At 47.2% G+C, this 72,089-nt stretch overlaps 1 protein-coding gene across 2 annotated transcripts; it reads left to right on the plus strand.

Annotated features, from left to right (window-relative positions):
* The first annotated feature begins 13,470 nt into the window (after nucleotides 1-13,470).
* Nucleotides 13,471-50,107, plus strand: lacc1 (laccase domain multifunctional purine nucleosidase 1). 2 transcript variants are annotated; one of them, XM_086006508.1, is made up of 7 exons: nucleotides 13,471-14,159; nucleotides 17,932-18,572; nucleotides 29,403-29,581; nucleotides 31,981-32,146; nucleotides 41,335-41,560; nucleotides 41,819-42,017; nucleotides 43,706-50,107. In XM_086006508.1, exons 2-6 carry the CDS (start codon nucleotides 18,008-18,010, stop codon nucleotides 41,991-41,993), a joined length of 1,311 nt encoding a protein of 436 aa, XP_085862634.1. In that variant the 5' UTR covers nucleotides 13,471-14,159; nucleotides 17,932-18,007; the 3' UTR covers nucleotides 41,994-42,017; nucleotides 43,706-50,107. The 2 variants fall into 2 exon arrangements, with proteins under 2 accessions (XP_085862634.1, XP_085862633.1); XM_086006507.1 differs by lacking the exon at nucleotides 43,706-50,107 and adding an exon at nucleotides 42,120-43,699.
* Nucleotides 50,108-72,089: the final 21,982 nt, after the last annotated feature.

Below are 72,089 nucleotides of genomic sequence, written 5' to 3' on the forward strand. Positions count from 1 at the left end.
ACATTGAGCTGCTCACCCCCATAGCCGGTCAGTCTGCGTGAGGTGGGCTGTAGCTCACACTCATCCTTCAAGCTGTGATACTCACTCAGAGGAATTACATTAACCTGAGATCCAGTGTCTAGTTTAAACTTAAGCTCTTTGCCCTGTTTTCCTATCTCAATATCGGCAAAGGCTTGCTCAGTCTCTGAAATCTGTTTTTTCTGTGACACAGAATCAATAAACAGTTCCTCTGCATTTGGCTCTCTATCTGGCATTTGGCATTTGCAAACTTTAGCAAAGTGGTTCCATTTACCACATTGCCTTCCTTTGGCAGGGCAATGCTCCTTTTCTCCATGCATCTTGTTTCCACAATATCCACAGTTTTTGAAGCGTTTTATGTCTGTGTCGCTCATTTTTAGAACTCTCTCTGTTCTTTCTGTTCTGAATCACGCTCTGTGGCCGGTGTTCTTTGGTGTGTGCCTATTAACTGCGTGCACTGTCTGTTCACACGAGCTGCTTGTGGCGCCGGTTATGGTTTTCAACTGTGCTTGGGCTATCTCGTGCGATCTAGCTATGTCCATAGCTTTGTCCAGTGTTAGCCCGGACCCAACATTCAAAAGTTTCTCTCTCACTTTAGCTGAATGTATTCCAAACACGATGCAGTCTCTGACCATCTCATCTTTATTTGCATATCCACAGTCTTTTACCAGCAGTTTTAACTCAGTCACGAACTGTTCAAATGACTCACTAGCTCCTTGTACTTTCTCCTGAAACTTGTACCTAGCGAATATCGTATTTGTCTTGGGCATCACATATGCTTCAAAACGGTCAAAATAACTTTTCAGTACCTTTGCTTCATCTGCGGTGAGAGACCATGTGTTAAAAATGTCTCTCCCTTTTCCCCCGATCCACAGGAGTAGGTAGCTGCATCTTTCTTCCTCCCCTTTGCTTTTCAACGGACCCGAGAACATCAACTGTGCGTGTTGCTTGAACTTGCACCATTCTCTATGTAAGTTCAAAGATTCCCAATCCATTCGAGGGAAGGGAGCTCCAACGATGTCCATTTCAAATCCTACTTCTGACACCATGTCTTGTTTTGCACACCTTGTACAAAAATAATAAATTGCAGGACAATGGAGTATTACAGTTTAAACTCTTTTATGAAGCATCAGGTCTCTGATCTGAATCATACCAGTACAGTGGGGACAAGATGGAGTCAGGAACCCCTAGCCTGGGTCTTCCAAAACAATAGCAGTCCTTACAGATGCCTGCAGGCCAATGACAACTCAGCATGTGATCACATGTGAATATAATAGGTATTCCTTACAGATGCCTGCGGGCCAATGATAATTCAATATGCAAATGTTACACCTCTGTTGCTCCCTTCTCTTCTGGCCACCTGCAGATCCCTCCACAGCACACCCTTGTTGTTGGTGATGCTTATTCTCTTCCTTGTCCAAAGTTCAATCAAAAGCAGTCATCAGGATCTTCTCTATCTGAACAACTCAAAAATCCCTAAATAAGTCTCTCACAGTACTTCCACTCACCAAACCGTGGCCCAGGAGGAACTGAGAAAGCAGCTGTGAGTACTGAACCTTTACTAACCCATCGGGCCTCCTGCCCTTTAACCATCTTGAAAAAGTACAGGCCAATTTTTGGCTTCACTGACGAGTTTCCCAACCCCCGGGAAACCTGTACAGCCCCCATTCATTCCATCTCAGGCTCCCAATTGCATAATAGGAGCCCGATGTACATAAGTTAATGACCGTGCCGCCCCTTCACAGCAAGGTACCCTGGCTGCGATTTTGCCAGCGCTCAGAGTGCGGGTTTGGAGGCAGGTCCGCTGTCAAAATTGAAATGATTGCCAGTGGGTTGGGAACCCGCTCCGAACCCACCTCCATGTAAGTTTCCAAAGTGTCGGGTCTGTTCTGAAAGTGGCGGGGGAGGCATTTAAGATAGTTAAATGCTTGTTAAATGCTTGTTAACTACTATTTTGCCAGACTATTTCTATTTTACCACATTTTTAACAGGGTTCATGTTATTCGGAGATTGCGTCAGGTAAGTAGGTCGGGTTCTCTATGTCTCCCCATTGCTGTGAATAGGTGACAGCTGCAAAAGTGGTATGAAAGCTACCATTTCACAGCTGCTCACTTTCCAATGTCAGAAGCTTGAGCCTTCAGGACTTCAAAGACACTTTTGAGCTTCATGCAATTTGGAAGTGTTTGGAGTAAACTCTCTATCCACTGTCATCTCCTTGGAGCAAGCTCTCTCACCATTGACAGATCGATTCTATCATCTCAACTTCAGCTGCCATCAATTCCAGCAACATCGGTGCTGGGGAACTTCTCCCTTGACGCACGCGACTGCGCTTGCGTGTGCAGCCTGCGTGCGCGTACCTGCTGCAGGCTGAGGATTTCTAACCTCGGGTTGAATCCCAGCTGCCTGTTTCCCTGCCTCCGGCTTAAACAACTTACATTGATTCACATGGAACCATTTTGTGTGCTGGGGCATTTTTACTGCGTAAACCATGGGGCTGGCTTTATCGACTATGCTATAGGGTCCCATGTACAGTGGCTCTAAACTCCCCACTCGGGCGTAGTTCCTAACCATCACTTGGTCCCCTATCTCCCACTGGTGACTCTTGCTAGGCTCAAGCAGCAACCGGTTATTCCGATGCTGCTTCCCCATGCTACTTGCTGCCTGTTCATAAATCTGTTTCAGGCGCTCGAGGAGTGTTCGGGCGAATTTATCCCGATTTATCTCCCGAAGCTGCCCTTCAGTAAGAACTGGGGCTAGGACATGGGTGGGGGTCCTCATAACCCTACCGGTCATGAGTTTGTGCGGGGAATACCCTGTACCCTTGGACTGGCTGGCCCGGATCCCCATGAGGACTAGAGGCAGGACCTCCGCCCATTTTTGGGGTGAGCCCACTGTCTCCTTCCTCAACTTTTCTTTAACGGTGCAGTTCATGCGCTCCAGAATCCCTGAGGACTGTGGATTGTGAGCTACGTGCCACTTCCCCTTGATGCCGAGCAGCATAAGGGTGTTCTGCATGACTTGGCTGGTGAAGTGGCTTCCCTGGTCGGACTCCACAAACTAGGGTAGTCCCCACCGCGAGAACACCTCTCGCACCAAGATTTGCAGTCCCCAATGCTGTGGCCATTTTGCAGGGGAAGGCTTCCGCCCACTTGGAAAACACGTCTACCAGGACGAGGCAGTATTTGTAGCCTCCCTGGGCGGTGGGCAGGGGCCCGATGTAGTCGATCTGGATCGACTGCCATGGTCCCTCTACCCTCCTAACATGTCCCATGGGCACCTTCCTTCTGTGGGGGTCGGGGTTGTTTGCAGCGCACACAAGACAGCTAGCACAGAACTCGCGGACGTCTTCCCGGAGTCCTGGCCACCATCCCGCCTGTTCCACCCATTGCCAGGTGGTCTCAGGCCCGGGGTGTCCCGCTCCCGGACCCTTATGGGTCAGTTGAAGGAACTCCCTCCGGTGTTGCTGGGGTACTACCCACTGTTCTTCTTTGAACAGCATGCCTTCCCTTATGGAGAGAGCCACTGCGCCGTAAGGGCCTTCTACCTTCCTGCCCTCCATTACTGCGCTAATGATGACTTTCAGGACAGGGTCCTGGGCTTGGACTGTTTTAAGGTCTGGGGCTAACACTACTCCTAAGCTCCCTTGGGTCCCATCCCTGCCTCTAACTGCCGCCACGGGCCCGGACTCATACGGGTCCCAGAAAGTGCCTGCGTGTGCACCCTCCTTGGCCAGCATGTCGGCTTGCTGGTTACCCTGGCTGCGGGGTTCTGTGGAGGAATGGGCCTTCACTTTGTGGATGAAGACCTCGCCTTCCTCCCCCACAGCTGCCAGGATTTTCTCCAGCAGGGGCTTTACTGTTAAGGGCCTCCCGTCGGCGGAGGTATACCAGTGACGGGACCAGATGGCCAGGTATTCCGTACACGAGTTGCAAGTGAACATGCTGTCCGAGCAAATCGTGTATGGGGTGGGGAAGATTTCGGGGTGGGTAACCATCATACACCACCGCGGACAGTTCAGCCTGTTGGGCGCTCATGGTGCTGGGGAGCTTGATCGCCAGGGCAATGTTTGCCGTTGGGTCATAAACTCCACAACCCGTGAGTCGTTCACCAGCAGATACCATGCTGGAACCGTCTACATAGATTTGGCGGCCTGAGGGATGTATCCCGGCCTGTAAACCTACGTTCACCTCCCATACCCCTTCTATGGAACACCGATGGGCTGTTCCAGGATATACCATATTTGCCGCGAGCTTTGGCTCGCAAAGGCCCCTCACCTTCAGATCCATCTGCGAGAGGAGGAGGGTCCAGCGTGCAATGTGTGCACTGCTGACTGTCCCATCTTTAATCCTCCCATCCAGAAGCATCTGGGTGGGTGTGTGGCATGTGAGGAGAGTGATGGGAGAGGTGCCTGTGAAGATCAAGGATCTTTTCACAGCCCAGTACGTGGCCAAAAGGTGCCGTTCGCAAATTGAGTAGCTCCTCTCCACATCAGTGGGCACTCTGGAGGAGTAGACCATGGGCCTTAGCCTGCCGTGCCGCTCCTGGAGCAGCACGGCACTGAGACTATCCCCGCTGGCCGCTACCTCCAAGAAGAACTCTTTCCCCCCATCTATGGCTCCTAGGGCTGGTGCGGTCTGCAAGTCTCCCTTGAGTTTGACAAATGCTGCCTGGCAACCCTCATCCCAAGACCACTCCGCTCCTTTGTGTAGGAGTCGGAGCAAAGGGGCTGCTGTGGCTGCATAGTCTTCAATGAAGTCCCTGTAGTACCCCGTTAACCCTAGGAACGACCTCACACCTCTCACTGTGTTGGGGACCGGAAACTCTTGGACCGCTCCCCTCCTAGCCTTGTCTATGGCTCTCTCCCCTGCGCGGACAGTTAGGCCCAGGAATTTAACTTCCCGCTGGCCGATCTGCGCCTTTTTTGGGTTGACTTTGAACCCCTTACTCTGTAGCAGCTCCAGCAGTTCGGCCAGTAGCGGGCCATGCTCCCCGACTGAGTCAGTAAACAAGAGCAGGTCATCCACATACTGCAGCAACTGGGTGGGCTGACTAAATTCCTTTAAGCTATCTGCCATACACTGGTGGAAGATGCTGGGGCTGTTATGGAAGCCTTGTGGCAAGCAGTTCCAAGCATACTGTTGCCCCTTAAAAGTAAAAGTGAACTTATACTGGTCCTCCCTCCTCAAGGGGATGGACCAAAACCCATTTGAAATATCCAGCACCGTGAACGTGGTCGCGGATGCTGGAAAATTCCCAATGAGGTCGGCCACTGCTGCCACTGTGGGGGCGCATGCGGGGATATTGCTGTTGCGCACCCGATTATGGGCTATAATTATGGGGGATTTTAATTATCATATTAACTGGACAAATCAAATTGGGCAGAGCAGCCTTGAGGATGAGTTCATTGAGTGTATTAGGGATGGGTTTCTTGAGCAGTATGTAACTGAACCGACCAGGGGGCAAGCAACCTTAGATTTGGTCCTGTGTAATGAGACAGGATTAATTAAAAATGTCCTAGTAAAGGATCCCCTTGGAATGAGTGACCATAACATGGTTGAATTCCATATTCAATTAGAGGGTGAGGAGGTTGGATCTCAAACAAGCGTGCTGAGCTTGAATAAAGGAGACTATGAAGGTATGAGAGCAGAATTGATTAGAGTGGACTGGGAAAATAGATTAAAGGGTAAGACGGTACATGATCAGTGGTGTACATTTAAGTGTTATTTTACAACTTCCAAAAAATATATATTCCACTGAGAAAAAAACGGTGTAAAAGAAAAGATAGCCATCTGTGGCTAAGTAAAGTAATTAAGGATAGTATCTGACTAAAAACAAGGGCATATAAGGTAGCCAAATCTAGTGGGAGGATGGAAGATTGGGAAGTCGTTAAAAGACAGCAAAAAATAACTAAAAGATTGATTAAGAAAGGGAAGATAGATTATGAAAGTAAATTAGCAAAAAATATAAAAACAGACAGCAAAAGTTTCTATAGTTATATAAAAAGAAAAAGGGTGGCTAAAGTAAATGTTGGTCCCTTAGAGGATGAGACCGGGAAATTAATGGTGGGAAACATGGAGATGGCAAAAACACTGAACAATTATTTTATATCAGTCTTTACAGTAGAGGACACTAAGAATATCCCAACACTGGACAAACAGGGGGCTCTAGGGGGGGAGGAACTGAATACGATTAAAATCACTAAGGAAGTGGTACTTGGTAAAATAATGGGACTCAAGGCGGATAAATCCCTTGGACCTGATGGCTTGCATCCTAGGGTCTTGAGGGAAGTGGCGGTAGGGATTGTGGATGCATTGGTAATAATTTTCCAAAACTCCCTGGACTCAGCAAAGGTCCCGGCAGATTGGAAAACTGCTAATGTAACACCCTTATTTAAAAAGGGTAGTAGGCAGAAGGCTGGAATCTATAGACCTGTTAGCCTAACATCTGTGGTTGGTAAAATGTTAGAGTCCATTATTAAGGAGACAGTAACGGGACATTTGGATAAACATAATTTAATAGGACAAACTCAACATGGTTTCATGAAGGGGAAGTCATGTTTGACAAATTTACTTGAGTTTTTTGAGGAAGTAACATACAGGGTGGATAAAGGGGAACCAGTGGACGTAGTGTATTTAGACTTCCAAAAGGCATTTGACAAGGTGCCACACAAAAGATTATTGCTCAAGATAAAAAATCACGGGATTGGGCGTAATATTCTGGCGTGGGTGGAGGATTGGCTCTCTAACAGAAAGCAGAGAGTTGGGATAAATGGTTCGTTCTCAGATTGGCAACCAGTAACTAGTGGTGTTCCGCAGGGGTCAGTGCTGGGTCCCCAACTCTTTACAATCTATATTAACGATTTGGAGGAGGGGACCGAGTGTAACATATCAAAGTTTGCAGATGATACAAAGATGGGACGGAAAGTAGTGAGTGAGGAGAACATAAAAAACCTGCAAAGGGACATAGACAGGCTAAGTCCAAAGATGTGCAGGTTAGGTTGATTTGGCTATGATAAATTGACCCTTAGTGTTAGGGGATTAAATACGTGGGGTTACGGGGATAGGGTGGGATATGTGTCGGTGCAGGCTCGATGGGCCGAAATGGCCTCTATCTGCACTGTAGATTCTGTGATTCTGTGATTCTGTAAGTAAGTGGGCAGAGATTTGGCAGATGGAATACAATACTGGAAAGTGTGAGGTTATGCACTTTGGCAGGAAAAATCATAGAGCAAGTTATTATCTTAATGGCAAGAAACTGGAAAGTACTGTAGTACAAAGGGATCTGGGGGTCCTGGTGCACGAAACTCAAAAAGTTAGTATGCAGGTGCAGCAAGTGATCAAGAAGGCCAATGGAATGTTGGCTTTTATTGCTAGGGGGATGGAATATTAAAACAGGGAGGTATTGCTGCAGTTGTACAAGGTATTGGTGAGACCGCACCTGGAATACTGCATACAGTTTTGGTGTCCATACTTAAGAAAAGACATACTTGTTCTCAAGTCAGTACAAAGAAGGTTCACTTGGTTAATCCCGGGGATGAGGGGGTGGTCATATGAGGAGAGGTTGAGTAGATTGGGACTCTTCTCATTGGAGTTCAGAAGAATGAGAGGCGATCTTATTGAAACATATAAGATTGTGAAGGGGCTTGATCGGGTGGATGCGGTGAGGATGTTCCCAATGAAGGGTGAAACTAGAACTAGGGGGCATAATCTTAAAATAAGGGGCTGCTCTTTCAAAAGTGAGATGAGGAGAAACTTCTTCACTCAGAGGGTGGTAGGTTTGTGGAATTTGCTGCCCCAGAAAGCTGTGGAAGCTACATCATTAAATAAATTTAAAACAGAAATAGATAGTTTCCTAGAGGTAAAGGGAATTAAGGGTTACGGGGAGCGGGCAGGAAATTGGACATGAGTGTAGGTTCGGATTGGTCATGGCCCTGTGGGTAGTGGAGTGGGCCCAGGGGCCGTGTAGCCTGGTTCTGCTCCTACTGTGTTCTAATTCTGTGTTATATTTCAGGAGATGGTTTTATTCCTGTTCCTGGCTGGGGTGGGGATCGCCTTTACAGAAGGTAAGTACTGTAGAAAATATAGGGACAGAGTGATCTCCTGGAAGAATTTCGATTGCCTAGATGGGTCGGAGAGGAATTTCCCAGATTTTTTTCTCCCAAATTGGCCATTGTGTCTTTTATCTGGTTTTTCGCCTCTCCCGGGAGATCACATGGGTTCGGGTGGATGCAGAGTGATAGAAGATTTGAGGTTAGGATCAGATCAGCCATGATCTTATTGAATGGTGGAGCAGGCTCGAGGGGCCGATTGGCCTACTCCTGCTCCTATTTCTTATGTTCTTATGTTCTTATGATAGTCCACCGTGGCTCTCTATGAATTGTACGGTTTTCTGACCGGCTAAAGCGTTGAGTTAACATGGGTGGCTATGGGCCTCAACACTCCCTGCTGTACTATAGAGGACATAGCTGCCTCCATGTCGGGCTCTGCTTCTCTGGGGAAGTTATATTGCTTCTGGGGCCGGGCCATGGGGTCCCCGTCCACTCTGACCTCAAACCCGGTGACCGTCCCGCAGTCGTGTTTGTGCGTGGCAAACGCAGCTAGGTTAGCCTGCACGAATGCCTGAAATTCCCCCGGGACACCATCGACCATGAGCCCAAGGTTGTAACCTTCTTTTGGCTTCACAGTACACAGGGTCACCTTCCCTTCCTTGCTTGGGATGACTACTACACCTCCCTCTTTACCCATATTGGCTCCCCAAAGGCAATGATTGCGGAGATCCACGAGGATCCCGTGGCCCACGATGAAGTCGGCATCGAGGATCCCCTTTCCTCCCTCCGCTTCCCACTTCGCCAGAATGCACGTCCATTTGGTCCGGAGCGTGCCCAGGCGGAGTGAGAGTGGCTTGGAGAATGCTCCCGCCTGTTCCTTACCGGTGAACCCTGATAGAACCTATGGAACCCCGCTAGACAGAGGTGAGGTGGTGGGGTTAGCTGCGTGGATCACGGTGCAGGATGCTCCCGTGTCCAGCAGATAAGTTCCCTTAACCTTCTCTACCTCTATCTGCACGAGCGGTCTCTTCCATCCGTCATACCGGAGAGCACACAGGTAGACAGGCTGCGCGGGCTCCAATCATTGTGGGGCGTCAAAGGGGGCCGAGGGAACCGCCACACCGGTGGTGGCTGCTATTTTCCCCTGGTTGGTCAGGAGGAGAGATTGTAGGGACTGTATCGACTCCAAGAGTGGCTCGATCGCAGCGGGAGGGATACCTGACTTTGCCTTTTGGGCTGGGGCTGTGGAGTTCTTTACTTTATTATCTTTCCATGGATTTTTACAATCCTTGCGCCAGTGGCCGTCCTTCCCACACCCGTAACAGTTTAACTTAGTCTGGGAGGGACGGTTCCTCTCCTGGTGCCACTCTTTCTTATTCTGGCCCCCAGGTTTAACCTCATAGACTTTCCCCTTGGGTTGGGGCATCTCGATACCCCTTATATTTTTAAATGCTATCGTGAGCTGGCGGATCACCGTTTCCTCGGTAGTCTGGGGGGCTACGGGGGTCAAACCAGGCCGCAGCCTGGGCTCAGATTTGGGGCAGGCAGTTTGTCATTAGACAATGGAGCCAGTGGGTCAATTGGACTTGGTTCAGTAATGTCCGCGCTGGCATTCCCGGGCATGCGCTCCGGTAGACTGGCCACATCCTGTCTGCGAACGCCTGCGGGGACTCCCCTGGGAGCTGTACCGTTTTTTCCACCCAGGCGAACGGACTACCGTCATTGAGTCCCATGGCCTCCAATATCTCGTTCCTCAAATCCTCATAATCTTTCTGCCCCTTTTTACATTCATCAGATAGGGTCTGGAGGAGATCACTCCCCAGAGAAAACAGCAGCATCTTAGCTTGCTCTGCGTCATCGCAGTCGTTAATGCACGCTGCCTGTTCCATCTCCCTGAAGTGCAGAGAGGGGTCTCCCTTTTCGGTGAGCTTGGGGATGTGACTAACCATGGCCCTGAGCTGTTGGGTGCCATGCGGCACCACAAACTGATTTTGGATGGCCCCTGGGTCCTCGTCATCAACGGGCGGGCCGTACCTCCGTTGTCGGAGGGGGTACACCGGTCCTGGTCCCGGCCTATCTAGCGGGGCCTGCTGTGCTTCCCCTACCACTTCATCCTCCACCCCCCTTGCTGCCAAAACTCCTGAAAACTCGGAGCTATGGGTGGCGGCCGTGGGACCTCTGATTCCCTAGCCAACTTTGTCCTGGGTGCTGCCTGTGGGACGGTTCTGTTTGGGTTGCTGGTAAAGTCCGACTGGCCCACCTTCGGGCTGATGAGGCATACCATGCCCTTCGCCCTCGATAAGGCCATGCCCAAGCTTTCTATCTCCTCCCTACAGGGCCCGTGATCTGCCTCCTCGAACCCCCGGTCGCAGGCTAGCTTGTATGCTACCTTTACCTCCCTTACTTTCTCCTCCTGCTCTTTTAATTCTTGGGTGAGGTCGCAAATCGTGTCCTGCAACTTTATCTCGCTGCCCCTCGCCTCTCTGACCTGGTATTCTAAGTGCTCCATCTTGCGCCTAGCGCTGGCTTTAATTTCAGCGGTCTGGCATTCCAGACGCTCTACCCTTGCCTGATGTTCCCGTTGCACTTCATCGGCCCGGGCCTCCAGGCGCTCTATCTTTGCCTGGTGTTCCCTTGCCATCTGCGCTCTTTCTTGGCTTAACGCCTGAAGTGCCACTAGCATTTTCTCTTCCGCTAAAACCTTATCCTGCATTTCTAGGGCCAATTTCTTGAGCTTGGCGGCCTGTGCTGCTACAATACTGTCCAGCACTAGGACTTGCTTCTTGTAACACATTAACCAGACTGCCTTTTCAATTGCCCTCTTATGCTGTTTACTCGCCGTCCACTGGGCGGCGGCGTCTATGGGACGCTCGGCCTTTAACATAGCGCCCACCCATTACTTGGCGATATTGACCTTTCCACACATAAGTGGACAACCTCTCTTTCATTGCGGTTTCTCCCTCCGCACCACTGTCTGTCATATCGCATACTGTCGCCGATGGTCCTGCCGTGGTCACCATTTCTGTAGGGGGTTTTGGTTTGGGGTTTGTGCCTGGTCAGTCAGCCATGTGTCTGAGCTGCTCCAGCCCCGTGCGGTTCGAATCACTTCCCCTTTGGTTCTGACCACCGGACTTATTTACAAGTAGCGATATAGACAAATGAGACCAGCGGTTCGCTGCAAAGAAAACCAATGTTTATTAAAATAGAGAAACAATTACTATACAGAGAAAATCACTATGGATGCAGCACAATTACACTTAACGGGGGAGGAGAAACGGACACATTGAGGGAAAATGGCTAAAATGACACTTTAGCAATTCCCCTTAACTCCCACCCTTTACACCTATCTAGATTGTCTTGTGATGGGCCAGAAAATTGATGCTCACCAGTCTAGGATGTTAAAACGCCTGCTCCGTGCCCTGTTGCCTGCCGATATCTTAGGTTTTCACCGCCCAAAGCAGAGATACCCCAGTAATTTAAACGTAACTGCGGGTATTCTACTTCCCTGGATGGGCTCTTCGTTGACAATCTTCTCGCTGGGTTGATGGTACGGCAGGGCACCGGAGGCGAGGCGGGAGAGAGAGAGAGAGATGGCCTCCCGAGGGACTAGTTATACCCTTCCCGGTAGCCCTTATCTCCCGCCAGATCAGCTCATTTCTTTTGTCTAATCTGGACGTGTTGAAACTCATACAAAAGGTACCGATCTGGGCCCATCAACCTGGATGGCCGGTTAATTGGTTTTAAACGTCTCATCAGTGTTCCCCCTTTGTCCAACTGGTTTCGTGATGGGGCCATTCCAGTCTGAATGCCCCGTTGATTGTTTGTAAACAGTGTTGCTGTTCTCTAACGAAGGTCTGAATGCAGCTAAGCTTGTCCCATTACATATTGAATAGGCCTTGCCTGCTCTTGATTGTTTGTGCAAACAAACTTGATGGGTTTTAATCAGAGGCCCGAATGCCACTGGGTTTGATTCTCACGCATAAATGCAGAAGGTCTGTCTGCATTCGAGTTTCTGGAAAGTTCCTTCTCACAGTCATCGGGATACAAGTTTGTCAGTCCAAACTGAAACTTACAGGCCTTGGTCATGAGGCTGACCGCAGCCATCTTGTTGAGCCCTGGATTCCAAACTCAGTCCAACCAGGGTTTCTTTAATAAACCAAAAGTAAATCTTCGGGGGGGAAGACATGAAATTTGAGAATCCTTTCACAACATTGCTGCCTGGGAGGCCAGCGATGACAACAGTACGGCCCGGGAGGCCAGCGATGGTATCACCATGGCCAGATTTACTTCACTTGATGCTGTTAACCCTGGCAGCCACATGATGTGCCAAATTGACACCACCCCACACAACACCATAAAGCATCCCTACAATGACCAAGCCATTCCTTTTACACTCATCACAATTGGGGGGGGGGGGGAGGAGTTATGTCTCAACATTCACTGGAACTCACTAAGACACCTCCAAAGGTGAGCACAGATCTGTCCAATAAGGTAAAGTGTTGAAAATATTGATTTCAATGTTTGACAATACATTAACAGAAACTTCACATGAACATTGGCTAAAACATCCAGGTTCCTACCCTTGTGTGCTGTTAGTTCATATGCTTGCAGTAGGTTGGGGGTGAGTGTGAGGGGTGGCGAATGAGATGGGGAGGTCATAATGTAGATAGAGAGGGTTGGGTGGAAGTGCAAGGTAAGTTGGAGTGGGTAAAGATGTGTAGGAGTAGGGTAGGGAAGGCAGAGCGATGGGGATGTGATGAGTGGCACAGCAGGATGAGATTGAGTGTGGCTTGGCAGTAACATTTGGTGATCTACTGAGATCATTGAAAGGTTTGCGCCACAGCAGCCTGGTCCTCCTGATGACATCCCTGCTTCTGCCCTCCTGTGCAATGTGCAACCAGGCTGTGTTGATCTCCTGGGGAGGTCTCTTCCGCCCATAGGAAGGGAAGAGAACCTCCCTGCGTGCTGTGACTCCCTCCATAAGCATATGGAGGGAGTCATGGGAGAGCCTGGGTGCAGCCGTGCAACTTTGTGCAGTGCTTGTCAGTGTTTGCAGCACCTCAATGCCGTAGAATACTGACAGCAGAACTGTCAAGATCAATTTGGACATGGCCCCTTTAACGAAACTGGCTGATGTCGCCACACCAAATGATGTCATCAGACCCGCTTCCTGTTAATTGCCCGGGAACCTCGCAGGGATCAATGAAAAATCGCTTGGAGAGTGTGGGCTGCAGTTGGCAGCGGGCTGGGGCTGGGACTGCGACATCGACCCCGGCCGCCCCAGACCCGCCTCGGCCGCGTCCCCTGACACCCCGATATCCGCCGCCTTAACAAATGCAGTGGGCGCGTGTGTGGCGGGTTGTGGTCGCGTTTTGCTTATTTGATTGTTGCGGGGGGGGGTGGAGTGATGGGGGGTGCTGGGTTAATAAAGAGGCCTCAGTGTCAGTGTGAATCAGGTGTCAAAACTCAGGCTGACTTTGAAGGGAAGCAGAGTCAGAGACTGCCTGCTTCAGGGATTTTCACTGCTCTGCCTACAGGTGTCAGGCTAGTCCGATTCCGGATGCATTTACATTATAACTGCAGCGTTATAATTGTTTTGTGCTGATCCTACAGTTACAGTTTAAATATACCCATAAAGTGGTCATACTGGCAGAAGGAGCATGTTGGGACTGACTAACATGGAGGAGTTTGTTGGGGGCGAGTGAGGTCCACCCACCAGTGAATCATAGTATTCTGAAGAGGAAGGAAACGTTTTTCAAACTTGCATAACCCAAGAACATCAGAGTGTTTCCAGCATTTTATGTTTTTATATCAGCTGAACCTGCTTTTGCCGCACTTGTGGGATGAGCATGTTATTTTCACACACAGGTGTAAATGCTGGTATTAGCACGGACCTATATACTAAGAGTATGTCAGGACTACAATTACTAACCTAACAATGCGGATGTGGCCGGGTGTCACGCACAAGCAGGTTACGTCATTGGAGAACGTTGCTGCCAATCAGCTAGTTTTTGACTTCTTCCCACCTCAGCAATTTGATGTTGATCAGGAGTGGGGCTTCCGCTTGTCACGATTACATTGGGAGACGAAGCGGGTAAGTATCTCAGCCACCGCATGGGGTGACTTGTAGATGGGGTGAAGCGTGCAGTGGACTGGAGACAATAGTCAGAGCGAGAGGCAGGAGTCGCGTCGAGTCGAGATCAATCGCACTTTTAGAAGAACAAGGACAACCACACTTAATGCGAGGATAGTTTGAACTGTGCAGATGTGCGCACTGAAACTAAACGTGACCCATAGGCTAACCTACCCAAAACAAAGCTGTCGCGCGTCAGTAAGTGAAATCAGGACAGAATAAAGTGTTGTACACTTTTTTTAACGATTTCTTTTGGTCTCTCCTCAGCCTGTTCAGACGTAGTATGTCGGTTGCTCCATCTAAGTGCTGCAAGACGTCTGATAACTTTAAATTCAAGAGATCTTACTAGATTTTTTTAAGGAACAAATATTCAGTTCCTTTAGTTCGAAGTTTTATTTGCTTAAGGTAATACAGGGGCAGACCATACATGTATTATTTTAAAAATCCTGCTACTACACTTAAGGCACTCGAAGGGCTGTGCCATGAAGTCTTATTCAATCAGCACTTTGGCCCAGCTGTGGACTTCATTAGAACAACCCTGTGGCCTGCTGCATGGATCCACAGGAGATGTGAGTGTGGGTATAGCGCCTGTTTTACCCAGCTTCCCCTAAGAAGCCTTCACGCCCTTGGTCGAGCTTGGTAATGTTAAGTTGGCACAGGATATATGAATTGTGGGAATTCCAGAGGAAGCATGCATTAACTTGTGTGATCTAAAGATTGTGGTCACATACCATCTGCACAATAGAGAACCCTTTTCATTTATTTTTTAAATGGTGAGAGATTGGGAAATGTTGGTGTTCAGAGGGACCTGGGTGCCCTTGTACACAAATCACTGAAAGTTAACATGCAGGTACAGCAAGCAATTAGGAAAGCAAATGTTATGTTGGCCTTTATTACAAGGGGATTTGAGTAGAAGAGTAAAGAAGTCTTACTGCAATTATACACGGCCCTGGTGAGACCACACCTGGAGTATTGTGTACAGTTTTGGTCTCCTTACCTAAGGAAGGATATACTTGCCATAGAGGGAGTGCAACAAGGGTTCACCAGACTGGTTCCTGGGATGGGGGGATTGTCCTATGAGGAGAGATTGAGTAGACTAGGCCTATATTCTCTAGAGTTTAGAAGAATGAGCGGTGATCTCATTGAAACATACAAAATTCTTACAGAGCTTGACAGGGTAGATGCTGGGAGGATGTTTCCCCTGGCTGGGGAGTCTAGAACCAGGGGTCACAGTCTCAGAATAAGGGGTCAGCCATTTAGGACTGCGATGAGGAGAAATTTCTTCACTCAGAGGGTGGTGAATCTTTGGGATTTTCTACCCCAGGGGGCTGTGGAGGCTCAGTCGTTGAGTATATTCAAGACAGAGATCAATAGAGTTTTGGATGTTAAGGGAATCAAGGGATATGGGGATAGCGCAGGAAAGTGAAGTTGAGGTAGAAGATCAGCCATGATCTTATTGAATGGCAGAGCAGGCTCGAAGGGTCAAATGGCCGACTCCTGCTCCTATTTCTTATGTTCTTATGTACAGCATTGCTGGACAGTGCATGAATTGCAAATTGAGTGCAGTCAATTATTCTTTGAACCATAGGGAACCAAGCAAGTCAGTGGAAGACCCACTGCCATTGACATTGCAGGTGCTGCTTTGTGCCAAAGATGATGAACTGGTGGGCATGAGCAAACACCACACGAGTCTCTGTTTAATGGCTCAGTGGACCAAATAATGGTTCACTCCTGGTTCTTCCCTGTTGGGGCTCGAATGCTATCAGTGGCATAGAAATTGAATGCTGCTGTCACGGGGAGGCTAGTGCTAAATGAGAACTCTTCCCTCTTGTGTGTCATTCAGGAAGTGGCACAAATCCCTCAACAGCCTCAGTCTTTGTACACATTGCTGCTTTGTTAGGCAGTGGTGGCCATTTTGGGGCCTGTACGCACAGCCTTATGAGTAATTGGTGCAGGTAATTAGGAGAGTCATAATGCAATGCAGAACAGCACATATTACAGCTCTGATGCTCAGCAGCAAGTTTACCAATCCCAGAGATACTGTACCTCCAGCTCAGCTCTGCAGCAGCGGACACTCATGGAGAATTCATTGCTCCAGATGAGAAACCACACCAATTAGAATTAGTAGCTCCCCAAAAGCCCTTAGTTGGCATTAATTAGTAATAATGGCAATAAACTAACTGTAGAATGTTATAATTAAGTTAGTTTACACAAGGCGGAAAACAGCATAGCACTAAAAGTGCCAGCTGGGGCTGTTAGCATGGTCTCTGCCAGTTTAAATGCCAATCTCTATTGCTGTTAGCACTGAAAAACATACCTGCAAGAGTTAGAGACTTGAACAGGATTGTTTTAGTTAAAGTTTCTTTATCCACTAGCAAAGGTCCTGTTGCTTTACTTATGTTAAATTGGATGATGTGCTATTTTATGAGGACAGGAACAATATACTATGAAATGAACAGTATATTGTTCTGCTGAAGAACAGTTGTGTGAACTCTATTGTGCCCCTTTACAAATGCCTTCTTCAGGCCAGTTAGAGGCTCATTGCTCTTAGTTGTACAACAGTGTCCATCATAGTCTGACTCTATGAGCAAAGTAAGCATTTTGTTCAGAGTTCATTCTTTGATGGTTTTTTTCCATTATAAATACACGTACATTTTCACTGGAAGACAAGATGGTGCCTCAAAGCAACGTGGCAATTTTAGGAGTGATTTGATTGGTTGTTCTCTGCTACTTGCCAGTTTGGAATTGGAAGTCTTTGAGTAAGCTGATTGCTAAATCTGTTCCTTATTGTTTCCTCACTGGTGCTTACCAAGTGAATTTTGATTCATTCGTGTTGAGATATTTGATCATCTGAAATGATGACTTAGCAGATAACTAATCAATTTTTGCGATATGCAACGATGCCCTGAGGTATGACACTTTGATTCCCTAAAATAGAAAACACCGCACATTCTGTACTATTTATACCTCAGAAGCCATACCATTACATAGCTGGTCTCCTGTGTGGCGTGTTGTGATGGATGTCACACTGCTGTGCAGATCTAGAAAATCTCGGCTGACACTAAGTGCAGTACTGAGGAAGAACGGCATTATCGTAAATGCAGCTCTTCAGGTGGGCTGTTAAACTCTGGCCCTGTCTGCCTGGTCCAGTGATTCAGGCTGACGTTAAAAAGATCAAATAAGAACAGGAAATTCATCAGGTGTCCTGGCTATCATTCCTCTCTGAAATAACACCAAAGAGCAGGTTAGCCAGTCATTTCTCGTTCCTGTTTGTAAGAGCTTCTGTGCGCATGTTTGCCTACATAACAGTCATTGCATGCTTCCCTCCTCACTCAACAAAAAGTCATTTGTACGTAAAGCCCATTAAGATGTTTCTGAGAGGCGTGTTAAGGTGCTATATAAATGCAAGTCTGTCTATATTGCTTACAACCCTTTCATGTAACTAATGATATTGTTATAGTAACACTGACTGTATTCCAAATACTGTCGCTTGTACATGTGCAGTACTGCCCTGTGCTAATTGCTATAATATATTTACATTGCAGAATGTGTTAAGATTAATCTTTCAGATTAATGGGAATTTAATGTCATTTTACAGAGGCAAAAAAACTTGTTAATGAACTTTTAAAGGTTTTACAGCACTTCTGAAAATGCATTGGTATGTTTCATACTTAATTTTATTTTAAAGTAACACGCATGTAATTTAGGATTCTCTACTTTCCCCTCAAATTAGGTTTATTTCTTTAGCACCTGAAGTTCTTGACTCTTTAAGAAGAAGTGATTCATAACAGACCAAGTGTTTGGCTAGTATGGTAGAAGTGGTCCTGATTGACTTCTCAGATATTCACTATGACTACATTCAGAAGTGGCTTTGTGGTGCCGTGGATGTAATGAGCATGTGTAATCTGATCGAGTGTCCGTATGTGTTCATGATGTACAGCCAGAGAAATCCAGACAATGTGAGTAATGATGTGCGGAGCTATTTATATCAATTGTCAGAGCACATCACTGTGCCTAAAGAAAACCTTGAGGTTTTGGTACAATCAAGTTTTGCTGCCATCTTGTACACTATCAAGCAGAAGATTGATAAATGGGACCTCAGCATAATTAAGGTCATCGTGTCCATGGAGAGGAAAGCCACACTGGACCTCTATATAGAGCAGCTTTTTACTGCAATTTATAAATTTGCATTTGAGACACTTGTGATAGAAAGTGAAGGAGAAATGAAACTGCAGTTGCCGGTACCTTCCATTAAAGAGCATGTTCTCACGAGCCAACAAACGGATGATATCTGGAAGGACATCTGGGCATTCTTGGCACAACTCAAAGGAGTTATGGGACAGATTGTAGTTCTCAAGTCTCTGCTGATCCCAGGTATGCTTTTATAAATATCAAGAAATTGGGTAAGAAAGTGTTAAGTCATACCATCTACCATCTTTATACACGAGAAGCACTCCGTTGTCGTATTCTTTTGGGTTATTATTAAAGGGTAAAATTGAGGGCCACTGGCTCTGGGGAAATCTTGTGTATCTCCAGTTGTAAAGTGAATTTGGAACAGACTGAGAAGCAGGTCACTATCCTTTCCTCCAGGTCATGGAAGTGACCTCACGTGGACAGATTACAGGAAGGGAAGAATCTTTTTTATATATGGATAGGTATGTGGTAATGAAGTCAATTGTGTTCTTCAAACCAATAAACTACCATCTTCTCAGTGGAGTATTTAAGATTTCACTGATAAACTGAACTGATGTAAAAGATAGCTTCACATTCTGAAATTTTTATCAAATAAGAAATTAAACTGGTTTATAGTATGCAAGTAGGACACAAGTAGGTCTCCCATGGTGTTGCACATGATGGTGGTGGAGGGGGGTCCGGGGGAGATTTTAATCCCCAGCAGACTTTGTGCAGGTGGCAGGGTAAGTACAATACACACTCATTGGACTAAATTTAACTCCCCGGCCACTCCTGCTCTTCCTGGCCCCACAAAGTAAAGTATTTCACTGATGTTGGAGGCTCTCTTTGTACACTTGACAGCTGACCTGGCTTTACTTGGCGGAAAGGTCACGGCAGCTTTCCCGCTTAGGCTCCGGTTAAAATGCAGTCGGGTTCCCATTGACGTCATTTTTCATTAATCCATTAGTCCAGCAGGCACCTCATCCATCACCAAAGCAGCGGCCTTCAAATCCGAAAGTGGTGGCAACGGAGCAGCACCATTTCAACTTCCCACTTGATTAATTCTCACCTATTGTCGAGAGTTAATACCACCCCCCCCCACCGAGTTTCGAGCCCATGTGTAGTGTTCAGGTGAAGTGAGGTTAGAGGGTGGGAGATAATTGGACCAAGGTGCGCAGATGTAACTTAGTTCCCATTTTAAAGTCATACATTCTCACCTTATTTTTTATTTATAGTGATGTGCCTCAATTATTCCGAGACTCGAAGTTAGCAGAACAAAAGTAAGGCTTTTATTAACTCAGAATATAACACGTAAAATAGAGAGATGTCTACCTTCAGGAGGCTGATGCCCGACTGAAGTTAGATTACAAAGGAGCCAGGTATGGGCGGAGCCCTGCACACAACCAGTTCCAGCACATTCCAATACATAATACATGAGGACTGGGGGAAGGGAAAAGACACAGAAAGCAGGCAGTTACAAGACACAGAAAACAGGCAGTGATGAATGGAATATATTTCATCACATTCACCCCTTCCATAGATTTAGTCTGTTCGGGGGTTTGATAGTCCTCTGCGACCGACGTGGCTGTTGTGGTGCTGTGGGTGTCGGCTGGGTGTCCCCGGTAGCCTCCTGGGTCTCTGCCGGGGGTGCCGCCGGGGTTGTTGAAGGGGTAGTTGGTGGGGGTGCCGTTGGTCGATGTTCTTCCGGGGGTGATGAAAGAATAGTGGGTGGGTAAGGGTTGCTGTGATCGTCGTCGCTGCTATTGCCATGGTTGTTGTCGATGCCGGCTGGGGCGACGTCTTTTATGGACACGGTGTCCTCCCTTCCGTCGGCGTGCCGGACATATGCGTATTGGGGGTTGGCGTGGAGTAGGTGTACTGGCTCCACGAGAGGGTCCGTCTTGTGGCCCCTCACATGCCTTCGCACGAGTACCGGACCTGGGGTGGAGAGCCATGACGGCATGGATACGCCTGAGGTGGATTTCCAAGGAAAGACAAACATTCGTTCATGAGGCGTGGCATTAGTGGCCGTACACAATAGCGACCGTATCGAATGGAGCACATCCGAGAGGACTTCCTGCCAGCGGGAGATAGGGAGGCCCTTGGTCCTTAGAGCTAGAGTGACTGCTTTCCACACTGTCCCGTTCTCTCGCTCCACCTGGCCGTTACCCCGGGGGTTGTAGCTGGTGGTACGGCTCGTGGCGATCCCCTTGGACAGCATGTACTGGCGTAGCTCTTCACTCATGAAGGACGCCCCCCTATCCGTGTGGATATAGCTCGGCATACCGAACAGGCAGAACAGGCTGTTGAGGCATTTAATGACCGTGGCGCTGGTCATGTCTGGCAGGGGAAGGCGAATGGGAAACGGGAGTATTCGTCCACAATGTTCAGGAAGTAAACATTGCGGTCGACGGACGGGAGGGGGCCCTTGAAATCTAAGCTGAGCCGCTCGAAGGGCCGTGTAGCTTTGATTAAGTGGGCTCTATCTGGGCGGTAGAACCGAGGCTTGCACTCAGCGCAAGTGCGGCAGTTCCTGGTCAGAGACCGAACTTCCTCAATCGAGTAGGGTAAGTTACGGGACTTTATGAAGTGGAACAGCCGCGTGACCCCTGGGTGGCAGAGGTCGTTGTGGAGGGTCTGTAGCCGATCCTCGGTGGCGCTGGCACACATCCCTCGTGAGAGGGCGTCAGGGGATTCGTTAAGGGCCCCTGGCCGGTAAATGATGTCGTACTCGAAAGTGGAGAGCTCGATCCGCTACCTAAGAATCTTATCATTTTTAATCTTCCCCCTCTGTTTATTGTTGAACATAAACGCTACCGATCGCTGGTCGGTAAGTAGGGTGAAGCGTTTGCCGGCTAGGTAGTGGCGCCAGTGGCGCACTGCCTCCACGATGGCTTGGGCCTCCTTTTCCACGGAGGAGTGTCTGATCTCGGGGCCTTGGAGGGTCCTCGAGAAGAAAGCTACGGGCCGCCCCGCCTGGTTGAGAGTGGCCGCCAAGGCGAAGTCGGACACATCACTTTCCACTTGAAATGGAGTGTTCTCGTCCACTGCCTGTAGCGTGGCCCGCTCAATATCCTGCTTAATGCTTTTGAAGGCGGCGTGGGCCTCAGCAGAGAGCGGAAAAGAGGATGCTTTCAAGAGGGGGCGGGCTTTGTCGGAGTAGTTGGGGACCCATTGGGAATAGTAAGAAAATAACCCCAGGCACCTTTTCAGGGCTTTGGGAGTGTTGGGCAGGGGCAGCTCCCGTAGGGGGCGCAATCGGTCGGGGTCTGGTCCGATTTCCCCATTCTCCACCACGCTGCCCAGTATGCAGAGGCGCGTGGTGTTGAAAACGCACTTGTCCTCGTTATAGGTGAGGTTGAGTTTTTGTGCGGTTTTCAGGAACCTCTTGAGGTTCGAGTCGTGATCCTGCTGGTTGTGACCGCAGATGGTGACGTTGTCGAGGTAGGGGAAGGTTGCCTGCAAGTGGTGGTCATCGACCATGCGATCCATCTCCCTCTGAAAAACCAAGACCCCGTTCGTCACCCCAAAGGGGACTCTGAGGAATTGGTAGAGGCGTCCGTTCGCCTCGAAGGCGGTGTACGGGCGGTCCTCTGGTCTGATAGGGAGCTGGTGGTACGCTGACTTGAGGTCGATGGTGGAGAACACCCGGTATTGGGCGATTTGGTTCACCATTTCTGATATGCGGGGTAGCGGGTAGGCGTCTAGTAGGGTGTACCTGTTGATCGTTTGACTATAGTCGATCACCATCCGTTTCTTCTCGCTACCCCTTAACACTACCACTTGGGCGCGCCACGGGCTGTTGCTGTGTTCAATAATGCGCTCTTTCAGGAGCCTGTCTACCTCGGTCGCGATAAACCGCCTGTCCTCCCAGCTGTACCTCCTGCTTTTGGTCGCTATTGGCCGGCAGTTAGGGGTAAGGTTCACGAATAGCGAAGGCGGCTTTACCTTCAGGGTAGCCAGACCGCACACTGTGAGGGGCGGCTGGGACCCACCGTACTTGAGCGTGATGCTTTGGTGGTTGCACTGGAAATCCAAACCCAAGATCACGCTCGCACATAGATTCTTCATGATTAATACTTTAAAATTATCATACACAGTTCCGTTAACGCACAATTGTACCGTGCAGTAACCCAGAATGGTCGATGTCTGGGTTTTATCGGCCATAGAGATGGTACCCTGAGCAGGGACCACCTTTAGGGAGAGTTGTTGTGCCAGTTCAGGGTGGATAAAACTCTCCGTGCTTCCACTGTCAATTAAGCATTTAACCCGGCACCCATTTACCTCGATGTCCACCATTGATTTGGATAGCTGATGCGGCCTGGTCTGGTCCACTGTGACAGATGCCACTGTAGGGCCCTGATCGAGACAAGATGGCGTCCACGCTGTCTGCTCATAAGATGGCGGGCCCCACGAGGTCGGGCAAGATGGCGTCCAAGATGGCCGCTCCCACGGCGCACACGCGGCGGTGGCGGGTTTTCCGGCGGTTGGTTTTCCGGCGGGGTTCCCTCTGCACACCTTCCCGAAGTGCCCCTTCTTACCGCACTTAAAGCAGGTGGTGCCTTTCGCCGGGCACAGGTTTCTGGTGTGCTTTGGCTGCCCGCAGAAGTAGCAGTTGGGTCCTTGACGCGTCGCGGCTGTCGTAGGGCTTCTGGGGGGAGAGCTGGGCCCCGCCGGTGTCGGGCTGCCGGGCGGGGAAGATGCCTTCCAAGATGGCGGCGCACACGTGGCGGCGCGGGCTGAAGAGTAGGCGTCCGAGTTTCTCTGGGCCATCTCCAGGGACCGCGCATTGTCCGCAGCCTGTTTCAGGTCCAACTCCGTTTTTTCCAGCAGTCTTTGCCGGATGTGAGTGGAGCTGAGGCCTGTGATAAAGGCATCGCGAACAAGCTCGTCGGTGTACACTGCGGCTTTTACATCTCGGCACTTACAGTCCTTGCCAAGCTTTTTCAGGATGCTTAGGAACTCCTCCACCGATTCCCCAGGTCGCTGTGCGCGAGTAGCGAGTAGATGCCTAGCATACACCTCATTCGTAGGCTGCTGGTAATGCGCCTTTAAGGTGTTGCAGGCGGCCAGGTACGTATCGGCGTCTTGGATGAGGGGGTAAACCCGGTGGCTTACCCAATTCCGTAGCATTCCGAGTCTCATCTTCGCAGTGTCCGTAGCGTCTTTGACGGCTGCGGAATTGTCCAGGAAGAATTCCATACAGTCAAACCAGTGTCCGAAGCGTGCTGATGCGTCCGGAGCATGTTGATCCAAATCCAAACGTTCGGGTTTCAGGAGTTGATCCATAGTGTTGAAAATTGAGTTAATAAAATTGATGTGCCTCAATTATTCCGAGACTCGAAGTTAGCAGAACAAAAGTAAGGCTTTTATTAACTCAGAACATAACACGTAAAATAGAGAGATGTCTACCTTCAGGAGGCTGATGCCCGACTGAAGTTAGATTACAAAGGAGCCAGGTATGGGCGGAGCCCTGCACACAACCAGTTCCAGCACATTCCAATACATAATACATGAGGACTGGGGGAAGGGAAAAGACACAGAAAGCAGGCAGTTACAAGACACAGAAAACAGGCAGTGATGAATGGAATATATTTCATCACATATAGTTTATTTATTTCATATTTGTAGTTATAACAATAATTAATGGCAGTTTGGGGAGCAGAGAAGTAGAGTTGGTTGGAGTTTCTCACAATGCAAACTAACAGCGGGGAGATGCCAAACATAGTCGCTACAGCACCACCACTGACGGGAGAGTGTCATTACAGCAAGACAAGTTTACCTAGACAGTGGTGAAAAAAGTGAAAAGTACAGTTCATAATGGAAAAAGTTACCATCAAAGTATGACAACAGGAAGTAAGGTTTTGTACATGTGAATTTCTCTGTAGAACCTGTGGTATGAAGAGTAGGAATCAACTGTTCTTGGGCTGACAGCTGAGTCATTTTTGAATTGTCGGGTCCTAAATCTGTCTAGTTTTGCCTTTTGAAACACTTTTACTGGGGAAATTAAAATCTAACTGAATATTTAATTTGACTGAAACATGTATCCAAATCACTGACCACAAGAGCATTACAGATGAGGTAGGCCCACCTTCATTACTTCATACATCCAGAATGATCCTATGGTCCCCCCCCCCCCCCATTTTATAAAAAATATTTTCTTAACAGCTTCCAGGCCCCAGAATTGAACACAGCCCTCAAGGTGATGTGTGACCAGTACACTGAACAGTTTGAGCACAACTTCCTGTGAATTATTTGCTATTCTCTGGTTAGGTAGTTCAGTGTTCTATTGCCTTTGTAGTGTCAGCTCTGTTGAGACTTCTAAGTCTCTTTCAGCTTCTTCCTTAACTGTTTTAACACCATTCATGGAATATATGTGTCACCCATGTTTGCTTCCTCTGTGCAATACTTTACACTTACCAACATTAAAGTTCACCTGGTAACGTTCTGCCCACATAGATACTTCATCCACCACATTCTATAATTTCTTCAATTCCGCTGGCCCTCCTAGTTTGGAATCACCTGCAAAATGACAAATTTGCGTTGAGTTTCTGAATCCAAGTCTTTGATGTAAATTAGAAGCAGCAGTGATCGCAACATAAAGTGCTGGAGCATCCCACCCCGAACTCCCCAACCTGACTTAATTACTCTTAACAAGTGCCCATTTTTTTCTACCCTTCAGCCAGTTTCTTGTCCATTTCCAAGGTTCATCCTGAGCTTAACTAGTAGCATGGAATGCTGTCAAATGTCTCTCGGAAGTCCAGGTGCACCAGGTAAAATCCTTTCAGGTTGGCACTTCTTCAACGAGGTCTGGGAGATTTGGGGGTAAAAACTTCCCTTTTCCCTAACCCCAGAACAAAAGGCAATCCTCATGTAGGTGACCTTTAAGCTCCTATCTTATACTCCTTCAGTAAAAGGACGTTGTTTTCCCAAATCTCCCAGACCTCGTTGAAGAAGTGCCAACCCGAGAGGATTTGACCTGGTGCACCTGGACTTCCGAGAGACATTTGACAGCATTCCATGCTACTAAACTTTCCTAATGTAGGTTAGATAGGTGGTTGAAGAAAAGCAGAATACAGGGAAATGGGAAGAGTGTGGAACCTCCGCTCCGGAGGATAAAAACCGACATGGACTGGTTGGGCCAAACAGCCTGTGTGCGTGTTAGAATTATGTAGAAATTACATGATCTAGCTGCAGGGAAACCGCTCCCCATCCTCTAGGTGTTATCTTTACAACACACGTGGTTATTTGCTTTTCTGATGAGTGGAAGAGGCTCGAGGGGCTGAATGGCCCACTCCTGTTTCTGTATAAATGCAAGTTCTTTCTTTCTTTGATTTCACCTGGGGTAAAGCTACTACCGTCTCTCTGTGACCTGCAGCTTGTGTCTTGATCCAGGCTCTCTGACCATCCCACTTTTTATAGATACCGACTATTCATAGGATTTCAAACTGAGTCCAGGGGCCGTTAGCACAATGTTTTGAATTTCTGCTGAATTCTATATTTGTGGACTGATTATTTCTGTTGCTATTCTATATCCTGAACAATGGGTGGTCTCCACATTCTGATGCTCCTTTACTGTAAACATGAAGTTATGTGACATATTAGATATAGTGGGGTGTCATTTAACGTTATGTATCAGCCTCGTGTTGAGACCTATTTAGTGCAGAACCATCGACTATCTGGATGAAATCGTGTTCCAGGAGTGGTCACTGTCCCCTGGCAACCCCACCCACCCCGTCAACGGTGAAGCATTCCCCTGACAACCAGCCCACCAAACCAGCACCATCCCACTGAGTCAGAAATTATCTGCCACTTTTGAGGGCAAAATAGCATGCTGACAAGACCCCACCCCTGCTAAACAAACCTCCCCATTCTCCTCTCCCATTGACCTCACCTCGCTCTCTACTCCTCCCCAGAAAGGTGCCCTTGGCCTTGACTCCCCATGTGCAATTCCATGAGAGATTGACTAGTTTTGAAAAGAAATGCAATGAGGCTATGGATTTCCTTTGCATAACTCGCATTGTCCTTTGGCGGTTAGAACGGGCGGTGGGGGGCGGGGTGGGTGCAGTTCCGTGGAAGTGTAGGGGCGAGTTCAACCCTACTGAGTAGTTAAAATGGGCTGGAGGGCTGACCTGCCGATGCCCTGCCTGAATCCCACCGCCTTCAATATTAACTTATTCTTCTGAGCAGGCATCAAAGACGCTCGCTTGAAAATGGCGGGGTCCTTCTGTAAATGTGCAGATTGTCCGATGATGTCGTCAGGCCCCAACTGAAGCTTTAACTGTAGCCTGAGAGAAGATGTTGGGGCTTTACCCCCAGGTGAAATCAAAGAAAGAAAGACCTTGCATTTATACAGGAACAGGAGTGGGCCATTCAGCCCCTCGAGCCTCTTCCACTCATCAATTCGATCATGACTGATCTGTATCTTAACTCCATTTACCCGCCTTGGTTCCGTAACCTTTAATACCCTTGCCTAACAAAAATCTATCCATCTTAGTTTAGAAATTTTCAATGGTCCCAGCCTCAGCAGTTTTCTGGGGAGAGAGTTCCAGATTTCCACTGCCCTTTGTGTGAAGAGGTGCTTCCTGACATCACCCCTGAACAGCCTAGCTCTAATTTTACAGTTGATGCCCCCTTGTTCTGGACTCCCCCACCAGAGGGAATAGTTTCTCTCTCCCCTATCAAATCCTTTAATGATCTTAAACACCTCAAGTAGATCACCCCCTAATCTTCTATACTCAAGGGAATACAAGCCTAGTCTGTGCAACTTGTCCTCATAATTTAACCCTTTTAGCCCCGGAATCATTCTGGTGACTCTGCGCTGCACCCCCTCCAAGGCCAGTATATCCTTCCTGAGGTGCGGTGCCCAGAACTGAATGCAGTGTCCAGATGGGGTCTCACCAGAGCTTTAAAAAACGGAAGCATAATCTACACCCCTTGTATTCCAGGCCCTTGAGATAAAGGCCAACATTCCAGTAACCTTTTTAAATATATTTTGTACCTGCCCACTAGCTTTTCGTGATTTTTGTACTTGCACCCTTATATCTCTCTGCTAGCTCAGCTCCTTGCTTCTTGCCATTTAGAAAATACTCTGATCTATCTTTCTTAGATCCAAAGTGAATGACCTCATACTTCCCCACATTGAACTGCATCTGCCACAGTTTTGCCCACTCATTTAATTGACCTTTGCAACTTTCTGCTCCCATCTACACTTATTTACTGTGCCACCTAACTTGGATATACGGCTCTCTGTTCCTTCATCTAAGTCATTTATAAACACACTGAAAAGCTGAGGCCATGTACAGATCCCTGGGGGGTCACCACTAGTCACATCCTGTCTCCTAACCACTTCACTTTCACAACCTAAGGACATCCTAAAGTGCTTTACAGCCAATTAAGTACTTTTTGGAGTGTAGTCACTGTTGTAATGTAGGGACGCAGCAACCAATTTGTGCACAGCAAGCTCCCACAAACAGCAATGTGATAATGACCAGATCATCTGTGTTAGTGACGTTGGTTGAGGGGTAAATATTGACTAAGACACCGGGGAGATCTCCGCTGCTCTTCTTCAAAATAGTGCCATGAGACCTTTTACATCCACCTGAGAGAGCAGACGGGGTCTTGGTTTAACATATCTGAAAGACGGCCCCTCCGACAGTGCAGCACTCCCTCAGTACTGTACTGGAATGTCAGCTAGATTTTTGTGCTCGGGTCTCTGGTGGGAATTGAACCCACAAACTTCTGACTCGGAGGCGAGAGTGCTACCAACTGAGCCACGGCTGACCCATAGGGCATATTTCCTTGAGGGGGTCAGGAGGATCAGGCTGCCCTTGGTTTTCCCTCCTGAAACCCCCTCCCGACGCATGACCTTATTGCCGGCCAGCCTTCCCTTGCCTCGTCAAGTCTTGTTCACCCATCACCCCTGTGCTCACTGACCTACATTGGCATACCCGTGCAGTAACGCTTTGAATTTAAAATTCTCATCCTTGTTTTCAAATCCCTCCATGGCCTCGCCCCTCTCTATCTCTCTAACCTCCTCCAGCCCTGAAACCCTCTGAGATCTCTGCGCTCCTCCAATTCTGGCCTCTTGAGCATCCCTGATATTAATTGTCCCACCATTGGCGGCTGTGCTTTCAGCTGCCTAGGCCCTATACTCTGGGATTCCCTCCCTAAACCTCTCTACCTCTCTCCTTCAAGATGCTCCTTAAAACCTACCTCTCTGGCCAAGCTTTCTGTCACCTGTCCCAATATCACTTTAATAAAAACAGAAAATGCTGGAAATACTCAGCAGGTCAGGCAGCATCTGTGGAGAGAGAAACAGAGTTAACGTTTCAGGTCGATGACCCTTCGCAAGTTGCAGTTCTGACGAAGGGTCATCGACCTGAAACGTTAACTCTGTTTCTCTCTCCACAGATGCTGCCTGACCTGAGTGTTTCCAGCATTTTCTGTTTTTATTTCAGATTTCCAGCATCCGCAGTATTTTGCTTTTGTATTAATATCTCTTTACCTGGCTTGGTGTCAAATTTTATTTGATAACGCTGCTATGAAGCGTCTTGGGATGTTTTACTACGTTAAAGGTGCTATGGAAATGTAAATTGTTGTTTATATTTGCCGGAGGTCCCAACGTGGCAAAGTTTAAAAGCAACCAGATTAATTTCTCAAGTAACCGTTTACCTGCTTGCAGCACTTTTAAAGTAACTTGCAGGGTAATATTTTAGCCCTCCTGAACCTAGCAGTTACTGTTTGGGTGTAGAAAAGAGAGACAAGGTAACACATCAGTGATGGACTAAAGATAGAGGGGGTGAAATGGGACATGGACTGGGACGTATTGATGGCTTGTTATACGCCCACCTGATAGTCAGTTGCACTGACCAGCAGAACTGAATATCGGGCGTCTCGTATAATGAGCAGCAACTGCGGTTCAGCCTGCCATGTCCAATTTCACCCCCAGTGTCTTTAGCATAAATAAAAAGTAATAACTAAGTTCAGGCATGTGCTATCTTGTTTCTAAAGCTTGTTTTAATTAAACAGATTTATTTCTTCATGGCTTTACTACCAGAACTGGCGGTATATCTGACCTACCGGGCCTGAGCTCCTTAAATCTCTTCAGTAGCTTGAAGCGCAGAGACCCAAAGGCCGTGGTTAGTGAGAATATACGACGCTTGGGCAGAAGTGCAGGATTTAACCCAAAGACCTTCTGCCTCGCAAAGGTAAAACTTTCATACTTGCATTTGAGAATTACTGCTGTAAAAGGTATCGAGCAGTGTGCTCTCGTAATATTTATTGAAGGAGAAATGTTTAAAATACAGTGGGGGTGGAAAACTGGTGGTAGCCCGATATACACCACCACCAGTTTTCTTTTCCATTGACGTCAGTGTCCCAATTTCCCCACTCTGGGTGATTATCCAGAAACTCCTGCTGGAAGTGGATATCTGGATGTTGGATGAACAACAACTTACATTTATATAGCACCTTTAATGTAGTGAAACCTCCCAAGATGCTTCACAGCAGCGTTAGCAAAACAAAATTTGACACCGAGCCACTTAGAGATATTAAGACAGGTGACCAAAAGCTTGGTCCGAAGAAGTAGGTTTTAAGGAGCATCTTAAAGGAGGAGCGAGAGCTTTAGGAAGGGAATTCCAGAGGTTAGAGCCTATCTAACTGAGTGTCAGCTGTGGCTCAGTGGGTAGCACACTCGCCTCTGAGTTAGGAAGTTGTGGGTTCAAGTCCCACTCCAGGGACTTGAACACATAAATCTAGGCTGACACTCAGTGGAGTGCTGCACTGTCAGAGCTGCCGTCTTTCGGATGAGACGTTAAACCGAGACGTTAAACCAACGTCTGCCCTCTCAGGGGAATGTTAAAGATCCCATGGCACTAATTCGAAGACGAGCAGGGGAGTTATCCTCGGTGTCCTGGGCAATATTTATTCCTCATTTATCATCACAAAAACAGATTATGTGGTCATTATCACATTGCTGTTTGTGGGAGCTTGCTGTGTGCAAATTGGCTGCCGTGTTTCCTACATTACAGCACTGACTACACTTCAAAAGTACTTAATTGGCTGTAAAGTGTTTGGGACGTCGTGAAAGGTGCTATAGAAATGCAAGTTTTTTTCTTTTAGACGGCTGAAGGCACAGCTGCCAACAGGGGGCGATAAAAATTGGGGATGTGCAAGAGGACAGAATTGGAGGAGCGCAGAGATCGTGGAGGGTTGTAGGGCTGGAGGAGGTTAGAAAGATAGGGAGGGGTGAGGCCAAGGAGGGATCTGAATACAAGGATGAGAATTTTTAAATCGATGTGTTGCTGGACCGGAAGCTAATGTAGGTCAGTGAGCACAGGGGTGATGGTTGAACGGGACTTGGCACGAGTTAGGATACTGGGAAGCAGAGATTTGGATGAAGATAAAAAGTAATGTGGCTGTGATTACCTTCCTCCTCCTGCAGTTAAATAGTCTGGTCTTGCTGTCAATGCTCACACATGCATAATAGTCACATGGGCGAGGTACCGCATGACAACTAGTGCTTACAAAACATGCCCCAACATGGAGTTAACATCCAAGCTTTACACGTGCCCCACCCGTAGACTCCCCCCCCCCCCACCCCCCCCCCCCCCCGAAAGCTCCCTTAAATGTAAATAGTTTATGCTGATTGCGCCACTCTGTTTCAGCAAATTCAGGAATCCATGATGCCTAAAACACATTTGGGGCCTAAATTCGTGAACGCCCCAAACCAGGCGCGATTCTGGCAGCACATCGCGGTGATGCTGGGGACGGAACGGCCTAGGGAGCAAATTGAATTAGTCCTCGGGCCTCATCACACTAATTCAGGCGAGCTTTGGTGCCAATCAGGGGCCCCGATGCAACTTGCCTGTCAGGACCTTACCAATTTTATCCCGTGTATGTCCGGGTTGGGGAATGGGGGAGGTGAGGGACCAGCCTGCAGTTGTTACTTAAACCCAGGAGCACCACACCTGCTCCCTCCGACTCTAAACTACCACATTTCTGGAAGTTTTGCGTCCTTTTTTTGAGCGCTCTACTTTAAGCACTGCTGATTAAAGGCTGCTCAAGGCCTGGAAATAAGCAGTTGGAGCTTGCATATCGCACGCTCTGACTGGTCTAAACTAATTTAGCAATCTGGGGCCTGCGCTCAGGGCCAGGGCACTTAAAAGTAAAGGCTGCAACCAATTTAGCAGTGGCTTGAATGTCCGTGCAGATCGGGCGCTGACCTCTGCCCCGCTAAATCGTTGGGCTTAACTTAGGCCCATAAAACAGGCCTAACGATATTAAATTTAGGCCCCATTGAAACTAATAAACATTTGCTCAGTGGTGTGAGGGCAGATTGATTAATCAACACAATAACAGAAGGCCCCAGTAAACGATTTCTACCTTTTTATTAATGTTAAATCGGCTGTTTTGCCCATCGCCATAGGGCTTTGTAACTCCGATAACCACTCTTCAACATTCAGTGTTTTAAATACATGTTTTGTGATTTCAATTGGAATCTTCATTACTGCACCAAACTGTTGCTTTAGGTTTGATGTTGCAAATGCACGGCGAGCAGTTTGGTTGTGTTTTATTGTTACCTTTACTTGTGGTCACTTGGTAATAGGTAAACCATGGGAACACCATCTGGACTATAGGGAAGTCTGAGCCTGACAACTATGATGGAATTGTGACTAATTGGAAAGGTGTCACCATAGCAGCACCAGGAGCAGACTGCATTCCTCTACTGTTTGCTGATCCTGTCCAACAAGCATGTGGAGTAGCTCACGCAGGTAATGTTAATTTTAAATTCCATGTCTGTCCCTTGTGCTACCTTTATTGATTCCAATGCCAAATGCTGGTCCCTGTCTGGCACACTTCCCTGTCAGGAGTCAGAACACCTCCCTTTTATCACCCCATTTAATGACTAACCTAATGTCTCTCTGAGGATACAATGCCATCAGTGCTTCCTCTAATTTTTTTCGTGCGTGGTCCCTTTTAAATTTGTTGTACGGCCGCTGCATGCGCAGTATCTTTTCCAGCGGCCTGCGCGAGAGCTTCCGATCTATGCGCAGCCACACGCCCGCGCACCTTAGGGGGACATTGACTGCCACTGGGTTGAAATGTTGGCTACTGTTGGTATTCCCCAATCCTGCCATGTTATGATTGGTCCTATTAATCCTTCAGCTGGATGCGGAGATACTTCCGCTGTATTTGTGCCTTATGCTTCACAGTTTCCCAAACCAACTTTAGGCATAGTTTCGAACAATAATCCTCTTTGAAAGGGCTGCCCATTAAAGCACCTGATAGTTCATTGAAGCAGTTATCCTGTACTGATACTGGGCGAAAGTCCTCGTGGAGCACGTACGTGAGCCACCACTGGATACTGCACATATAGTCTATATAGTCTGCATAAGTACGGGTTGCCTCCAAGCTCTGTTTTAATTTTAAACCAGTCTCTGCCAGATTTTTCTGTGGCTATAGTTCCTTCCAGTCCCAGCCCATGGGGCACATGCAAGATTTTCCAGTTGGGTTTCCAGTTGGGTTTCTTTTCAATACAAATTTAGAAATAAAAGTCTTGTGTTCGTGCAGCTGTTGTGTATAGCATTTTAGGAACATAGGAACAGGAGCAGGCCATTCAGCCCCTCGAGCCTGTTCCGCCTTTCAATTAGATCATGGCTGATCTGTATCTTAACTCCATTTGCCTGCCTTGGTTCCCTAACCCTTACTAGCCTTAACTAACAGAAATCTATCAATCTCAGTTTTGAAATTGTTAACTGACCCCCAGCCATAACAGCTTTTTGAGGGCTCTAAGTTTTTCTGCTCCTCCACAGTTACCAGCTTCTCACCATTTAGAAAATACTCTGATCTATCTTTCTTAGGTCCAAAGGGATTTCCACTCTCCTTTGTGTGAATACGTGCTTCCTGACATCACCCCTGAACGGCCGAGATCTAAGTTTAAGATTATGTCCCCTTGTTCTGGGCTACCCCACCAGAGGAAATAATTTCTATCTACCCTATCAAATCATTTAATCATCTTAAAAACCTCAATTACATCGCCCCTTAATCTTCTATACTCAAGGGAATACAAGCCTAGTCTGTGCAACCTGTCCTCATAATTAAACCCTTTTAGCCCCGGTATCATTCTGGTGAATCTGCGCTGCACCCCCTCCAAGGCCAGTATATCCTTCCTGAGGTGCGGGGCCCAGAACTGAATGCAGTGTCCAGATGGGACTTCACCAAAGCTTTATATAACTTGTTAAATATTAAATTATATATCACATCATTTACACCCCTTGTATTCCAGACCAATGAGATAATGGCTAACATTCCATTAGCCTTTTTATTTATTTTTTGTACCTGTACACTAGCTTTTAGTGATTTCTATATTTGGACCCCTAAATTTCTCTGCTCCTCCACAGTTCCCAGCTTCTCACCATTTATATATCCAAAGTGGATGATCTCAAACTTCCCCACTGAACTCCATCTGCCAGTTTTGCCCACTCACTTAATCATCAATGTCCCTTTGCTCCCATCCATATTATTTACTGTGCCCCCTAACTTAGTGTCATCAGCAAACGTAGACATACAACTCTCTCTTCCTTCTCTAAGTCATTCCTAGATATAGTGAAACGCTGAGAACCCAGTACAGATCCCTTAAATTGTGTCTGGAAAATAAAATTCCCAGAGACCTAAAGATGAGGATTTTCTCTGGTTAGAATTCATTTTCCAAAGCTAGTCTGAGGAACAGTGCAACAATTGCAGCTACCAAAGATTAATGTTTTCATAGATGGTGTCTGAACAGACATGTGATTTCAAGTGACACAAAATATATCTTCTAGGATGGCTAAATACTGCCCAGTGAATTTCTAAAACACTGATACACAACCAACGATCCTCCCCTCCCACACCCGCCCCTCCAGCCGCCCGTTGATCATTTGGGCAAGGCTAGAGCCTGTGGAACCGTACTGCAGCATTGAGTTACTGCCTTCAGGAGAGGAGGAGAAAAGGGCAAATTACACCTTGGGTCAAAATAAATACTGTTTGGAATGTGCCTGAAAGATATGGGCTTAGAAATCCTTCGGGCACTAACAGGGTCTTACTAAGGCCCTACTAAGACCCTACTTTGCTGAGCAGGAAGTGCGCCACCCGCCATTGTGGAGAAGAAATCCCGTCTTCACACTGAGGACATCCTCCATCGTGTTGTGTGGCACTACCACTGTGCTAAATGGGATAGATTCAGAACAGATCTAGCAACTCAAAACTGGGCATCCATGAGGCGCTGTGGGCCATCAGCAGCAGCAGAATTGTATTCCACCACAATCTGAACCTCATGGTCCGGCATATCCCTCACTCTACCATTACCATCAAGCCAGGGGACCAACCCTGGTTCAATAAGCAGTGTAGAAGAGCAGGCCAGGAGCAGCACCAGATGTACCTATAAATGAGGTGCCAACCTGGGGAAGCTGCAACACAGGACAATATGCATGCTAAAAAGCGGAAGCAGCATGCTATAGACAGGGCTAAGCAATCCCACAATCAATGGATCAGATCAAAGCTCTGCAGTCCTACCACATCCAGTCGTGAATGGTGGTGGACCAGTAAACAACTAACGGGAGGAGGAGGCTCATTGAATATCCCCATCCTCAAAGATGGTGGAGCCCAGCACGTGAGTTCAAAAGAAAAGGCTGAAGCGTTTGCAACCATCATCAGCCAGAAGTGCCGAATGGATGATCCATATCGGCCGCCTCCTGAGGTCCCCACCATCACCGAAGCCAGTCTTCAGCCAATTCGATTCACTCCACATGATATCAAAAAACAGCTGAGTGGACTGGATACAGCAAAGGCTATGGGCCCCGACAACATCCCAACTGTCGTGCTGAAGACTTGTGCTCCAAAATGGGTCTTTTTCCGAATGGCAGGCAGTGACTAGTGGGGTACCGCAGGGATTGGTGCTTGGACCCCAGCTATTCACTATATATATTAATGATCTAGACGAGGGAACTAGATGTAATATCTCCAAGTTTGCAGATGACACAAAGCTGGGTGGGCGTGTGTGCTGTGAGGAGGATGCAGAGAAACTCCAGTATGATTTGGACAGGTTGGGTGATTGGACAGATGCATGGCAGATGCAGTATAATGTGGATAAATGTGAGGTTATGCACTTTGGTGGCAAGAACAGGAAGACAGATTATTATCTGAACGGCAATAGATTGGGAGAAGGGGAAGTGCAACGAGACCTGGGTGTCCTTCTGCACCAGTCGCTGAAGGTAAGCATGCAGGTGCAGCAGGTGGTTAAGAAGGCAAATGGTATGTTGGCCTTCATAGCGAGAGTATTCGAGTACAGGAACAAAGATGTCTTGCTGCAGTTGTACAGGGCCTTGGTGAGACCACACCTTGAGTATTGTGTGCAGTTTTGGTCGCCTTATTGGAGGAAGGGTGTTCTTGCCATGGAGGGAGTGCAGCGAAGATTCACCAGACTGATACCTGGGATGGCAGGAATGATGTATGAAGAGAGATTGGGTCGATTAGGCTTATATTCGCTAGAGTTTGGATGAATGAGAGGGGATCTCATTGAAACTTATAAAATTCAACAGGACTAGACAGACTAGATGCAGGAAGGATGTTCCCGATGGCGGGGAGTCCAGAACCAGGGGTCACAGTCTAAGGATAAGGGGTAAGCCATTTAGGACTGAGATGAGGAGGAATTTCTTCATTCAGAGAGTGGTGAACCTGTGGAATTCTCTACCACAGAAGGCAATTGAGGCCAACTTATTAAATATACTCAAGAAGGAGTTAGATATATTTCTTCAGGCTAAAGGGATCAAGGGATATGGGGAGAAGGCAGGAGCAGGGTACTGAATTTGGATGATCAGCCATGATCTCATTAAATGGTGGAACAGGCTTGAGGGGCCGAATGGCCTACTCCTGCTCCTATCTTCTATGTTTCTAACTAGCCGCGTCTCTAGCCAAGCTGTTCCAGTACAGCTACATCACTGGCATCTATCTGACAGTGTGGAAAACAGCCTAGGTATGTCCTGTCCACAAAAAGCAGGACAAATCCAATCCGGCCAATCACCGTCCCATCAGTCTACTTTCAATCATTAACAAAGTGAAGGAAGGTGTCGTCGACAGTGCTATCAAGTGGCACTTACTCACTAATAACCTGCTTACTGATGCCCTGTTTGGGTTCCGCCAGGACCACTCGGCTCCAGACCTCATTACAACCTTGCTCCAAACATGGACAAAGGAGCTGAATTCCAGAGGTGAGGTGAGAGTGACTGCCCTTGACATCAAGGCAGAATTTGACCGAGTGTGGCATCAAGGGGCCCTAGTAAAGCTGAAGTCAATGGGAATCGGGGGGAAAACTCTCCACTGACTGAAGTCTTACCTAGCACAAAGGACGATGCTTGCGGTGGTTGGAGCTCAATTATCTCAGCCCCAGGGCATCGCTGCAGGAGCTCCTCAGGGCAGTGTCCTAGGCCCAAGCATCTTCAGATGCTTCATCAATGACCTTCCCTCCAACATAAGGTCAGAAATGGGGATGTTCGCTGATGACTGCATAGTGTTCAGTGCCATTCACAACTCCTCAGATAACAAAGCAGTCCATGCTGGCATGCAACAAGACCTGGACGACATTCAGGCTTGGGCTGATAAGTGGCAGGTAACATTTGTGCCATACAAGTGCCAGGCAATGACTATCTCCAACAAGCGAGAGTCTAACCGCCTCCCCTTGACATTCAACGGCATTACCATCGCCGAATCCCTCACCATCAACATCCTGGGGGTCACCGTTGACCAGAAACTTAACTGGACCAGCCACATAAATACTGTGGCAACAAGAGCAGGTCAGAGGCTAGGTATTCTGTGGCAAGTGTCTCACCTCCTGACTCCCCAAAGCTTTTGCACCATCTACAAGACACAAGTAAGGAGTGTGATGGAATACTCTCCATTTGCCTGGATGAGTGCAGCTCCAACAACACTCAAGAAGCTCGACACCATCCAGGACAAAGCAGCCCGCTTGATTGGCACCCCATTCACCACCTTAAACATTCACTCCCTCTACCACTGGCGTACCGTGGCTGCAGTGTGTACCATCTACAAGATGCAGTGCAGCAACTCACCAAGGTTTCTTTGGCAGCACTTCCCAAACCCGCGACCTCTTCCACCTAGAAGGACAAGGGCAGCAGGCGCATGGGAACACCACCACCTCCAAGTTCCCCTCCAGTCACACACCATCCTGACTTAGAAGTATATCGCCGTTCCTTCATTGTCGCCGAGTCAAAATCTTGGAACTCCCAACCGAACAGCACTGTGGGAGTACCTTTGCCACTAGGACTGCAGCAGTTCAAGAAAGCGGCTCACCACCACCTTCTTAAGGGCATTAAAGGATGGGCAATAAATGCTGGCCTTGCCAGTGACGGCCACATCCCATAAACGACTTAAAAAAAATATTGGGAAAGGACAAAAAATTGTCATGCGGAGCCCCTGCCTGAAACAGGAGCTGGTCTCTTTGCATGTGTAAATTAAGGGCCTAAGGCTTGTTTGAGGCCCCTGTTCCAAGGCTGCTTTGCCCTGAGGCATCGGACACCAGCTGCACTCAGTAAAACCAGACTGCTTTTTTGATATGTATAACTGACCTGGCTATTGGAATGCAGAGTAGAATTTCTAAATTTGCCGATGACACCAAACTTGGGGGTGTGGCAAACAGTTCACTCGGTTAATCCCGGGGATGGACATATGAGGAGAGGTTGAGTAGATTGGGACTCTACTCATTACATAAGAACATAAGAACATAAGAAAGAGTAGCAGGAGTAGGCCAATCGGCCCCTCTAGCCTGCTCCGCCATTCAATAAGATCATGGCTGATCTGATCCTAACCGCCAATCTACTATCACAGAACCATCTCCTGAATCTAACAGAATTAGACACACGAAATAGGAGCAGGATCAGGCTACACGGCCCCTGGGCCCGCTCCGCTACCCACAGGGCCATAACCGATCCGAACCTAGACTCATGTCCAAATTCCTGCCCGCTCCCCGTAACCCTTAATTCCCTTTACTTCTAGGAAACTGTCTATTTCTGTTTTAAATTTATGTAATGATGTAGCTTCTACAGCTTTTTGGGGCAGCATATTCCATGGACCTACCACCCTCTGAGTGAAGTAGTTCCTCCTCATCTCAGTTTTGAAAGAGCAGCCCCTTATTCTAAGACTATGCCCCCTAGTTCTAGTTTCACCCATCGGGAACATCCTCCCTGCATCCACCCGATCCAACCCCTTCACAATCTTATATGTTTCAATAAGATCGCCTCTCATTCTTCTGAACTCCAATGAGTAGAGTCCCAATCTACTCAACCTCTCCTCATATGTCCATCCCCTCATCCCCGGGATTAACCGAGTGAACCTTCTTTGTACTGACTCGAGAGCAAGTATGTCTTTTAAGTATGGACACCAAAACTGTATGCAGTATTCCAGGTGCGGTCTCACCAATACCTTGTACAACTGAAGCAATACCTCCCTATTTTTATATTCTATCCCCCTAGCAATGAAAGCCAACATTCCATTGGCCTTCTTAATCACTTGCTGCACCTGCATACTAACCTTTTGAGTTTCGTGCACCAGGACCCCCAGATCCCTTTGTACTTCAGTACTTTCCAGTTTCTTGCCATTAAGATAATAGCTCGCTCTACGATTTTTCCTGCCAAAGTGCATAACCTCACACTTTCCAGTATTGTATTCCATCTGCCAAATCTCTGCCCACTTACTTAGCCTGTCTATGTCCCCTTGCAGGTTTTTTTATGTCCTCCTCACTCACTACTTTCCCTCCCATCTTAGTATCATCTGCAAACTTTGATATGTTACACTCGGTCCCCTCCTCCAAATCGTTAATGTAGATTGTAAAGAGTTGGGGACCCAGCACTGACCCCTGCGGAACACCACTAGTTACTGATTGCCAGTCTGAGAATGAACCATTTATCCCAACTCTCTGCCTTCTGTTAGACAGCCAATCCTCTATCCCTGCCAGAATATTACCCCCAATCCCGTGATTTTTTATCTTAAGCAATAATCTTTTGTGTGGCACCTTGTCAGATGCCTTTTGGAAGTCTAAATACACTACGTCCACTGGTTTCCCTTTATCCACCATATATGTTACTTCCTCAAAGAACTCCAGCAAATTTGTCAAACATGACTTCCCCTTCATAAAACCATGCTGACTTTGTCCTATTAAATTATGATTATCCAAATGTCCTGTTACTGTCTCCTTAATAATGGACTCCAAAATTTTACCTACCACAGATGTTAGGCTAACCGGTCTATAGTTTCCAGCCTTCTGTCTACTGCCCTTTTTAAATAAGGGCGTTACATTAGCAGATTTGGAGTTCAGAAGAATGAGGGGCGATCTTATTGTAACATATAAGATTGTGAAGGGGTTGGATCGGGTGGATGCGGGGAGGATGTTCCCGATGATGGGTGAAACTAGAACTAGGGGGCATAGTCTTAGAATAAGGGGCTGTTCTTTCAAAACTGAGATGAGGAGGAACTACTTCACTCAGAGGGTGATAGGTCCATGGAATATGCTGCCCCAAAAAGCTGTAGAAGCTACATCATTACATAAATTTAAAACAGAAATAGACAGTTTCCTAGAAGTAAAGGGAATTAAGGGTTACGGGGAGCGGGCAGGAATTTGGACATGAGTCTAGGTTCGGATCGGTCATGGCCCTGTGGGTAGCGGAGCGGGCCCAGGGGCCGTGTAGCCTGATCCTGCTCCTATTTCGTGTGTCTAATTCTGTTAGATTCAGGAGATGGTTCTGTGATAGTAGATTGGCGGTTAGGATCAGATCAGCCATGATCTTATTGAATGGCGGAGCAGGCTCGAGGGGCCGATTGGCCTACTCCTGCTCCTATTTCTTATGTTCTTATGTTCTTATGTAATGCTTAATGGCATAGTTTTAAAGAGTGTGCAGGGACAGAGGGACCTGGGAGTTAATGTGCATAGGTCCCTGAAGTTGGCAGGACATATTGAGGGAGTGGTTAGCAAAGCATATGGGATTTTGGGCTTCATCAATAGAGGTATTAAGTACAAAAGTAGAGAAGTTATGCTGAACCTTTATAAAGCGCTGGTTAGGCCACAAATGGAGTATTGCATCCAGTTCTGGTCACGACACTTTAGGGAGGATGTGAAGGCCCTTGAGAGGGTGCAGAGGAGATTTACCAGAATGGGTCCGGGGATGGGGGATCTTAGCTATAAGGACAGGTTGGAGAAGCTGGATTTGTTTTCATTAGAGCAAAGGAGGTTGAGGGGTGATTTGATAGAGGTGTACAAGATTATGACGGGATGGATAGGCTAGACGGGAAAGGCTGTTCCCAGTAGTTGATGGAACAAGGACTAGGGGACACAGATTTAAGGTTTTGGGCAAGAGATACAGGGGGAAAGTGAGGAAAAACTTTCTTATGCAGCGAGTGGTGATGACCTGGAACTCACTGCCGACAGAAGTGGTAGAAGCGGAGACACGCAATATTTTCAAGGGGACACTGGATAGGCACTTGAGGGAAATAAACTTGCAGGGCTTCGGGGATAGAGTGAGGGGAATGGGACTGACTGGATTGCTGGACAGCGAGCCAGCACGGACTCGATGGGCCGAATACCCTCCTTCTGTGCTGTTATGGCTCTATGACTCAAGACCTTTGGACCGCCTGCTGCCAACAAGATAATTTTTTCAAATATACTTACCTGAATGTGGAGCTGGGAGGAACAGGAGTACTTCTCCCGATCCCACATTTATAGAATGCAGCGCTGCCGCTCCACCCCTGACCCATCCTCTGATCCTCCCGTCCACACCTCCCCGCCCCCGGCCTCCAATCCTCCCCTCCCATCCCCCCCCCCCCCCCGCAGCCACCGATCTCTTCCCCCCCCCCCACCCCGGCAACAAATGAAACATTGTTTGATTGAACCGGAATAGTGTTTGCTTGTACCTTTCAGGTTGGAAGGGAACACTGGCAGGAGTTGCTATGGCTACAGTGAACGCGATGGTGACTGAATTTGGCTGCAATGTGAAAAATATTCTGGTTGTGATGGGTCCTTGTGTGGGCTCATGTTGCTTCACACTTCACCAAGAGGCAGCCAGAGAGTTCATGAAGATCGACACCGGCTGCGTGAAAGAGCGCGACGCTCCCCGTCCTGCTATTGACCTCAGGCGAGCAACAAGGTAAGTGTAGAAGCTGCAATCTGTTACCGAGTCAGATCAAAACCTCAAATAGAGAAATACATGTTCCTGTTTTTGATGCTTTATATTTAAAATGAGACGCAAAGGAGCATTTTAATCAGTGTTTTAAGGCTAGTTTGATCTGTTTTAAGTGGAAAAGTTCTGAAATTTTAAAATAGATATATGTATTTAGTACGGCTTTTTTAAATGACAGTTGAGGGGGGAAGCATTCTACAAAATGTTGAACTTTTCTTTCCTAAGGGCTTTACTGGAATGTGGAGGGATTCTATCTGAAAACATAAGTGCTGATTCCACAAGCAGTAAATGCACGGAAGTGGCTTTTTGCACCGTCTGCCACCCAGAGATGCTTTTTTCATATAGTCGGGATGGAAACAACTTTGGAACCCAAATTGGATTTATCTCTGTCAGAGGCTAGAGGTAAACTTCCAATCTCATGCAGGTAAATCGTTTCTCTTGTTTAAAAGACAGACAGTTATGTGATGCATGGTTTGAGATTGTTGATGCTTGTGTCCAAGACTGACAATGGAGCTTTGCTTTCCAGAAGTCGTGCTGTGGAATCGATGGGTGTCCAACAGGGCCCCCTTCTGGTAACTACCCTTCAATACAATTCAGACAACTGAATTCAGTGGGACCATGGCATCGTTCCTAACATTCATGCACTGCCTTCGAGAAATGTTCCTTCACACAAAGAAGCTGCTGTAAATGGACTTTTTAAATCATATTTATGAAACAAATTCACATTTTTTGCACAAAGTTTATATATATATATACAGGAGAAAATACAAAGAAAGACTTGCATTTATATAGCGCTTTTCAAGACCACGGGACGTCCCAAAGCCCTTTGCAGCCAATTAAGTATTTTTGAAGTGTAGTCACTGTTGTACTGCACTGCTGCTCATCCTGGCCTACAAGGAAACCTAAAATAAAAATGTCCACACTTTCCTGCTGTGTGGCCCACAACCCCCCCACCCCCCGCCACCCTAGCAGCAGGTCTGGCCTGAAGTCATCACTGCTCCCCTCGCTCAGGCCTCCAACTAAAATTACAGATCGCATCCCGATGACATCACGGGCCCCGATCTGCATATTTAAAGATGGTCGGCTGCCTTCCTGCAGGTGTCCCGCTCGCCTGTTCAAAAGAGCAGGTTAACATGGGGATATGGCAGGAAGGCAGTGGAGCAGAGGGAATAAGTGACGGGCCTCATTTTAACTGCCCCCGCCTGGTGGAGACCAATGAAGCCAATGGAAAAGAAAATCAGACAGGGTGTAAAAGTCTGGCGGTTCACTGTCGCCTGTTTTGAGCTACCGTCCAAGACCAACTTCCCTCCAAAATTCTGTAAACTATGTGCTTTCATATGTCACGTTTTATGATTTTTACCTATTTGCCTAGAAGTTAAATTTGGACCAGAAGGGGTTCACTCCCAGCAACACACAAGGTATCTGGAAATGTTGATTTAGGCCTGTTAACTGAGACCAGATGAAATAGCCAACAGAAGCGTTTTTCTCGCACACCATATCAGTTTGAGACAATAGGGCCCGTTACCATTTTCCAGAGAGGTTCACGCCTGTAATGATGAATTTGTTTCATTCATTGGCCTTAGCCGGTCAGACATTGTAGCTGTCATAGCCCCCACACCAAAGGGAGAGGTGGTAGTTTGATTGCCGATGCACCAAGTCTCATCCCAACAGAGTAGAGGGAGGGGTAAAGGTTAAGCATTTGGCTCTCTCAATGTGTGTGTATTTCTCTGCTCTCTTACTCATTCTCGCACTTGCTTGCTCTTTTCTTGTGCTCTCAAGTCAGCCTGGAGCAGGTTTGAGTTTGGAGCAGTCAGTGAAGCAGAGGAGTCTCAGTTTCTAATCAGCCAGTGGGAGATAGGAAGTATCCTGGCTGAGATATGAACATGTATGTCCTGTATGGGAAAGGTTAATGCTGGCTCCCTTCGGGGAACTCTTACAGTGAATTTAACCTGTTAACAGGGGTAAAGAGGCAAACTTTGATGGTGTATTTCCACGGTATATTTTCCATGCTTAGAGGAGCGATATGAAATATTGTAAATAGCTAGAAAACTGTATTCGTTTCATGTATTAAAAATAAACCAGTTTGTTGGTTTACAATTGCTCTTACTCGAGGTTATCAAGGTGAACTTTGAAGAAGTCAAGCCTGGGAACCTTTCAGTATGCCTTCAGGAAGACAGAAGAAGCGGACAGAATGCAAGTGCAAGATCAGCATATCCCCAAAGCACCTTATTGTTTGGCCCCTGGGTCATGTATGATTAGATGTTGCGCAGTAAAATATTCTCCTGATCATAGGAAGTGGGAGTGACTGGTGACACTCAACCTGAGGGAATATCTAGTCTAGACCTGAAATCAGTAATACTGTGCACCATCAAAAAGATAAGCTGTCAGTTACGTTACCATGTGCTGAAGGAATAAAAGCAATTTGTGTTTGTATAGTTCTTTCAACTGTCAGAGCTTTACAAGATAGGGATTCAGACTCTAAGCAGGAGCTAGGGAGGAGGGTTGGGAGAAATGATCAAACATGTGGTTGAAGAGATGTGTTTTGAACAGGTTTTTGGAAGTAGGGAGCCAGGTGATAGGAGTTAGGAAGGGAATTCCAGAGTGTGGCGACTGAATGCTGTGCCACCGATGGTGGAGGGAAGGAAAGGGGAAATACACAGAAAGCCAGATTTGGAAGAAAGGAGGGAGTGAGCTGGGACATAAGTGTGGAAGAGGATACATGGTAGGAGAGAGGGATTTATAAAAGAATAAGGATTTTGAAATGGATGCACTGGCGGACAAGGAGGTTGGTGAAGACGGGTGAGAGTTGAATGACTTGGAACTGGATAGGAATCGAACAGCAGAATTCTGAAATCAGTTGGAGTTTAAATAGGGTAGAGCTTGGGAGGTCATCGAGGTGAGCTTTGAGGAAGTCAGGCCTGGGAGTAAGAAAGATTGTGGCTGAGGAATGAGGATATCAGCAGTGTTGGCGAGGAGGTAGGAATGGAGGTGGGTAACAGTAGAGATAAAAGTAGGCAGCCATGGTGATCAATCGGATCTCCAGCAGGACACCAAAGTAGCACACTGGTTCAGCCTGAGCCAGCAGCCAGGAAAGGGGGATGGAATTGGAAATGTGAAGCTGTTGGCAAGAAATAGAAAGGAGGGTTTTGGTCTTGCAGTACTGAGCTGGACGAAGTTCCAGCTCATCTCCAACTTGATATCAGATACAGTACGCAGTTGGGCAGTGCTACATCAATGACAGCTAGCGTAAGAACTACAACTTCAGCGTTGGACGTACGGGTACAGACTTAATATAATGATGTAAGTAATAGGAAAGTATTTGATTAATACGCAAGCACTTTGTTCCCTACCCACTCTGTTGTGTCTCAAGGGGTTTTATACCCTTACCTATATAACAATTAAGAAGGACTTCGGGGGGGAGAGTTTAGTTAACGGCCATTTTATTTACAATGTGCTTCTTCACTCAATGCACTACATTTCCCATAGTGCATTGCAAATCACCACTACGGTATCCCATGTGGGACAATTCTAATACACATTCAAAATACACAACATATTTCCTCCCCCTTAAAATAGAATGTCCACAAAGCAGAATAACTGAAAATGACTATAACTTTGGAAGAGAGGGTAGACTGTCTCTACATTCCGCTAACCCTGGGGATTTTTCTGCCCCATGCACACAGGTTAGCACTAACTGTAACTAAGGCGCTCTGGAGGCTGCCTTTCTCTTTGGGGGTAACGCCTAGTCTCAGGAGCAGGCTCTGGCTGGCTCTCCCATGACCCTGCAGGCGTGGCTTCCTTCCTCGATGGCACAAGAGTGGATGGTGCCACCGTCTCAGGGTCGGACGACCAGTCCCTGCTGGAGCCCCCAGCAGGTCCTTGATCCTCTGTTTCTTGGGTTACCTGTGACGACTGTCTTGGCACTAACTGGTCTACATGCCGTCTCCATGTTCGGTCGTCTCCGGTGCGGACTCGGTATGAAACGGGGCCCGTCTTTTGAATGACCGTAGCCGAGACCCACCGCTCCGGGGTGGTGTAGTTACGCGCGAGGACTTTGCCACCCACCACAAAGTGTCATTCTTTGGACCTCTGAGCTCGTCTGCTGACTTGATCCTGCTGATTGGCGTGCACCACTGCTTCTGTGGACGTTGGCCTCAGCAGGTCAAGGCGTGTCTGTAGCTGCCTTCCCATGCATAGGTAAGCAGGAGATGCTCCAGTCGTAGCATGAGGCGTGTTTCGGTATTTCAGCGAGAAAGCATTCAGGTACTGCTTTAGAGGAGCATCACTTCTTGCCGCTTTCAACGCGTGTTTCAGCATTCTGACAAATCTCTCCGCCAATCCATTCGTGGATGGATGATAAGGCGCGGAGAACGTGTGCTGGATTCCATTGCTCTTGAGGAACTCCTCCATCTCCTGGGATGTGAACTGTGTTCCATTGTCGGTTACGATCTGCTCCGGCAGACCAAATCGCCCAAACATCTCTCTGAGTCTCGATGGTTTTCTCCGTAGTGGTAGTGGACATTACTGCAACCTCCGGCCATTTGTAATGGGAGTCCACCGCGACCAGGAACATCGCTCCTTCCACTGGTCCCGCGAAGTCCAGATGGATCCATTGCCACGGTGTCGCCAGCCATTCCCATGGATGCAGTGGCGCTGCTCTTGGCGTATCCCTGGTTGTCTCGCATGATGGGCATGATTTCGCTTCAACTTCAATTTCATGATCCAGTCCGGGCCACCAGAAGTAGCTTCGTGCCAGCTCCTTCATCCGGACAATACCACAATGTCCTGAGTGCAGCTCGTTGAGGACATGTTTCCGCAGCTGTGGTGGTATGATCACTCGCATGCCCCAAAGGAGGCATCCTGACATGACAGACAACTCCTTACCTCTTGACAGGTAAGGTAGGAGCTCAGGTGGTGCGTCTGACACCCGTGATCCATCTCCTCGCATCACCTGATCCAGCACCTTGGATAGTGTAGGGTCCACTCTGGTCTCTTTCTTGACCTGCCGGGCTGTGACAGGGGCATTGCTCACCATGTCAAAGTAGAAAATCTTCTGCTCACAGCCTTCAGAGGGCACAGGCAGCGGAAGTCTTGACAATCCATCCGCATTGCCATGTGCTGCTGACCTCCGGTATTTGATGTTGTAATTGTGAGCGCTTAACATCAGCGCCCAGCGCTGCGCATCCTGCACGCTGCCAGGGAGGGTATTCCTGTGTGTGGACCAAAGATCGATGTCAGAGGACGATGATCCATCAGCAAGGTGAATTTCCTTCCGAACAAGTAGTGATGGAACTTTTTGATTCCAAAGATGATGCCCAAAGCCTCTTTTTCGATCTGCGGGTATTTCACCTCCGCCTTGCTCAGGGACCTTGACGCGAATGCAATCGGCTTCTCTTCGCCTGAGGGAAAGATGTGGGACACGACCGCGCCGACGCCATAAGGCGACGCGTCACAGGCCAGCTGAATCTGCAATGACAGGTCAAAGTGCGTCAACACTCTGGGATCAGTCAAAGCTGCTTTGGCTTTCTTGAATGCAGCTTCGCACTCCTTCGTCCATGCCCAGGCCTTGCCCTGATACAGCAACTCATGTAATGGCTTCAACAGTGATGCCAGCTGTGGAATAAACTTTCCGTAATAGTTCAGGAGAGCTAAGAATGACCGCAGCTGGCCGACATTTGTAGGTGCAGGAGCGTCGGCAATGGCTTTCATTTCGACGGTGCTGTGTGTAGGCCGTCCGCGTCGATGACGTGGCCTAGGTACTCCACTGATGGCTTGAAAAATTTGCATTTGTCCTTGCGAACGCGTAAGCCACATTCTTCAAGTCTTCCCAGTGTCTTCGTCAGGTTCTGCAGATGCTCGTTGTCGTCCTTTCCTGTGACAAGGATATCGTCGAGATAACATTGTACCCCTGGAATGCCACTTAAGATCTGGTCCATAGCCCGCTGAAACAATGCTGGTGCTGACGTTATACCAAAGGGTAGGCGGCAGTACCTGTAGAGGCCCTTGTGGGTGGTGATGGTGAGGCACTTCTGTGAGTCCTCTTCTACATGCATCTGCAAGTAGGCTTGGCATAGATCAATCTTGCTAAACTTCTGACTGCCTGCTAGACCTGCGAAAAGATCTTCAATGATGGGGAGGGGGTACTGTTCAGCTGAGAGCACAGGATTCACTGTTACTTTGAAATCTCCACAAAAGCGAACTGTGCCATCACTCTTCATCGCTGGTACCATGGGCGCGGCCCACTCACTGTGCAAAACCGGCACCAGGACCCCTATTTTGACCAGACGCTCCAGGTCAGCCTCCACCTTTGGTCTGAGGGTGTAGGGAACGTTCCTGGCCTTCAGGAATCGTGGCTGGCTGTCAGGCTTCACCTTGAGTTTGACCGTAATCCCCTTCATACTCCCCAATTCTCCGTCAAAGACAGCCGCATGGTTTGTCAACACTGCCGCTAGCCCCGCCTCTTCAACTGACACCGCATTCACTTTTTTCCAATCCAGATGAATTTTCTCCAACCATGGCCTGCCCATCAGGCATGGATAGTCACCCTTGACCACGTAAACTGGCAGCATCACGGTTTGTCCATTAAGCTCCACCTTGACCTCCGTCTTACCCAGCATTGGGACTGTTTCCCCAGTGTAGGTCTTTAAGATGAGCTTGGCTGGCGTCAGTGATAGGTGGTTCAGTTTTTCTTTGAATAGCTTCTCTGAAATCAAGGAGACAGCGGCCCCCATATCCAGCTCCATTTTGACCGGTATTCCCTCTAGTAGTGGAGTGACTCCATAGCCTGATGAGCCGCCATTCACCGTTAACACATGGAGATTCAGCTCCCCATCAGAGTCTGTGTCACTGTCTTCCTGTTCTTGTTTCACCATGTGTAGGTTTTTCTTTTTAGAACGCCAGTTGGATGTGTTTCCTTGTTTGTTTTTGTGTGCCTCTGTGTAGGATTGTTTGCTTTGCCTTTTACACACACGTTCAATGTGTCCTTTCTTTTCACATTTCCGACAGGTCAGGTCTTTACACCAGCAGTCAGATGGCTAATGACCTGACCTTCCACATCTGTAACACTCTCTGGCGCCCCTTGCATGCTTATCCGGTGTAGCTGCTACCCTGTGCACTCTTGTTGCAGCCCCCAACAGCTGTGCATCTTTAGCTGCTAACTCCATAGACACAGCGCGCTCCACTGCCGATTTAAGCGTCAGTTTGTCAGTCGTGAGCAAGCGCTTCTGTGTTGCTTCATATCTTAATCCACACACAAACCTATCACGGACAGTGTCATTTAGAGTTTCACCAAACTCACAATGCTCAGTTAGCTTCTTTAGCACTGCAACATATTCGGCTATGGACTCACCCTCCCCTTGGTTTCGTTTGTGAAACCTGAACCTCTCGGCAATCAGCAGCGGCTTGGGTGCGAAATGTGTTTCCAAAACTTCCACAATCTGATCATATGTCTTAGCGCTGGGCTTATCCGGGTGCATCAAACTCCGTAACAAGCCAAATGTTTTTGCTCCCATCACACTGAGGAACGTCACCACTTTCACGTCATCTTTAATGCCATTTGCAGTCACGAAAAATCCGAAACGGTCTGTATAAGCACTCCATTGCTCCGCCGTTTCATCAAATGGTCCAAACGCTCCAGTTAGCATAGCCATTTTGTTATTTTTTTTTCTTTACAGTCCTTTTCCTCCACTTTTTTAATTTTTACCGTCCTTTTCCTCCACTTCGTTTCACTGTATCGTTACTCTCCCCCTTCTTATTTGTGTAACACATGAACCGCCACCTTTACGAGGCGATTGCATCAGCACTAAACTGCGGGCGCGCCATTAAGAAAAGACAGGAACTTCTTACTTTAAACATCCCCGATTCCAGTGCAAAGTGATGCGCAAGTCCGTCATCCTCGTCGCCAGTTTTGTTGTGTCTCAAGGGGTTTTATACCCTTACCTATATAACAATTAAGAAGGACTCCAGGGTGGAAAGTTTAGTTAACGGCCATTTTATTTACAATGTGCTTCTTCACTCAATGCACTACATTTCCCATAGTGCACTGCAAATCACCACTACGGTATTCCCATGTGGGACAATTCTAATACACATTCAAAATACACAACACCCTCCAACAGGCCGGACCATAGCCACCCCTTTTAGTTCCTCATCAAAGCCTTCCTGTTTTTCTGTCATATGTGATTTTTGTTTTTAAATCCTTGCTTCCCTTGGTGAGGTTGTTGTTCTTGCAGAAACTGTTATTGGTGTAGAAGTGCCTGGGGAGGTATTTGCCCATCGTCTCCATTAACCAGCACCTGACCAAGTGGACTATACATCTTTGTCTGGGCCTGGCTGAGTTAACGGCACTAGCTGCAGTGTCTGAGCTCATTGTCGAAGCACCTCAGGTACCTCGTCCGCTGGCCCCAATAACACAAAAACTACTACAAAAAGAAAATACTGCAGATGCTGGAAATCTGAAATAAAAACAAAAAATGCTGGAGATACTCAGCAGGTCAGGCAGCATCTGTCAAGAGAGAACAGAGTTAACGTTTCAGGTCGATGACCCTTCCTCAGAACTTTGTCAGGTCATCGACCTGAAACGTTAACTCTGTTTCTCTCTTCACAGATGCTGCCTGACCTGCTGAATATCTCCAGCATTTTCTGTTTTTATAGCACAAAAACTATCCTCATCCCAGGGAGGCTGTGACAGAGCTGTGTCACGTGTTGCAGCATCAACTGCAGCCCAGCACCAGGTCCTCATTGCCCCAGGCTCTGAAGCTGACCGGCTCTGAATTTCTACACCTCAGGATCATTCCAGGCTGCAACAGGTGACGTTTGCAGCAATTTCCGGGGTTTGACGGATACATTCCTCGCGAAGCTCAACAAATTTATCCACTTCCCCGCGGAGGCAGCAAAAGAAAAAAGCTGCGAGCTTCGCTAGATTAGTGGGCTTCCTTACTACAGGCATCATTGATTGTATCCACATAGCCTTGCATTCTTCATAGGAAGACCCTGGACTAGTGATGACTGCAATGGAAAGGGAAAGAGGGAGATGTTAATAACAGGCCGATATCGATGGTTTTATACTATTGCCTAAAGTAAAAATGACCGCCCCCCCCGGTGTATTTACTGGATAGTTCCAGTAACTCATATGTTCTCGGCACTTGTGAGCCCTGTTTCTCAATGCTGCCCCATATCTGTGTTTCTATCCCTGGCCTGAACTGTCTAGTACTGTCTCTTGGGTGACCACAGTTTGGAGAGTATGACCCACACCCCTTCCCTTCTCTGATGCTGTGGAATATGCCAATAACAAGAATTTGAATCCAACCTTATCTATACCCGCAGTGTGAAAGGGAGAGATAGAACTGCACAGAAGGTTGTGGGTTTAAGCCCCATGCCAGCACTTGAGCACATAATCTAGGCTGACACTAGAGTGCGGTTCTCAAAGTGCTGCCTTGTTGGAGGTGCCATCCTTTGGATGAGAAGTTAAACTGAGGCCTGCTCAGGTTGAGTACAAACTGAGGCCTGCTCAGGTGAATACAAACTGGGGCCTGCTCAGGTGAATACAAACTGAGGCCTGCTCAGGTGAATACAAACTGAGGCCTGCTCAGGTGAGTACAAACTGAGGCCTGCTCAGGTGAATACAAACTGAGGCCTGCTCAGGTGAATACAAACTGAGGCCTGCTCAGGTGAATACAAAAGATCCCCCGTGCCATTATTCCAAGAAGAGTCGGAATTTGTCCTGATGTCCTGGACAACCTTCATCCCTCAACCAAAGCTGATTGATTATGCATCTTGTTTTGTGGGCTCTTGCTGTTTGCAAATTGGCTGCTATGTTTGCCTACATTAAAGTGGCTTCATTTCAAAAGTAATTTGTGTGAAGCACTTTGCGATATTTCTCAGACATGATGAGGCATTATATATAAACACATCATTTTCAACACATAAGCAACACTGATTTTCAATGCATATAACCATCATCATCGTGTGTGTGTTTACAAAGAATACATTCTCCCAATGGCTTTCCTTGGACCAATGCAGCCAAGAGCAAAATACATTGCAGCGATTGTAATGTGAACGTTATTACATTGTTCAGCAATAATACTGAAATAAAACAGCTGTGTGATTCCATTGTTGAGTTTGAAAGCTTATTTCCAATGCCAGATCACGAAATTAATATCTAATCAGCCTGACTAGTAGAGTGGGGTCCTAGATACACCAGTCCACCTTTAGAGAAAAAACTACACATTTATTTCAGCTTAAGATGCTAAATGCTTTAGCTAAAAAGAGAATTTAGCAGCAGGATTTATTAAGTTGTTTTTTGGGTGGGGAAGGTGGGGAGGAGGTGGAAATTATTTTAAGACCATACACATGGAATGCAAAAAAGCCAGTCAGTCCAACAAGTCAGCTCCTTCTGCAGAATGTGTACAATCTACCAATTGAGCCAACCTGTTTAATCTTCCAAAGGTAAGTTGTGTATCAGTATTCGATTCTTTAACCATGGCCTGCTGCCCTACATGGGTAAGGTAGCATAGTGGACATTTGTTACTGGACTAGTAATCCAGAGGGCTGGACTAAAGATCTGCACACACGAGTTCAAATCCCACCACAGCAGCTGGGGAATGTAAGTGACCATGAAACTATCGGATTGTCTTAAAAACCCACCTGGTTCATTAATGCCCTTTAAGGAAGGAAATCTGCCATCCTTACCTGCTCTAGTCTATATGTGACTCCAATGTGGTTGCCTCTTAATAGCCCTCTGAAATGGCCTAGCAAGCCATTTAGTTGTATCAAACCACTACAACAAAGTATAATAAGAATAAAACTGTAGGGGCCACCTGTCCTAGGCTTCAGAAAGGTACACCCAGCCCAGTCAACCCTGCAAAGCCCTCCTCACTGACATCTGGGGACTTGCGCTAAAATTGGGAGAGCTGTCCCACAGACTAGTCAAGCAATAGTCTGACATAGTCACACTCACAGAATCATACCGTTCTGCCAAAATACCAGATTCTTGCATCACCATCAGCAGGACAGACCCACCAGAGGTGGCGGCACAGTGGTATACAGTCGGGAGGGCGTGGCCCTTGCACTCTTCAAAATTGACACAGGACCCCATGAAGTCTCATGGCCCTCAGGAAACTTCCTGCTGATTACCACCTACTGTCCTCCCTCAGCTAAAGTATCAGTACTCCTCCATGTTGAACACCATTTGGAAGAAGCACTGAGGGTAACAAGGGCACATAATGTACTCTGGGAAACTTCAGTGTCCATCACCAAGAGTGGCTCAGTAGCACCACTAGTGGCCAAGTCATGAAAGACATAGCTGCCAGACTTGACCTGCGGCAGATGGTGAAAGAACCAACAAGAGGTAAAAATCTACTTGATCTCGTCCTCACCAATCTACCTATCACAGATGCATCTGTCCATGACAGTATTGGTAGGAGTGACCACCACACAGTCCTTCTGGAGATGAAGTCCCATCTTCACAGTGAGGACACCCTCCACTATGTTGTATGGCACTGCCACCATGCTAAATGGGATAGGACCGTGAGGGATTATGGAGAGTCCTCCTCAAATTCGGCTGCCCTCAAAAGTTTGTCACCATCCTCTGCCTGCTTCATGACGATATGCAAGCCCTGATACTGACCAACGGTTCCTCCAAGGACCCAATTCATGTACGGACCGGGGTCAAGCAAGGCTGTGTCATCGCACCAACGCTCTTCTCGATCTTCCTTGCGGCAATGCTCCATCTCACCCTCAGTAAGCTCCCCACTGGAGTAGAGCTAATTTACAGAACAAACAGGAAACTGTTCAACCTCCGTCACCTCCAGTCCAGATCCAAGGTCCTCCCTTCCTCTGTCGGCGAATTACAGTATGCAGATGACGCTTGCGTCTGCGCACACTCAGAGGTTGAACTCCAAACCATCGTTAACACCTTCACCGAAGCGTACGAGAGCATAGGCCTTACACTAAACATCCGTAAGACAAAGGCCCTCTACCAACTTGCCCCCGCCACACAGTACTTCCCCCCGATTATCAAAATCCATGACAAGGCCTTGGACAACGTGGACCACATTCCATACCTCGGGAGCCTACTGTCAACAAGGGCAGACATCGGTGACGAAGTCCAACACTGCCTTCAGTGTGCCAGTGAAGCCTTCGGTCGCCTGAGGAAGAGAGTGTTTGAAGACCAGGACCTCAAACCCAGCACCTAGCTCATGGTCTACAGAGCAGTAGTAATACCCACCCTCCTGTATGCCTTAGAGACATGAACCATGTATAGCAGGCACCTCAAAGCACTGGAGAGGTACCACCAACGCTGCCTCCGCAAGATCCTGCAAATCCATTGGCAGGATAGGCGCACCAACGTCAGTGTTCTCGCTCAGGCCAACATCCCCAGCATCGAAGCTTTGACCATGCTCGATCAGCTCCGATGGATGGGCCACATCGTCCACATGCCCGATACGAGACTCCCAAAACAAGCGCTCTACTCGGAGCTCCGACACAGCAAGAGAGCCCCAGGTGAGCAGAGGAAACACTTCAAGGACACCCTCAAAGCCTCTTTGAAAAAGTGCAACATCCCCACCGACACCTGGGAATCCCTGGCCCAAGACCGCACAAAGTAGAGGAGAAGCATCCAGGAAGGCGCCGAACACCTCGAGTCTCTTCGCCGGGAGCAAGCGGAAGCAAGCACAAGGAGCGCAGGTCAACCCAAGCACCCCACCTACCCGCACCTTCAACCACCGTCTGCCCCACCTGTGACAGAGACTGTAGGTCCCGCATTGGACTCATCAGTCACCTGAGAACTCATTTTTAATGTGGAAGCAAGTCATCCTCGGTTCCGAGGGACTGCCTAAGAAGAAATGGGATAGGTTCAGAACAGATCTAGCAGCTCAAAACTGGGCATCCATGAGGCACTGTGGGCCATCAGCAGCAGCAGAATTGTATTCCACTTTAATCTGTAACCTCATTGCCTCGCATATCCATTACTTGACCATTACTAACAAGCAAGGGGACCAACCCTGGTTCAATGAGGAGTGTAGAAGAGCATGCCAGGAGCAGCACCAGGCATACCTAAAAATGCGGTGCCAACCTGGGGAAGCTACAACACAGGACTACATGCATGCTAAACAGCAGAAGCAGCATGCTATAGACAGAGCTAAGCGACCCCACAACCAACGGCTCAGATCAAAGCTCTGCAGTCCTGCCACATCCAGTCATGAATGGTGGTGGACAATTAAACAACTAACAGGAGGAGGAGGCTCCATGAACACCCCCATCCTCAATGATGGTGAAGCCCAGCACGTGAGTGCAAAAGACAAGGCTGAAGCATTTGCAACCACCTTCAGCCAGAAGTGCGGAGTGAATGATCCATCTCAGCCTTCTCCTGAGGTCTCCACCATCATGGAAGCGCTCTTCAGCCAGTTCGATTCACTCCATATAATATCAAGAAACGGCTGAGCGCACTGGATACAGCAAAGGCTATTGGCCCCGACAACATCCTGGCTGTAGGGTATGGGGAGAAAGCATGGACCGGGTACTGAATTTGGATGATCAGCCATGATCGCATTGAATGGTGGAGCAGGCTCGAGGGGCTGAATGGCCTACTCCTGCTCCTATCTTCTATGTTTCTATGTAGTGCTGAAGACTTGTGCTCCAGAACTAGCTGCACTTCTAGACAAACATTTCCAGTACAGCTACAACACTGGCATCTACCCAACAATGTGGAAAACTGCTCAGGTACATCCTGTCCACATAAAGCAGGACAAACGCCAATTACCGCCCCATTAGCCTACTCTCAATCATCAGCAAAGTGATGGAAGGGGTCGTCAACAGTGCTATCAAGCGGCACTTACTCACCTATAACCGGCTCACTGATGCCCAGTTTGGGATCCGCCAGGACCAGTCGGCTCCCAACCTCATTACAGCCTTGGTCCAAACATGGACAAAGGAGCTGAATTCTAGAGGTGAGGTGAGAGTGACTGCCATTGGCATTAAGGCAGTATTTGACCAAGTGTGGCATCAAGAAGCCCCAGTAAAACTGAAGCCAATGGGAATCAGGGGGAAAACTCTCCACTGGCTGGAGTCATACCTAGCACAAAGGAAGATGGCTGTGGTTGTTGGAGGCCATCCCCTCATCAGCAGGACATCGCTGCAGAAGTTCCTCAGGGCAGTGTCCTAGGCCCAACCATCTTCAGATGCTTCATCAATGACATTCCCTCTATCAAAAGGTCAGAAATGGGGATGTTCATTGATAATTGCACAGTGTTCAGCACCATTCGCAACTCCAACAATGTGGAAAACTGCTCAGGTACGTCCTGTCCACAAAAAGCAGAACAAACACCAATTACCACCCTGTTAGCCTACTCTCAATCATCAGCAAAGTGATGGAAGGTAATGAAGCAGTCCATGCCCGCACACAAGTAGTTAACAGGCAGAAAATAGCATTATCCCCATTTTATGTGCTGAAGTGCGGGCTTCCCGACCTGCTGGAACCCCACCGGGGTGTAGGAGCTGAGAAGGAGGTCCGCGGGGGTCGGAGGGGTCTGAAAGTGCGATGTAGAGGTGAGTGATGGATGCAAGTGTGGAGTGGTAAGTATGTGAGGTGAGTGTAAAGTGTTAGAAAATGTTAACTTACCTTTGTTTCAACCTACAGCCTCCAGCCGCTGTGCAGCCGTAGTCCCTGACATCTCCATTGTAGAGATCACAGACTGGCTGTTGCATCCTCCAATCCAACAGCCAGCTGATTTCTGCAAAGTTGAAAGATTTGATGAGTCCTGAACATAAGGACTCATCAAACTGCACAGAATGTCAGTGTTTGACAGCTTCACAGAGCTGTCAAACGATTACATTTCTTCTTTCAAAAGTTCTTGACAGATGACACGTCATACGTTGACGTGCCCTGTCACTGACTTCCCCCTAATTGGCCTGCTGAGCCTGCTGGGCGGACTTAACAAGGTCAATCAGGGGAAATTCCTGCTGCTTGGCCAGAGGCTGATGGAGGCAGGACTGAGACCCGGCAAGCAGCAGTCCCGCCTCCAAAGGCTTCCCATTCAGAAAATTCAGCCCTTTGTGTCTGTCTTCACGGAAGAAGATGCAAAAAACTTTCCAGAAATAGTGCAGCCCCAAAGCTGTAGCAAGAATGAGGAACTGAAAGAAATGAGCATTAGTAAAAAAAATAGTACTGGAGAAATTAATGGGACTGAAAGCCGATATTACCCCTGAACCTGATGGCCTACTTCCTAGGATTTTGAAAGAGGTGGCTATAGAGATTGTGGATGCATTGGTTGTCATTTTCCAAAATTCCATAGATTCTAGAACGGTTCCCGTGGATTGGAAGGTGACAAATGTAAGCCCACTATTTAAGAAAGGAGGGAGAGAGAAAATGGGGAACTACAGACCAGTTAGCCTGACATCAATAGTAGGGAAAATGCTAGGATCTATTATTAAGGGCGTGGTAACAAGGCACTTCGAAAATAATAATAGGATTGGGCAGAGTCAACACGGATTTATGAAAGGGAAATTATGTTTGACAAATCTGTTTGAGGTTGTAGCTAGCAGAATAGATAAGGGGGAACCAGTGGATGTAGTTTATTTGGATTTTCAGAAGGCATTCAATAAGGTGCCACACAAGAGGTTACTGAACAAAATTAGGGCTCATGGGATTGGAGGTAATATACTAGCATGGATTGAGGATTGGTTAACGGACAGAAAACAGGACAGAGAGTAGGAATAAACGGGTCATTTTCAGGTTGGCAGGCTGTAACTAGTGGGGTACTGCAAGGATCAGTGCTTGGGCCTCAGCTATTCATAATCTGCATCAATGATTTAGATGAGGGGAACAAATGTAATATATCCAAGTTTGCTGATGATACAAAGCTGGGTGGGAATGTAAGTTGTGAGGAGGATGCAAGGAGGCTTCAAGGGGATATAGACAGGCTAAGTGAGTGGGCAAGAACATGGCAAATGGAATATAATGTGGAGAAATGTGAAGTTATCCACTTTGGTAGGAAAAATAGAAAAGCAGAGTATTTTTTAAATGGTGAGAGATTGGGAAATGTTGGTGTTCAGAGGGACCTGGATGTCCTTGTAGACTAATCACTGAAAGTTAACATGCAGGTACAGCAAGCAATTAGGAAAGCAAATAGTATGTTGGCCTTTATTACAAGAGGATTTGAGTAGAAGAGTAAAGACCTCTTACTGCAATTATATAGGGCCCTGGTGAGACCACACTTGGAGTATTGTGTACAGTTTTGGTCTCCTTACCTAAGGAAGGATATACTTGCCATAGAGGGAGTGCAACAAGGGTTCACCAGACTGGTTCCTGGGATGGGGGGATTGTCCTTTGAGGAGAGATTGAGTAGACTCGGCCTATATTCTCTAGAGTTTAGAAGAATGAGAGATGATCTCATTGAAACATACAAAATTCTTACAGGACTTGACAGGGTAGATGTAGAATAAGTGGTCGCCATTTAGGACTGAGATGAGGAGAAATTTCTTCACTCAGAGCGTGGTGAATCTTTGGCGTTCTCTACCCCAGAGGGCTATGGAGGCTCAGTCATTGAGTATATTCAAGACAGAGATCAATAGATTTTTGAATATTAAGGGATTCAAGGGATATGGGGATAGTGCAGGAAAGTGGAGATGAGGTAGAAGATCAGCCATGACCTTATTGAATGGCGGAGCAGACTCAAAGGGCCAAATGGCCTACTCCTGCTCCTATTTCTTATGTTCTTTAGATGAGATGTTAAACCGAGGCCCCATCTGCCCTCTCAGGTGAACATAAAAGATCCCGGTGCACTACAGGAAACTTTTTTTTATCCGGCATGGACGGGACCGACGTGGTGCTAGTTCATCAAAAATTCTGGATAACCAAAAGATACGGAAAGATATGGAGCTGAGAGCTCCGTATAAAGCAACAAACCCTGTTGCTTAGCAACAACTTCAGAACAATGGCCACAAGTTGCAAGCATCTCTGTAGCTTAGCAACAGCTGCAGCCACACCCTTGCACAGCAACAAATGGAGGAAGGCAAGTAATAAAAGTTACCTGAACCTACTCCTGAATTTTGCCGGTTAACCGAGATTTCCGGTTATTTAGGTGCCGGTAAATCGAAAGTTTCCTGTAGTTGAAGAAGAACAGGGAAGTTCTCTTGTTGTCCTGGCCAATATTTTTCCCTCAAGCAACATCACTAAATCAGATTATCTGATCATTATCACATTGCGATTTATAGGAGCTTGTTGTGTGCAAATTGGCTGCCACCTTTCCTACGTTACAACAGTGACTGTTCTTCAGAAGTACTTAATTAACCTGAAAGCGCTTTGGATGTCCTGAGGATGTGAAAGGCACTGTATAAATGCAAGTTCTATCTTTTTTTCTCATCCCTTTGAAGACCTAGATAATGTATCCTTGAATCTTTTTCTCTTCCATGAAAATAATTTCAGCTCTGGAAGTCTTTCCTCATAACTTGGAGCCCCAGGCCTTGGAATCATTATTACCAGTTATCTTTGAAGGCAATAAAATTGTAACTTTACTGGGAATGTAAACCAGTTGGATTTGGTTAAACCTAATGGTTAAAATGGCCTTGAGGTATATTCAAGTTTTCTGTGTAATGATATAACATAAGTATTTTTGAGAAATTTACATCATTGTAGGATTTTAAGGTGTGTGTTTATAAAAAAGTGAAAAGAAGTTTTGCAAAAATTTGATCATGAAGAGAATACCCTTCTATTGATCTCTGAATGTGAGCAATTGAACACAAACATAAATTCTATGTGAGCTGTATAGTTCATGTCCGCTCCAAACCCTCTGTTATTTCATGATTTTGGTTCCCATCGAATTATGATGTGATGAAGCTTATTCCCATCCATTGCATCAACAAGGACCTTTTTAAATTTTGGGGCATACCCTTTTATGTTGCTGCAGCTCTTTAAATGCAGCAGCAGATTACAATTTCATGCTTCCATTCCTTCAACACCTCCTATTGGGAGCCCGACCACAATAAACAAATGAGAATGAATGCAATGGTAGCTGATGCAGGAGGTCCTGCCCGATCACACGTCTAACATTGAATCCATTCACTGGGAACTCCATTGGTCGGAACAGGATTGCTATTTATTTTACAATAAATGAGATCAAATTAAGAATAAACATAGTTACAAATTAAGAATAAACATATTTACAACAAGAATCTCTCAGCACAATCTGAAACATATGGAGAAGGATTGGTGAGTCTGTCAAGTTGAGTTGGACCGTCCACGCTGTATCCTTAAACAGCAGAGTTTCTCTATCCATGTCCTCCTCTGGGCAGGCTCCTGTGGAATCTGAGAAAGGACGACTGATAAGAAGACCACATCCCCTCGGAGACGAGGCCCATGTGTAGGAAGGACCTGCAGCACTTTTATATACGAGTTGATCCTCCTGGGGAAATCTTTGATGAGCTGTAAGGAAAGGACGTTCAAAAATTCCTCATACATCAGGCTGCCTTCCCTTGAATGCTCCTGAATTATTGCTCAAACCCTCTGTGAGCCAATATATGGGGTGACCGAGCACAATGTTAAAAAACAGGCCCTCTGGACATCCTCTCTTTTCGTTCAGGTGCAGCAACAAACTGACTAGGTTCAGGTGGATCTCTTCAATAAAGGAAGCCCTTGAATGTCCATGTCCACATTTGGCCAAAGTGCCAAACATATGGCATGAACCTGATTCAGAGAAACGTCAAATTCCTTTTGCTATGTCAATAGAAAAGGGTCCGATGGCTGTGATACTCAGCTGGTCCAAGAACATTGAGAGAGTTGATGTCACGTCAATCATGGGGTCCCCCTTTTGGATCTCCTTGCTCTGCAGTATATTACTCATTGCAGTCAACAGGTCTGAAGCGTGTCTCTCCATCACTCCAGGAATATTCCCCAGGCCTCTAACACAGCTAGTCCCACTCCCTCACCCAATCCCTATAGCCCTGCAAATCTTTTTCCTTCAGGTACTTATCCAACTCCCTTTTGAAAGCCATGATTGAGTCTGCCTCCACCACCCTTTCAGGCAGTACATTCCAGATCCTAACCACTCGCTACGTAAAAAAGTTTTTCTTCCTGTCGCCTTTAGTTCTTTTGCCAATCACCTTAAATCTGTGTCCTCTGGTTCTCGACCCATCCGCCAATGGGAATAGTTTCTCTCTATCTACTCTGTCTCGACCCCTCATGATTTTGAACACCTCTATCAAATCTCCCGTCAACCTTCTCTGCTCTAAGGAGAACAACACCAGCTTCTCCAGTCTATCCACGTAACTGAAGTCCCTCATCCCTGGAATCATTCTTGTAAATCTTTTCTGCACCCTCTCTAAGGCCTTCACATCCTTCCTAAAGTGCGGTGCCCAGAATTGGACACAATACTCCAGTTGAGGCCGAACTAGTGTTTTATAAAGGTTCATCATAACTTCCTTGCTTTTATACTCTCTGCCTCTGTTCATGAAGCCCAGGATCCCGTATGCTTTTTTAACCGCTTTCTCAACCTGCCCTGCCACCATCAATGATTTGTGTATGTATACCCCCAGGTCTCTCTGTTCATACACCCCCTTTAGGATTGTACCCTTTAGTTTATATTGCCTCTTCTCATTCTTCCTACCAAAATATATCACTTTGCACTTTTCTGCGTTAAATTTCATCTGCCACGTGTCTGCCCATTTCACCAGCCTGTCTATATCTTCTTGAAGTCTATCACTATCTTCCTCACTGTTCACTATATTTCCAAGTTTTGTGTCATCTGCAAATTTTGAAATTGCGCCCTCTACACCCAAGTCCAAGTCATTAATATCTATCAAGAAAAGCAGTGGTCCTAGTACCAAACCCCTGGGGGAACACCACTGTATACCTTCCTCCAGTCTGAAAAACAACCATTCACACTCTGTTTCCTGTCACTTAGCCAATTTCGTATCCACGCTGCCACTGTCCCTTTTATTCCACGGGCTTCAACTTTGCTGGCAAGCCTATTATGTGGCACTTTATCAAATGCCTTTTGGAAGTCCATGTACACCACATCAACTGCATTGCCTTCATCAACTCTCTCTGTTACCTCCTCAATAAACTCAATCAAGTAAGTTAAACATGATTTGCCTTTAACAAATCTATGCTGGCTTTCCTTAATTAATCCACACTTGTCCAAGTGACTGTTAACTTTGTCCCTGATTATCATTTCTAAAAGCTTCCCCACTACCGAGGTTAAACTGACTGGCCTGTAGTTGCTGGGTTTATCCTTTCACCATTTTTTGAACACCCTCGAGCGTATATAACAGCCAGAGGATCAGGACTCCCATCCTCTGTCACTGAAAGGCTCCTTTCATTCAATGACACTGATTTGTTCATGCATTGCATCAGTTGTTTCAATGATGAAAAAGCCAGTTGGGTCATTTTTACTACTGATCTCCAGATGGCGCTGGTGCACTCATTCACAGGGAACCTGAGGAGACAACGCACAACAGCTGGCAGGTGCTGGGAAGTGAGGAGAGTGAAGGTTTCTAGCACGGTCAGTATTCTGCCCTTGCAGCGCGTTCCTATGCAGAGCTAGACAGATAGCTAACAACTTGATATCTTCCTATAAAAATCACAAGGCTTGACTTTTCTTGTAAACTTTACTGAAAGATTCTTATTGTGAAACTGAAATACAATACAGAAGTGGAAGCATACATTAGCACACAAGCACATAACTGATATGCATACACAAACTTAGGTAAGCGTGAGCAACACAGTACATTTGGCATGTAACTTACCAAAACACGTGAAAACACAGCTTACTGTGAATATACATTTAGCAAACTGAAAGGCATTCTCTTACATTCACTTTAAATTAGCCCTGTACATAGTGCATCAAAATACAGCTACAAGTTAACCAGCTAGATGCAGAGAGCGAGCAATTCACGGCTAGCTGTGTAAGTTTGCTTACAGAGAAAGGTTACAAACTAAACATTTTCTGCAAAATATAGTGTACACTAATCATCTATAACATTCTCAAGTACTTACAGACAAATAGTGTCCAAGGCCGAAGCGTAACAAGAAAATAACTTCCAAGACCATGTGTCGAGCTGCAGGTCTTGTGATGTACAGCAATTTACTTTACAGCACTTACTTTACCGCACTTTACTGCGCTTTACTGCACTTGCTAGGTACCAAATATCCACTAGGTGGCGGCACACAATGGGAATCGACCCAAATTAATTAAACCCCTGAATTAACTTGAAAACCAACATAAGTTCCTAAAGGAAGGCAGCACACTCCCCGCTTGGTACAATTCCATTGTACCACTTCAGATACAAAATAAAACCTAAAGAAAACATCCTTTGGCTGCAAACATACTCAGAATCCTTTCTCTAGGTTTCTTCAGAAAGGAGGACTACGATCTCTGAGACTGGCCTCAGAAACACTTTGACAGTCCCCTCCTTGACAATCTTCACCTCCACTTTGCGGACCCTCTTGTCACTGCTCGGCAGAGTTTTGACAACCAGTCCCACTGGCCATTCATTTCTGTGTGCTTGGCTGTCTTTCAGCAAGACAACATCTCCCACTTTGACATTTGGCTTGTCTTCTGTCCATTTCCTACAGCTCTGTAGGGTGGACAAATACTCTCCTCTCCATCTCTTCCAAAAAGTGTCTGCAAGACACTGGACTTGCTTCCACTGCTTCCCGTGCAGCTCAGCCATGTCGAAGTTTCCAGAGGGGGCTGAAATAGCACTCATCTTTTGAGTCAGGAGCATCGCTGGGGTGAGGACTGCAGGCATGTCTGGGTCAGTGGACACCGGCACCAGGGGTCTTGCATTCATGATCGCCATGACTTCAGCCATGAGAGTGCTCAAGACATCGTGTGTGAGATGAGTGGGTCCCGTCCAAAGCAGCATAGCATCCAGAATATGCCTGGCAACACCGATGAGCCTCTCCCATGAACCACCCATGTGGGATGAATGCGGGGGGTTAAACACCCACGTGCATCCTTTCTTTTGGAGGTAGCTTCTTACCGCTGCATCGTCCGTGTGGATGTCCAACTCCTTACAGGCACCCACGAAGTTAGTCCCTCTGTCGGAGCGGAGAAGTTTGGCTGGACCATGGATTGAGAAAAACCTCCTCAGGACATTGATGGTTAGGAAAGCTTTGTCGTCCATGGATAGTGCTGGCTTGTCATCATCCTTGGACCTTTCAAACACTGAGCATCCTAGGCTGTCTGTGCTCACAGTGAGGCCTGCCTCTTCCTCACAGGCAGAGGAGGTTGACCTATGATGCTGCGTCATGCCATTGTAGTCTTCCTTTACCTGGATCCTGTTTGGGCATGGGCTGAGACAGGATGTGCGACCATTGTGCAACACATTTGCTTTATAGACATTGACATCCGCTGGTTTGTGGACTGTTCCCAGGCAAACTCCACCCACGAGGACCCATCCCAGGTCAAGCCGCTGCGCATAAGGAGCATTGTGGGGCCCGTTGATTTGCTCATGCACCTTGTGCACCCTTAAGATGTCTCTTCCCAAGAGCAGGAGGATTGGAGCGTCCGGGTCCACAGCTGGAATCTTGTTGGCAACTGACTGTAGGTGGGGCTGATGGCGTGCAACCTCTGGGGAGGGAATTTCCATCCTATCATCTGGCATCATGTCACACTCAATTAAGGTGGGGAGGGGAATCTGTAGTTTCCCATCCATGGACTCGATTATGAAGTTGCCAACTCTCCTACCCGTAGTCTCTGTTGTCCCTGAACAGGTTTTTAGCGTGTACGGAGCTGCGCTGGCCTTGACTTCAAAGAGATTGAAGAATTCTGTCTTCGCTAGAGACTTGTTACTTTGCTCATCAAGCACTGCGTACATCTTGATTGCCTTCTCCTTTCTCCCTGCAGGATATGCTTTAACCAAGCAGATTTTGGAGCATGAGCGTGGGCTGCTTGTATTTCCACAAACCTCTGTACACTTGGAGGTGACTGAAGAAGATGCACTTTCGCTTTGCTCCCCGCTATCCTCTTTGTCAACCGCAGCACTCTCGGTGGTCAAAGGAGGAGGACCTTGATGCAGGGCTGTGATGTGTTTTTCACTGTTGCACTCGAAGCACTTGATTGTCATCTTGCAGTCTTTTGCCATGTGCAGAGTCGACCCACAACACCTGAAGCAGATGCGATTCTCTTTCAGGTATGATTTGCGCTCATCAATAGGCTTACCTCTAAAGCTTCGACACCCTTTGAGTGGGTGGGGCTTCTTGTGTATTGGACACTGACGATCTGGGTCATCCACTTTATTCCCAGCAGAACTGGATTGGTTGACTGAGGGTTCGGCTGGAACATCTGTTTTGTGCACGCTCACAGAGGCTTTCACAGAAGAAATCACAGAAACCTCACAGTACAGATAGAGGCCATTTCGGCCCATCGAGCCTGCACCGACACATATCCCTCCCAATCCCCGGAACCCCTACACCAACACATATCCCACCCTATCCCCGTAACCCCACGTATTTAATCCCCCTAACACTAAGGGTCAATTTTTATCATAGCCAATCAACCTAACCTGCACATCTTTGGATGTGTTGCTGTACTTTGTGGGTTTCTCTGTTCTCGAAGGAGCGTAACTGCTGGAGGTGGAGAAAGTGAAACTTGGATCATTCCTCACCTTTGCCTGTTGTTGGACGAACCTGGAGAAGAGAGAGAAGGGAGGAAATGCCACTCCGTAGTCCACCTTGTACTTGGATCCCTTAGCTATCCATTTCTCTTGAAGGTTGTAGGGGAGCTTTTCCACTGTTGGGTTTACCCCATGAGCTGTATCCAAATACGAGAGGCCTGTCAGGTAACCTTCTCCCTTAGCACACTCCAGTTCGAGGAGAATGTCACCCAGTTCTCGAAGCTTGACATTATCTTTGTTGGTTAGCTTCGGAAAGTCCTCAATCTTCTTAAGCAGTGCATGTTCAATGACTTCTGGTGTCCCATAACAGTCTTCGAGGCATTGCCAAACCAGGTTGAGGCCTGCTGTGGGATTACGGACGTGCACTGAGCAAATTCTCCTCGCCTGTTCTGACAACTCAGCTCCGAGCCACTTTGTCATCAAATCTAGTTCTTCTCTGGCTGACAGATTCAAGTCCTTGGTGGTACTCAGGAAGGATGCTTACCATGACCAATAATTTTCAGGACGGTCATCAAATTCTAGAAGACCTGAACTTAACAATTCTCGGCGGATGAGGTACCTAGCGAGGTCTTGTGCACCTTGTGGCTCGAGTAAGGACTGCTTGGCTGGATTGGCCGAGTGCTGTGGCGGTCTCTGCAGGTAAGTCTTACTTGCTTCTTCTCTTTTAAGCTCAGTGTCTCCGAAAACAGGCTGTTTGTTACTGTGGTGAGTAGCTGGGTCGAGATACCTGGATGTTTCCTTGAAGAACAATTTGGAGTGTTGTTGGACATACTCACTTGTACGTTGCACTGGACTGAGGGGCTGTTCTAGAACATATGCTTCATGGCTGTGCTCCCCGCCTTCGTTCTCACCTTCTTCATAAGCTGCAGCTTCAGCTTCAGCGGCAGCGGCAGCTCTCTGGCTTTGGAGAATGTGGAGTCTGGCATCGAGGTCAGCTCTCTGCTTCATCACACTAGCGTCGAGGTCAGCTCTCTGCTTCATCACACTAGCTTCTTTTTCAGCGAAGGACAATTGAGCCTGGGTAGCTTTTGCCTTGGCATGTGCTTTGGCGGCTGCAGAAGCTGTCGATGACGACGGTCTGCTGGACCGCCGAGATGATCTGGAGGATGCTTTAGAGGACTGTGACTTGGCATCATTTGCTCGAAGAGGCTCATGCTTCTCAGTTGGCTGGTCGACGTCCTCTATGGTATATTGTCTTCCTGAGCGTAGACTCATGGTAGCTGGGTGGTATCTTCTTGTGCTTGACCCAGCTGTGCTGTTGTCTTTTCACTATTCTGCCCTTGCAGCGCGTTCCTATGCAGAGCTAGACAGGTAGCTAACAACTTGATATCTTCCCATAAAAATCACAAGGCTTGACTTTTCTTGTAAACTTTACTGAAAGATTCTTATTGTGAAACTGAAATACAATACAGAAGTGGAAGCATACATTAGTACTCAAGCACATAACTGATATGCATACACAAACTTAGGTAAGCGTGAGCAACACAGTACATTTGGCATGTAACTTACCAAAACACGTGAAAACACAGCTTACTGTGAATATACATTTAGCAAACTGAAAGGCATTCTCTTACATTCACTTTAAATTAGCCCTGTACATAGTGCATCAAAATACAGCTACAAGTTAACCAGCTAGATGCAGAGAGCGAGCAATTCACGGCTAGCTGTGTAAGTTTGCTTACAGAGAAAGGTTACAAACTAAACATTTTCTGCAAAATATAGTGTACACTAATCATCTATAACATTCTCAAGTACTTACAGACAAATAGTGTCCAAGGCCAAAGTGTAACAAGAAAATAACGTCCAAGACCATGTGTCGAGCTGCAGGTCTTGTGATGTACAGCAATTTACTTTACAGCACTTACTTTACCGCACTTTACTGCGCTTTACTGCACTTGCTAGGTACCAAATATCCACTAGGTGGTGGCACACAATGGGAATTGACCCAAATTAATTAAACCCCTGAATTAACTTGAAAACCAACATAAGTTGCTGGCCTTTGAAGGTGCAGTGCCTCGAGGGTCTCTGAGAGCTGATCCTCCAGCTCAGGACCACGTCTCTTAACAACGACTTTCATTATAATAGCAGCTGCATTGGAACAGCTGGGTTGGTGGTCATGCAGCCCTTTGATGAGCATAAGGAGCAGGTTGGCCAGCTGGTCCCAGGGCAATAATATCTGGATTCAGAAACATATTTCTTGTACTTTAGGAATTTGTTCCCTACTACTTGTGTAAAGTAAAAATGAATGTAAGTTGTCCATGTCTAATCTAACGGAAACGTTTACACCCAAGTTGCCACTTTTGCACTGCCATAGTAGCACTTATGAGTGATTGCTCGCTCCTTAAACTGTGCCCTCTCTACCTGAACCTAGTGACTGGCTGTCAACTTGGGACATACTGAGATCATGAATCAGATGCCTTTTAATCAGAGATTTTAGTTTAATAATGCATTTTGGTATCCAAATAAGAGAGTTTAGCTTTCTGATTCACATTCTTCATTATCTTCAGGATTTACTGGACAAAGGATTTAATAAACCTTTGTTCCTGTGTCACAATTTCAAGTCACACTCTATGCCAACATTTATAATGAAACTGCCTATGTAATTGTTTATACTGTAGTTGGAATTCTTTTGTAAGCATTTCACTGTCGAACCAATCCAATCACTGTGATTTTTTAAACTAGTGCTTCTAATGTACAGAATAAGGTTTTAAACAAAATGTTAAAATTAAATTGCATATCTACTGATTTGTATTTTGTGTATACCTTTTTTAAATTAAGTTTTTACTTGGAAGGCTTCAATCTCTCCCAAAAGTTAGCTGAAGACAATTGCTGGATTTTTTTCTCTTCAGCTCCCAGCAGTTTCTGTGTGGTTGTTTTTCACAATTTCCAGAACTTTATTCAGACAATGATTAGTGTGTGTGAGATAATTACACACCTAAATTTCAGAAAGCGTACTAAGATGAGTGAGGCGACCAATGTCTGTCTGAATCCTAATTTAAGTTCCTTTTTAAAAAAAAAAAGTTCAATTTTGCAAGCAAACAAGCTCTAATTATCACCTGTCTTTTGATAGTTTGAAAATGTGAACATTCTAATTGGTTATGCTGATGAGCACAAGATTGCTAAATTCGAATTTGCCAGGATTGCATAGAAAGTCACAAACCAGTGCGACCAGATCCAGGACCCCTCTTACCCCCTGCCGCTCCAACCTCTCATGGCTTTAAGCTGCATGCTCTTTCTCCTCTTACTGACAGCAGAAATCCACCAGTGAGTTGAACTGTACATCCAGCACCCGGTTCTGCTGGATTTCTGGTTGCCTGTTTGCAGTTCTGCCAAACCTAAAGTTCCCTCTCTTAGAGATGCCAGATCAAAGAACACAACACTGCCATGTTGCCAAACACCAGCAATCTCCATGCAATGTTATCCCCTACTTGGTATAATTTCCCCAGTTATAAAACGGTTTATCCTCCCGACTGTAATATATATCTACTAATTTAGTAAACATTTTTGCATAATAACTTGAATTAAGAGTAGGAAACTACATATCTGCTTTCACTCGCCTTTGAATGGCAACATTCTTGATTTCCTCCTTTCTGAATATCATGCCACCCCTGGTATCTGCATGGAATCTAAATCTGATGCATTGATGTGCCCTCTTTAATCTATGATTGGTGGATTCAGTTTTCTTGGATTTCAACTAGGAGAATTAAGGTACGGTCAAAGCATTCGCAGTGAAGGTGCCGCTCACCTCATTTGGCATAAGGATATGATGATTCTTTGTTCATGTTCTAAGATGTTCTTGGCATTTAATCTGACTGAAATCTTTTCCACTCTTCACTGTGCCTGTTCTTAACCTGTTACCCGATTGAGATGTATACTTTGCATCTGAACGTTAGATTTAGATTTCTACTCCAGCAATACTTCTCAGGTTTTGGATCTTAGTTGCTTTCATTTGCTGGAAATTTATTTTGTATGGGATTTGAACATTTACTCCTCTGCAAACAGTGTCCCCTAGTAAGATGATACCGTGCTGTGATAGAGTAGTGGCATCTACATAGGACAACTTTAGCAGATGATGTATGTCAAGGAATCAAGTGGTGTAATCTGCATATTTTAAGCATGTTTAGCTCCTTATCCTGGATTTAAGAGGCTATCGTTCGGCATAGTGGCATAGTGGTTAGCACTGTTGCCTCACAGCGCCAGGGACCCGGGTTCAAATCTGGCCTCGGGTGACTGTCTGTGTGGAGTTTGCACATTCTCCCTGTGTCTGCGTGGGTTTCCTCCGGGTGCTCCGGTTTCCTCCCACAGTCCAAAGATGTGCGGGTTAGGTTGATTTGGCTATGATAAATTGACCCTTAGTGTTAGGGGATTAAATACGTGGGGTTACGGGGATAGGGTGGGATATGTGTCGGTGCAGGCTCGATGGGCCGAAATGGCCTCTATCTGCACTGTGGGGATTCTGTGTGATTCTGTGTGAAGTACGTAGAAATTCTTCCTCCCTCTAGATCTAGGTACCCTTCATGGATCATGGGCTACCAATTGTCTCCACAATCAGCTTCTTGACATTGTTGTTGTTGTTGTCTAGAATCATTGATTTCAAACCAGCCACAATTTACACCTTCCTCCTCTCCAGCTCTGAAGCTGTGATAAGGTGCTTGAGGACACTTTGGGGGAGAAATTCAGTTGGTTGCGCCAGCGATTAGCGCCTAAAGTGGCCGAGAAGTGGAGCATTAGCCAATTTTCGCCCGTGCGCAGTGAACCCAGCGCCTCTTGCTATATTGAATGGGTTTTAGCGCCGGTGCTAAATCTGAGCGCCCGCTCGCGGGTGTCAGGAATGACCCAGATTCTGCCTCGCCTCACCACCAGAGGGCACCATGAACTCTTAATTGTGTCCTTCTTTATTTCTAATTGTACTCACCTGTGCATTGTTATATGCCTACTATTTAAGTGGTGCTCAGTTTATGTTCATTGCTCAGCCTTGAGTTTCACTGCCTTGTGATACCTCTTGCCGGCCTGCTAGCCTGTATCTGTGCTGTTGTTATTTTGTTTATTTCAAGTAAAGTCTATCTTTGTTTTTGCAACCTAACCTCTGCCTCAGTTTGCCTTACTGCAGTTGGGTTCACCAAATTCCAGTCCTCACAGCAAAACTGAGCCAAAACATGGACCCAGCAGAGAAGGACCAATGGCTACAACAAATCTTTGAACAGCTACAACTGATCTTGGATGAACTATGGTGCCTCGCCACATCATTCTCCCGAAGCCAGAGACAGCTGGAGGCCCTCGTCATTGCTTTCCATCAGAGCCAGAACCAGAGTCAGGTGATCCAAGCTGCTCCAGCACCGTTACCCGCTCCTCCGGTTTCACCTCCCCCTCTGAAAGAACCCCGATGACCTGCACCTGAGCGCTACGACGGTAACCCAGGAGGATGTCGAGGTTTTCTAACCCAGTGTTCCCTGGCTTTCCAACTGCAAGGTTCATTATTTCCCAGTGACTGTTCCCGAGTGGCCTACATCATTTCGCTACTCACCGGCAAAGCACTTACTTGGGCTACGGCCGTCTGGGAACAGCAAACTCCGGCATGTTCAAACTACCAACTTTTCTCTGAGGAAATGAGAAGGGTCTTTGATCATCCTGTCAGTGGGAGAGAGGCATCTAACAAGCTGCTTCGGCTTCGCCAGGGGGCTCGTAGCGTTGCGGACTACGCTATTGAGTTTTGCACTCTCGCTGCAGAAAGCCAATGGAATTCGGAGGCGCTCATCGCCATTTTTCGCCACGGTCTCACGGATGAAATCAAGGACAAACTGGCTTCCAGAGATCCGGTGAGTGATTTGGAGTCTCTTTTTGATATCTCCATTCGAGTGGATAATCGTCTCCGTGAGAGGCGAAGAGAACGCCACTCCTTTTTCACCCCGCTTCCAGAGACCAGAGCCTTCCCTGCTTCGAAGCCATCCGAGAACCTCCGAGCCATCCCGAGTCCATCTTTGACTGATCCAGAGGAGCCCATGCAGTTGGGAGTAACTCATCTCCTTCAGCCTGAACGTGATCGCCGAATGAGAGAGGGATCTTGCCTCTATTGTGGGGAACCGGGCCACTTTCGCTCTTCTTGTCCAGAGTTGGTGGGAAAAGCCAGGGCTCGTCCAGGACGGAGGAACCTGAGATGAGCGAAACCATCCCTCCCGGCCCCACTGTTTCTAGGGTCCTGCTGGCATCTTCCCTTTTCTGGGGCGATCAACAACATGATCTTAAGGCCTTGGTGGATTCTGGGTCTGATGGTAACTTCATGGATCTGGATTTAGCTAAACAGCTCAAGATTCCCCTGACCCATCCAGATCACCCCCTCACTGTTGTCGCCCTGGGTGGAAGAGCCCTGGGCTCTGGAACTATTCACCATCTTACTGCCCCCCTGTGTTTGGGCGTGGAAGGACAACATTTCGAGACCATCCAATTCTCCCTTATCCACTCTCCCGTGTTTCCATTAGTTCTGGGTTACCCTTGGTTGGCCTGCCATAATCCTCGCATGGATTGGGCTGCCGGCCGGCTTACGGAATGGGGCTCCGCCTGCCATACCACCTGTCTTCGCTCCAAGTCTCCTTCCCAGCCCCAGGCGTCCCCATCGCACTCTGAATTGTCCCGAGTGCCTCCCGAGTATGAGGATTTAAAAGAGGTCTTCAGTAAGGTTCTAGCCACATCACTTCCCCCTCATAGGCCATATGACTGTGCCATTGACCTCCTGCCTGGGACATGCCCACCTAGGGGTAGGATCTTCTCCCTTTCTGCTCCAGAGACCGCCGCCATGGAGGATTACGTCCGTGACGCTCTCGCCGCTGGCTTCATCCGTCCGTCCACCTCTCCTGCTGGTGCTGGTTTTTTCTTCGTGAGTAAGAAA

This window comes from Somniosus microcephalus, chromosome 14 (genome assembly GCF_052327205.1).
Source record: "Somniosus microcephalus isolate GS21.2 chromosome 14, FLI_Smic_1.0, whole genome shotgun sequence".
Classification (NCBI taxonomy): Eukaryota; Metazoa; Chordata; class Chondrichthyes; order Squaliformes; family Somniosidae; genus Somniosus; species Somniosus microcephalus.

Coding starts and splice junctions, on each gene's coding strand:
- lacc1 (XM_086006508.1), top strand. CDS start 18,008: ATGGTAGAAGTGGTCCTGATTGACTTCTCAGATATTCACTATGACTAC. Junction 18,573..29,402: donor CAAGTCTCTGCTGATCCCAG/GTATGCTTTTAT, acceptor TTAATTAAACAG/ATTTATTTCTTCATGGCTTT. Junction 29,582..31,980: donor AGACCTTCTGCCTCGCAAAG/GTAAAACTTTCA, acceptor ACTTGGTAATAG/GTAAACCATGGGAACACCAT.